The 71,050-nt window shown below is 43.3% G+C and overlaps 2 protein-coding genes across 2 annotated transcripts; both read left to right on the top strand.

The window, feature by feature from the left end:
* Positions 1-15,533: 15,533 nt before the first annotated feature.
* Positions 15,534-33,466, top strand: LOC141933132 (myosin heavy chain, skeletal muscle, adult-like). The gene is made up of 38 exons (XM_074847522.1): positions 15,534-15,737; positions 15,818-15,961; positions 16,055-16,211; positions 16,506-16,533; positions 16,631-16,745; positions 16,834-16,926; positions 17,764-17,827; positions 17,992-18,090; positions 18,188-18,291; positions 18,369-18,507; positions 19,715-19,833; positions 19,930-20,079; positions 20,790-20,960; positions 21,690-21,999; positions 22,095-22,180; positions 22,700-22,787; positions 22,882-22,999; positions 23,161-23,284; positions 23,370-23,506; positions 23,608-23,863; positions 24,484-24,726; positions 24,948-25,124; positions 25,210-25,355; positions 25,444-25,534; positions 25,623-26,012; positions 26,243-26,369; positions 26,464-26,582; positions 26,856-27,052; positions 27,467-27,650; positions 27,737-27,902; positions 28,075-28,199; positions 28,382-28,690; positions 31,151-31,354; positions 31,726-31,851; positions 31,947-32,117; positions 32,204-32,308; positions 32,452-32,547; positions 33,168-33,466. Exons 1-38 carry the CDS (start codon positions 15,534-15,536, stop codon positions 33,321-33,323), a joined length of 5,838 nt encoding a protein of 1,945 aa, XP_074703623.1. The 3' UTR covers positions 33,324-33,466.
* Positions 33,467-49,154: 15,688 nt separating this feature from the next.
* On the top strand, positions 49,155-67,443 carry LOC141933126 (myosin-1B-like). The gene is made up of 38 exons (XM_074847514.1): positions 49,155-49,373; positions 49,454-49,597; positions 49,691-49,847; positions 50,940-50,967; positions 51,065-51,179; positions 51,268-51,360; positions 52,472-52,535; positions 52,627-52,725; positions 52,819-52,922; positions 53,003-53,141; positions 53,388-53,506; positions 53,603-53,752; positions 54,699-54,869; positions 55,764-56,070; positions 56,179-56,255; positions 56,677-56,764; positions 56,859-56,976; positions 57,138-57,261; positions 57,347-57,483; positions 57,585-57,840; positions 58,461-58,703; positions 58,925-59,101; positions 59,187-59,332; positions 59,421-59,511; positions 59,600-59,989; positions 60,220-60,346; positions 60,441-60,559; positions 60,833-61,029; positions 61,444-61,627; positions 61,714-61,879; positions 62,052-62,176; positions 62,359-62,667; positions 65,128-65,331; positions 65,703-65,828; positions 65,924-66,094; positions 66,181-66,285; positions 66,429-66,524; positions 67,145-67,443. The coding sequence occupies exons 1-38, from the start codon at positions 49,170-49,172 to the stop codon at positions 67,298-67,300; spliced, it is 5,826 nt and encodes a 1,941-aa protein (XP_074703615.1). The 5' UTR covers positions 49,155-49,169; the 3' UTR covers positions 67,301-67,443.
* Positions 67,444-71,050: the final 3,607 nt, after the last annotated feature.

Below are 71,050 nucleotides of genomic sequence, written 5' to 3'. Positions count from 1 at the left end.
AAGCCTGGAGCCCAGGTGCTGCTGCTCTGGTGTCAGGGCAGGCTCTGGTCCCTGGGAGGGAGGACGCCCTTCTGCACAGGCAGGCAGGCTGAGCACGGGCAGCACCACATGCAGTCACTGCTTGTGGCTCTGGGCAGAGCATGCATCTGGGAGGCAAAACACTCTGTGCATTCATGGAGTGGCTGGAAAGCTGCCGGAGCCAGATCTAGCTGGAGCCTTCTTCTTGTCTGGGCAAACCAGCTCGTGCTATGCCCAGTGATACTGGCTCCAGGTTGCTGTTGGTTTCAATTTTGGCAAGTCATCGACATGAAGTACATGAGAGGCCAGGGAGGCAACACTCCTTAGGATTGCTTTGTAAGGATCTGTCCCATCTGAAAGCAAGTGGGTGGCTTGTCAGTGCCTCTTGGGCACTGGCTAAGGCTCAGAAGCAAGGGAGCAGCTCCAGAGGAGGAGCTGAATGATGGGGACTGATGGCAGGCCTGAGACATGTTCAACTGCTTTTAGGTGTGTTGAGGGGCTGGCAAAGTACCATATCAGACAGAGGCAGGAGTAAGTATTGTGTCATGAATGTGTGGCAGCTGGGCGGACATGGTTACAGTGCAGGACACTGCCCCAGGTCTGGAGATGAGCAGGGGTTTGGTGAGCAGCTCCTGTATGGGGTCGATTGAAACTCAAGGATGTCTTGTCTCTCGTCTGGACAGATCACAGATCCCTTGGCCCTGGCAATCACATATTACAAAGGAGGTATTTGCTATTTTAGGCATAGGGTAGTCACCAAAGTCCTCTCCCAGTTCTGTCAATAAGCTTACATGTGTCCTTTCAGAAAGGAAGAGTTAGGTGGTTTATGTTCTCATACTTTCCTCTCCCTGGCATGCAGGTCTTGTTTTCTTGGGCATTGGCATCATCATTTGCAAGTGTGGGAGCTCACTCACAGCTTTGATTTCCCTGAGTGAGACATCAAACGAGAACCCAGCAGTGATCTCCAGGAGTGAACCCAAGCTTAGCTGCCCCAGACAAGATCTGTCAGGGCATTTATGCAGATTTATTTACAGTGCTTGTTCCTATCTCAGCCTTCACCCTGCAATAGTAAGCCTTTGCTAGGTTGAACTCTTCCAGGCTCCTTCCTTGAGGGAGCTTCTCTGATCTCCTATGGTCTCACAAATTCTGTTTGTACCCCATATGGCTTGAGTCAGTAATTTCTGAATGTGTATGGCTGGGACAGTACAGAATATTTCAGAGCAAGTGCCACCAGAGCTTTATACAGAGCCATCAGTGCTCCCCTAACAGTTTCCAAAGTACCACAGCTGGTGCACTCAATATCGCTGTGCCTGTTTGGGAAACCCACAGTACATGTGACTTCCGCTCTTATTTTCAGTCATTCTTTGCTATTGTGCATATGTGTTATCTCATCTTACCTCTGAACTGATGGGGGAGTGTTGTATTTACCTCGGTGTCACACAGCACATGTGGATCAAATGTTAAGTTACCATCTCAGGTGTCAAGGCAGTAACAAACTAAATCCGAATTTTCATGTTATGGTGCAGATTAATCAGCAATCACAACTATTTTGATACATCTGTGACTGTCTTTAGATGCAATGGATTTAATGAGTAGTAGAGACTTCTCCCACAAGACTGGTAGGTATTCCCCATGTCCCAACAATGTAATTGCAAGAACACTGCCATTTAAAAAATGACATCATATGCCTTGTTACTTCTTCATGAAGTAGCACACAAAACCCAGCCATTTTCCAAAACAGACTTTGATGGTTTGTCTGTCCCAGAGCAACAGGAAAACTGGTGACATTCAGTTTTAGTGATCTGGTATTGTTCAAGATGGAGGAGACACAAAGCCAAGCTCTTTAATGCTGAGATTTCCTACTAGTTTCTTTAATTAACATATTTGTATCTGCTGACTTTCAGGAACACCTACTGAATGCTGGTGCCCAAGATGTGTTTTAAGGATGAAGGACTGACAAGTTACTCTGCTGGTGCAGTAAAAGCACAGGAATTATCCTCCATTTTCCTTCTTCATTACCTTTTTCATCCTCTTGTATTGCAGATCAAGAAAGATATCTTGACCTGAAATTTTCTCAGCTGGGCAGGACTATACCTACTAGAAGCCTTCACCACTTATAATCCAGACAACCACAGTGTAGCTGAGCCAGCAATGGGCAGCAATAGGGCTGCCCACACAAGCATCCCTGGCACACCAAGGCAGGACTCACACCCATATATTGGGGGAGTTGCTCAGGGGTCTCTCTATCCACCAGCAGCCAGTTTGCAAACACAGAGGCACACTCTGACTGGCTCTTCAACATTCCATCACTCTGGAGAGCAGCAGTTGGTTAAAGTCAGGATCCTAATAACTCTAGTAACTATGGAAGACTGTGCACATGGGTGTGAAAGGAGTGCCTGTTCATGACATGGGGAAAAAGATATTTCTTCTCAGATCCTGGCATCCCTGCTGACTTTTCCTTACCATCCCCATGAGATAAATTTCTGAGCTGTAACTCTGGCCTGCTGTTCACCTGCCCTGTTGATGGTTTCAGCAAAAACTTAATCTCTTTGTGTGTGACATTCTTTTCCTTAAGGTAACTAGCAGCCAGCACCTGACAAGGAAGAGTCTCACAGGTTGCCCAGCACCATCATTTTCCCACCAAAATTCAGCTCTTTACTTGGTTTTCTAATATCCTTTGGATGATGGAGGTTCATGATTCACCTATGCTGAGACCACCTTCCCTAAACACTCACATAATATCTGGTATCTTGATGTGTTGTAGGGATAGAGGAGCCCAGCTTTCTTGCCTGTGACACAGATGCTTTGATCCTGTGGCTGTCTTTATAGGCTTCATTTTATTGCTACAGATAGGAAATAGGGGAAGATGTAAAGGCAGGTCCTTGTCCTCTACTTGTTGGGAGCTTGAGAAAGAGTCTTGCTTGCCATCATGAATCAGTTCTACCTTGTCTAGCTGGGACTACAGTAGCTCAAACACAGTACTGGGCATGGTGGTAGCCCTGATTATCATTGGAGTCTGTTTTCTCATCACCTGGCTCCAGTTTGCGTTAGATAGTTGGGAATATCTCTGGCATGTTTTACAGCATGACTCTTTGTGTTTACTGTGGTACAGGATTGCTAGCACATCTATGAGCAGAAGAAATCTGGACTCAAAGGCAGCAAAAATCATATCTGATGGAGCTGGGAACTGTACGTCCCTGGATGTGGGGACAGAGAAAGACCTGTATGTATTTGTAAGGGCTGGAGAGCAGTCTGAATGCATTTTGAATCTACAAAACTGGCTTTAGGAAGGAGAGTAATTCCATTAACTGCAATAGTTTTTACCTGACAGGCCCCATTATCTGGAAGTTGCAGTTAATAGTTTACTGTTTCATTAATGAGTGCATAACTGTGGTGCAGGAGTAAAGTGGACTCCCAAGACTTTAGTCTGTACACTCTATAATCTTCACAGAATGTAGATGTAGTCCTATAAGAAAGGTGTGTGTGATGTATTTGCTCTGCAGAAAGCTCTTGGGGTCCAGCCTCTTAGAATGGAACCACAGAGGAACATTTAAGTAAGAAAACAGTAAGAAAGAAAGCAAGAAAGTCAGTGAAGAAAAGATATTTTACAGAGATAGTCTGAGTTTTGAGGCCATATCATCATTTCCTTGAACTATTTTTTTATTGTTGTGCCCCTAAGTTAGGTGTCAGCACAAGTTCTTACCAGCTGGAATTACATAGACTGCACTGTACTCCCAAGGATAATTTCTGTGTGACTGCAGCATTCTGGCAATTCTCACATGAAAAGGGATGAGAATTTATAATCAGTCCCAACTTTCAACTCCAAAGGACACACCCAAGTGTTTAACTTGCTGGTGCATCCTCACACACAGGCAGCACAGGTCAGTGAGCTCAGGCTTGTCTCCTTGTGCAGCTGGAACAGATCAGCGTCAGCCTGACTCTCCTAGTTACCCAACTGCCATTCTGTGTTCTTGTAAACTGTAAACTTGTAAAGCCGTGTCTTGCTCTGAAACCAGGAATGTCTGCCTGCTATTCTTAGTAGGTTTTGGATTTTGAGTCCTTTCTGATGTGGGAAGACATCTGGTACGAGGACCTTCTTGTAGCCTAGAAGTGAATGGTTTCAATTGTTCTGCTAACTAGAGCTGGAATCAAGTCAATGTGCAGAGACATCACCTCTTGTCTATAGAGGAAGGGTGAGATTGGGCTCACACAGGCTGAAGAGACACTAGGAGAAGCTTCCCATTGGAGCTTATTAAGTATCTGGGGGAAATTTAGTGTCATTTTATAGATGAAACATTGTCAGAAAGAGGTGCAATAGGAAACTTGGGTGAAACAAAGAGACAGACGCCAGGGTCCCCAAAGGGGTTGGAGAACTTTAGCTCACATGCTACATTAAGTAAAGTCTTGCCATTAGTTTGAACAAGGAACAGCCGCCAAATCTCCTAGTGGTTGGGAACTACTGACAACATGATCCTCAGGCATCACGTGTGACTATAGTCAGTTCAGCTGTGGAACTCAGTGGTACCTGCTGAGCCTGAAAAAATTATGCACAGGTGGCTTGGATATTCCACTGCTGCAGTACTTTAAAGGAGGAAATGAGACATCATTAGCACCTTATTTTCTGCACCAAAAGCTACTGACTGCATGTACTGGTTTTAGCTGAGATAGAGTTAAATTTCTTCATAGTAGCTTGTATGGGGCTATGTTTTGGATTTGTGATAAAAATGGTGATGACACAAGGATGATTAAGTTAATGCTGAACAGTGCTTACACAGAACCAAGGTCTTTTCTGCTTCTCACACTGCCCCACCAGCAAATAGGCTGGGGGTACACAAGAAGTTGGGAGAGGACACAGCTGACCTCAACTGACCAAAGGGATATTCCATATCCTATGATGTCATGTTTGGTATATAAAGCTGGGGGAAGAAGGAGGGATTGAGGGACATTTGGAGTTATGGTGTTTGTCTTCCCAAGTCACTGTTATGCATGATGGAGTCCTGCTTTCCTGGAAATGCCTAAACTTCTGCCTGTCAATGAGAAGTAGTAAATAAATTCCTTGTTTTACTTTGCTTGTGGCTTTTGCTTTACCTACTAAACTGTCTTTATCTCAGTCCTTGTGTTTTTGCACTTTTACCTTTCTAATTCTGTCCCCCATCCCACCGGGAGGGAGTGAGTGAACAGCTGTGTGGAGCTTAGCTGCCTACCAGGTTTAAACCATGACACTGCCAAACAGTAAAGCCTTTAACAGTGTGTTTTGGCTCAAAGAAGGTGCAGAAACATCGGTCACTGAATACAATAACAGATTTCTTCAGTCACTGTCACAAAAAAGAAACTGTGGAGTTGCACTCACCTTTGACACCACGCTTCTTTTCCACTACTTTGTGGGGGAACACATTCTGACCAAAAGAGCAGAGGGCTTGAGGAAAGTGCAGATAGGAAATAGTGGAAGATGTAAAGGCAGGTCCTTGTCCTCTTCTTGTTGGGAGCTTGTAGCCCAGGTAATGTGCTCTAAGTCATTTGTCATTTTGGTATCCCTTCACTGGACCCTCTCCAGTTTTTCCACATCCCCCTTGAACTGCCGAGCCCAAAATATAATACTGTATTCCAGGTGTGACTGCACCGGCCCCAAATACAGTGAGGAAAGTAACTTCTTTCACTCTGTTGGACACTGTTGCTAACGCAGCCCACTATGGGATTGCTTTCCTCACAGTGAGAAAGCACTGCTTGTTTGCTTTCAGACTAGCATCTTCCAAAACCCCCACACCCTTTCCAGCAGGACTAGTGATAAGACACTTCCCTGTCCATATGGTGTTATTCTGCCCCAGGTGGAAAACTCTGCAGTTCTCCTTACTGATCTTCCTGAGGTTTCTGTTGGCATCACCCTCAGGTTTATCAAGGTCCTGTGGGATTGAATCTGTCATTTGTGATGTTCAGCCACTCTCCATAGATTACTGTTATCTGCAATTTTTCTAAAGGTGCATTCTGTGTCAGCACTCAGGGTACCGATGAAGATTTTGAAAGATAAAAGGGCCTCATTGTGAACCGCAGGGGTACTGTTCTCATTAACAGCTGCCAGCCAGCTACTAATTAGCTGCTGATTGCTACCCCTTGAACAGTCCAGACAATTTTCAAATGTCACAAGAACCCATTTGTCAAGCTAATACATCCTCAGCTTCCAAATGAGAGACCTGCAAGTCATACTAGTCCTTACACTTTTACACAGAGCCTAAAGTTGTTTAGCATGGTATTCCACAAGGTGTATTACTTCCACCACTATCTCCTTATCCATACAATTATTTCAGCTCAAGTAAAATTTCCAGTTCATGAGGTGAACAGCACCAAGAAGAAAACACAGGCCGGGGGGGTGGGGGGTGGGGGGGGTGGGGTGGGGGTGGGCAGGGAGTCAGGGAGTGCAAGGTGAGGTGTTCTACTGGGATACAGACTAGCAGTCTTGAGATGCCTTCACTTTCCCACTTGACCTGTGCTCTCTTGCTGCTGGTCTCACAGACAGCCACGGAACAGGGGGAAGGGGAGGCCATGTTTTAAGGGATGGCAGAGAGTGAGGCAGGTGCCTGGTCTCCATCTCAAGAAGGATCTATTTTCAGCATGCCCAAATCCTCCCTCTTCCATGGGAATGTCAACACTGCAGAGCCTTGTCCACACCACATTGCTGTGCCAGACAGCCTGTATCCACAGCCTACTCACATTCTGCCTCTTCTCTTTTAAGTCTGATGTGGTTTGCATCCAACTCAGCCCTGCAGAGATGAAAACATTGGCAGAAAGTTAACAGAGGCAAGAACCATTTCCTTTCCTTTTTTGCATCAAGGTATTGTTTCTTATTTCAGCAGGTCCTTCCTTTCCTAAGGACAGATACCTTTGTGGCTGCTTCAAACCTTTCTACAGGAGCACTACAGCTGCATTTAATTAAACATGTCCAGGAACTTAGGCCAACTGGCATGGGACTTCTTATGGGAGTAAACTATTTCTGTATCAAGAATGGTGAGGCTGGATGCAGGCTGTATTGGGAATGGTCCCAGAAAATGACAGCTGTCCAGTTATGCCTTTGAATCTGCTTAAGAGATGGATGAGCTGGCACAGGTCAAAAGCTTGACAGGGAATCCACTAATATTTTACCAGTATAAGTGATTGACTTCCCGTATCTGCAAATGTTCCCTGGCATAGCGCAGTATGCTAACAAAGATGTAACACAAGATGGAGTTTTCCCCAGTGTAATTTATCAATGTCTGTGGACATAGAGTAGAAAAGAAATAGAATTGAGGACTTTGGATTATAGACTTCTTTGCAAGAAGCTTACAGGCCAGCATGTCAGGAAATAGAAATTAATCAGCTTTGTGAAAGAAAATAAAGCTGCCACAAAGGATGAGTAGCTTAAATCCCTTCAGGGTATGGTCGTGTGAGCAGCGAAGTGACAGAACATAAATCTTTCAAATTTTCACTTATTACAGAAGAACAACACTCCAGAATAGGCTACCTTCAAACTTTCATTGTTTTCACCATGCCTTTTCAACTGCAGGAAATTAAAGCGGTATCTGTCCTGATAGTTTCAGTGACACAAAAGCCCTGGATAGCCAATGTTTTTCCACGGTGTTCATCTAATGCTCATCTCCATCTTTGAATAATATAAACATAGCCCAAATTACTTTTCCCTGCTTACTTTGCCTTGAAAACTTGAATCTAACGTTTAGTTTATTTTCCTTGGTAGTAACCTCAAGCTGCAGAAAGCAAAAAAAATCACTGTTTTTAGATTACCTAAGAATGTTTCAGGCAATTGTTTCCATATGTTTTAGTTCAATTTTTCTAGCTAAATTACTCTTCAATATTTCTTGCCTGTGTTTCTATTGTCTTTGTGTGTTTTCCCAGTTTAAAACACTAATGACCATACTGATTAAGTCCCTACTAAGTTTCTGTTACCAACACCAAGTGCTTCTACCTAGGACTGTAATTAGCCAGCCAGTCTATCTGAAGCAGCTGCTAATATAGAAATCTACTCTTGGAAGTCTTATGCAGCACTGTGTTAATATCATGGGTTACGTTCTGGCAAACTTCTGGCATATGTCCAAGTTATTAATGAAACTATGCATTTCTGGAATGATTTTAGCAATACACTTTCGAGTAAGGTATGTAAATAAGCTACATTTTTCATCTTGAATCCTTTCCTTTATACTTTTTGTTTTGCTTAGTCAAAATATCAAATGTTGGCAACATTTATCAATGGTCATTAGATCTTTCTTTCAATGAGCAAGGTGTTTCACAGCTGACTACTAAAATATTAAGTAAACATCCCTTTTTATGTATTCTTTTTCAGGTGAAGGTAGAAGACAACTGGCAAATTAAAAAATAAAAATGTTAACACACTTCTTCTTACTTTCTCAGTGCGTAAAATGTATTGTCATCAAGGGGATTCCTCTAGAACAGGAAATGAACTGTGAGATGGAGCTGTCAGTTGTGATCTGTGAGACCAAGATGACCAGATTTGCAAGGACTAATGAAGGTCCTCCTAAACAACTAAGACATTCAAATGTCTTTTTTATATTGAAAGTTTTTCTAGTAGCTTGGGATGTAATCATATGGTAGTCAATAATATTCACAGCAATGAGATTTTCCTCTAGTATGCTTGAAGTGAATGGATATATATGTTACCTACCTATGGCTTTTCAGTCCTCCTGATCTGTTGGAACTTATAGGGAACTGATGACGTCTGTGCTTCTGACTTTGGCATCTGTGTAAATCATACAACATTGAATAAGATATATCTGGACCAGTGAATTTAGCTTTGTGTTCCAGCTATTTAATGATGCTGTTTCTTTGTTTTGACATTGGAACCATCATTATTTAAATTTCATTCCATAAGGAAGTACTTGTAGCTTATAGGGAGTTGGAGTTTAATCGGTCCTTGAGTTCATCAGATACTTGAAATTTTCCCCTGAGACATGAGGCTGATTTTCTCTGAAGCTCTTAACTAAGCTGTCTCTAAACTATCACCTGCTTTTGGAAGAAATAGAGCTTCCTACTCCTGCCAAGATGCTGGATGCATTGCAGGAGCATGTTACAGCACTGCCTACTGAGATGGTGCAGTTCCCTTTAGATTATACATCTTTGGGTACTATGGCTTTCTTTGCTACTCGGGTGGACAGAGGATGCTGTTACCGGAGTATCACTGAGACACTTTTAATTGCACTGAATTTTCTCTTTGGATTATATCACAGACCTAGCTGACTGGAATGTAAAACCACATTCTTCAATACACATAGTCTGCCCCAACTGTATCTATCTGAGTGAACAAAAATGAGCTGCTCTTGAGTAGGACCAGAGTTAGGCCAAGAATAAACATAGTGGAGATTTTATGAACGTATCCTGCTGTGGCCATCTCCATTACCTTGTATCCTGGATCTTGTGAAGCAAAGACTGCTGCACTGCAAACTCTTGCTGTGCTAGTTCAACAGGGTGTTATTTCCCTCAGAGACTATGCTTGTACATAGAAGGAGACTTGAGAGGGACAAGGAAAAGGGTTCAGTGATATGTTACCCTGGGAATGGGGACAAAGATCAGGGGACATCAATATCAGAAAGAGGACATATGAAGGAATTAATTTCTCCAGCCATCCCCTGCTGAGTTTCCATTAAGTCCTGGCAGCAGTGGGAATCAGCTACTTCTTTTCTCAGCTGTTGCTGTAACCTGAAAAGAGCTGCGAAAGCCTCGCTTCAAGGTCATATTGAGAAGATAGGTCAGCGTTGAACCAGTTTCTTTTATGAGAAACCTTCATATTTTAGATGAGCTTAGTACATAAGCATTTTCTTCAACTTTTCTGGCAGAGCATAGATAATTATATTCTTCTCTCTGCAGATTGAAAATGAACTGAATTTGGCATTGTGTCTGAGTGCACATACACATCATCAAGTTTAAATTGTTATTACTCCCTCCAAATCCATTTTATTCAATGTGTAGAAACTGTGTGAGGCTCCATAAGCTAAGCAAAAGTTCTTCATCATTTTGTACCTTGAAATTTTTGCATTGTCTTTGGACAATATAAGACACTACAGTGGGGAAAACTGTCTATAGTTTGCATTTGATAACACAATTCAGTAAAAGTTAGTTCTGTAAAGCAGACTTTTAAGTAAAGATGAAGACTGAAAAAAAATCCAGAGATTTTAGAGTATTTGAAGAGACAGAAAAAGCACTGTAACTCTGTTTCTAACAGTACAGGGTATACAGGGTGTCACCTGAGTTTAGGACTGTGAAATATATTGGCAAACAGCATGTTACTCATGTACAGAAAAGGTGTAAAGCAGTGTAATAGTTAAGACCTGAATATCCATATATACTTACAGATGGATATTGTAGAACTATGGCATACAACACTTAATATTTTTCACTATTTTCTCAGAATTTGTAAGAATATTGTTTCAATTATCTTCCCTGGTATTCATAATATAATACACAGAAAAGAAATGTACACAATACTGTAATTTTTCCTTAATTAAAACTGGGAATTGGGCATATCTTTCCTGTACCTTTAATGTAATACCTTCATAAAAGCCTATATGGATATTTTCTGCTATATAGCTGTGGAATAACACACAGGGTACAGTTATATCTTCCTGGGAACACTGACCAAACCCACGTGAACTTTAACTAAAAAAAAACTTTGAATGATTTGCAGCTAGAGGAAATGTCATCTGACTACTGAAAGGATATTAGGGAGTGAGGAAGGAATTCTTCTTGCCCACAGCCTGGCTCACATGTGCTGTTACACAGCTGGGTCCACATCCTCCGCAACACAACAGCAAATCCCCAGAAGAGCTCTACTGAGAAGAATGGCTTTGTCATTGGCTATTGGAAATTCAAATATTTTCAGTCCCTAAAGTCACACTCAGCCAGACTCTCCATATAACCCCTGGAGATCCAGTCACATCCTGGGGACACTTTGTCCCAGCCTGACAGCACTGCATACAACAAGCTTCGTACATATCACTGAGAGCAGGACCCCACAGAAAAGCAACAGCAACTACTCAGAGAAGAACTCAAGGTGGATGAAAAAGTGGACATGAGCCAGTGGTGTTCACTTGCAGCTCAGAGAGCCAACTGTATCCTGGACTGCATCAAAAGAAGCATGGCCAGCAGGTCGAGGGAGGTGATTCTCTCCCTCTACTCCTCTCTTGTAAGACCCCACCTGCAGTGGTGTGTCCAGATCTGGGGCCCCCAGTATAAGAAAGACATGGACTTGTTAGAGCGGGCCACAAAAATTATCTGAAAGCTGGAATACCTCTCCCATGAAGAAAAGACTGAAAGGGTTGGGGTTGTTCAGCCTGGAGATGAGAAAGGTTCAAGGACATGTTGAAGCCTTTCAATACTTAAAGGAGGCTTATAAGAAAGACAAAGACATTTTACCAGTGCCTGTAGTGACAGGACAAGAAGTGATGGCTTTAAACTGAAAGAGGGTAGGTTTCAAATGCATATAAGAAGGAAACATTTTCTGATGTGTGTGGTGAGGCATTGGAACAGGTTTCTCAGAGAAGTTACAAATGCCCCACCACTGGAAGTGTTCAAAATCAGGTTGGATGGGGCTTTGGGCAACCTAATCTAGTGAAAGATGTCCTTGCCCACAGCAGGGTTGTTGGACTAGGTCATCTTTGAATGCCCCTTTTTATGCAAGCCATTCTATCATTTGACTTACTACTTAACCTGCTGCTGCCAAAGGATGCTGCCTTTACAGTTCAGATATTACAGTTTCCGTGGGAATGGAAGACCAGAGCTCCCTCCTCAACCTGATGGAAGAAAACCCACATGTCTCACATCCTGGGAGAGGTCTCAGCCATCCCTGCTTTCCCATGGCCTTCTTAACACCATGCTCTGATCTGCCAAAGCCCTCCTGTCCCCTCCTTAGATAAAACCAACCCACTGGGCTGCTGGACACTGCATGGCACCCAGTGTCTCAGTTTGGGTTTGGGTTCCAGTCTGGGGCCCAGCCACCCAAAAATGTGGGTGTTGCAATGTCAGAGTCCTTCTTGGAGCAAGTGCACAAGGCAGTGCCTGATGCTGGATATTACCTTGGATCCCATACATTATTTTTCTTACCTGGTCCCTGTGTCCCTGACCTCTTTCAATAACCAAAATGTCAATGACCAGGAGAAAAGTCTGTTTAGATGTGACAACATTTAAAGCAGCTCAAGTAACAGTGCCCTTTCCCTAAAACTAGATGAGTCACTCTCCAGGACTATCAGCAAATCCCCCTTTCTCAGAGTATCAGGGTTGTCTACCACCTCTAACGTTCTGATACAGGCAGCAACTTTTTGCTAGCTTTTGTTGCAGGAACTGTATGAATGTGTAAATGTGTAAGCTATTAGTTTCTGGGAGTTGTGGGTAGGGAAGGGCTAAAAGGGTCTTTGGTTTTTTTCCCAGTTGGTGAATTTGATGGTGAGAGCATGCATATGGCAGACAGACTTTAGCTGAGACTGTGGTTTGTTTACGTTAACGAAGTGTTGTGTATTGATGGATAAACTGAGGACTGCAAGTTGCTTTACCTAGATTGTCTTCTGGATGTGTCAGCTGACCTCAGAGATGGTGGGAGGGCTCTGGAATTCTGCAGGAGAAGAAATTTCTGCACAAATGGAAAAAACCTGGTTGATATATAGACTCTGTAATGACCTGTAACCACTTCTTGTTGAAAAGGTTATGAACATTCAAATGGCATAGATTTCTACAGGCCCAAATCTTTACCTTAGCAATTTACTTTATTAATGGTATAGATTGACAGGTCAGACTTGGGAAAAAGACATAAGAAAGAACTGAGGTCCTTTCCTGAATTGCTAATATGGGTACTTTTTAATTAATTAAAACATCATCAAGAAAAGAAAGGAACATCTGTTGTTCAGCTGCACTAATCTACATAGCAGAAATCATAGCATACCTATGACATCTTCCTTAGCACGAATTCATGCACAGGCTTCTTGGAGACTCTCCCACTTTTTTGCAAATTCAAGTGTGCAGATGGGAACATGTGCATGAGTGTATATATCCTCTTCTTCATACATCAGAAGTGATCTCACATATCTCTGAGACTCAGTAGTTCAGCTAGACCCCAGCCTCCTTTGCTGTGACCAAATCTTTGTCTCTTGGACAGTCATCTTGCCATGTCTGTGACTCTCAGGCACCAGCACTATCACACTGAAGGAACCTGATTACTCCTCTATTTTCAGAATTTTACTAACATGACCATCAAATGATTTTAGTAATATTTATTCCCTTCTTAGTGGTCTGCTTAATGTATTGCTCTTAGGCATTTCTTATAAGCTTCACACCATCACATGGGAAAGATAAATGTTGTTATCCCCATTGTACAGCTGGGATAGCTGCAACACAGACATACCAAGCAATCCACCCTGGGTCATACAGTGAGTCGGTGGGAAAGCCAGCAATAGAATCCATAAGTCCTGCATCCAAGTTCTCTAAGTGCCTTGACTAGTCCAGATTCCCTCCTTAACACCCTTGTCAAATTATTTATAGGAAGTGTATTCATATAGTCAGTAAGACATCAAAATTTTCTAATTATATCTAGTCATGTCAAATGACAATTATGCCCTTAGTTCAGTTTGCCAGACAATGCTTTGCCAAAGAAGGTTTGCCAAAAATTTTTTGACCGAAGAAAGAGTAGGCATCTGTAGCATCTGCAGACTAGATGATATAAAATGTCCCTGTGACAAGTCTGCTCTGTCTCCACGGAAAGCTTCAAGGTAAGTGTATGGGGTCCCAGGCTTGCAGGAAGAGGATGGCGCCCTTATGTTCCACAGAATTCCTGCTGCCTGCAATGCTCATTTCCAGGAGGGCACTCAATTTCTCAGCGCAGATTTTGAATCTACTTTCAAGGCACCTGCACATTTTCACTCTGGATTTCTGTGCAACAGCAAGTAAGGAGTTGCCATTTCTGTTTTACAGTACTGACCAGCTGCCAGCCTGCAAGCTACCCATCTGGTGTCACAAGAGGTAAGAACCTGATTTATTAATACTTAGATGGCAGAGAAAGATCTTTTTGGATGGGATTTCTGTACAGCTGAGTGAATTGTCACTATTTCACACTGTATTTTCAAATCCAGTGAATTGCAGTAGAAGGTGGTGGGGTGCCCAAGTGGTAAGGTTTTCAAGTGAATCACAGAATCATAGAACAGCACAGGCTGTAAGGGACGTTGAAAGATCATCTGGTCCAATCTTTAAGTGACTGTGTTTGAAGTCCCTGACAACTGATGACAGACTGGAAAATCCCCATGGGGACATTCTCCACTTCCGTTTAACTGACCAAAAAAGAAGGGAGATGTGCTGGCTTCCCATCTTTGCTGTTGCAGCATTAAAACTGGACCAAGATGAGCACAGTAAGAAAAAGTGCAAAATTCAACATTTTGCCTCAGAACATGTTATTTGCCATGAAATCATTAAAGAAGTAAAAGAGCTGTAATACAAGTAACCAAGCTCTGTTTGTCATCTCTGTAAAATGCAATGCTGCCATTTATTCCCCTCACTGATCTGCCTGTTCTCTACCTCACAAAAAAATGGAAGCTGCAGCCCTCCTCCTCTGTAAGCCACCACCTGTTCCTGAAGGGACAAATAAAGAATTATCATGTTACTCTCTCGTTTTAGTACAAATATAACACAATATTAAAGGTTCTGTAAATATTGTGTACCTATCTCTATATAGGATAGAAATAAATGTATGTTTTCCTAAGCTGCCTACTGTTTTTCCTGGGGAAAAAATGAAAAAAGTAATTTTTCAGATAAATTAATTCTTTAAAAGTCTTATCTTTTAAATTCCTGAGTTGAACTTAGAATCTTTGTGTTTAACTTTGTTTTCCCCTGAAATTATATTAATTTTTAAAAAGCAAAAGAAAATTATAGAAATAGAGCTATGTCACTTCTTTGGAACAACATTACTCTTCTTTTGACAGGCATTATAGCCATTTACACCTGGATTCAAGAACTCACTAAAATCAGCAAATAATTCCATCATTAATACAATGATACAAATGTTTTAGAGAACTGAAACTGAGCCACTAAGATCCTCAAGTTGTCTGTATGCTGCTCAAGACAGTGGTATATGAGCCTTCTAAGCTTTCTGAACTACTGTCACTTGGGAATAAACTGCATTATAATAATTTCAAGTGAATTTTAAGAGTGCCTAAGTAGCTGAAAGGAATTTTGATATTCTTATATCCACAGTACAAATACTTGACTACTAAGTGACTATGGATTATTTCAAATGTGATTTCAGTACAGTAGACCCTAAGCCAAACAACATTCCAAAATATAATTTTCACATTTTCCATGTTGATTCACACTGATACAGAAATATACAATTCAAAAGAAGATGTGAATAGTATTAATATAGTATCTTTCTTTTCCCCATCATTACTTCTACTAACAAGTTCTTAACTGTTTGATGCATCTGAGCAACATACCTGCTCTTCCACAGTGTTCTCTGTTGACGAGCCCCTCCATAAAGTGCAGCCATGTCGTCAGACTCTGAGATGGCCGTCTTTGGGGAGGCAGCTCCTTACCTCCGAAAGTCAGAAAAGGAGAGAATTGAGGCTCAGAACAAGCCTTTTGATGCCAAGACGTCTGTCTTTGTGGTGCATCCTAAGGAATCCTTTGTGAAAGGGACAATCCAGAGTAAAGAATCAGGGAAGGTCACTGTCAAGACTGAAGGTGGAGAGGTGAGTGAAAAGCAAGGCTGAAGGACACCATTTGATTCCCACTCTCAGCTCTTAGCTGACATATGTTCTTCCTCTGACAGACCCTGACCGTGAAGGATGATCAGATCTTCTCCATGAACCCTCCCAAGTACGATAAAATCGAGGACATGGCCATGATGACCCACCTCCACGAACCCGCTGTGCTGTACAACCTCAAAGAGCGTTACGCAGCCTGGATGATCTACGTAAGTACCAGCAGCAGTCTTCCTCCGGGCAGCGAGGAGGAACTGCTCTGCCAGGGTAAGCGGAAGCCAACGTGCTGTCTCCCTTCCTCACAGACCTACTCGGGTCTCTTCTGCGTCACTGTCAACCCCTACAAGTGGCTGCCGGTGTACAACCCGGAGGTGGTGTTGGCCTACCGAGGCAAGAAGCGCCAGGAGGCCCCTCCACACATCTTCTCCATCTCTGACAATGCCTATCAGTTCATGCTGACTGGTGAGTGACTGCATCTGTCTCAGAGGGATTGTCCCGTGAAATTCTCTGGAGGGATACTCTGTCTCAGTAACATGAAGAGACTTTTTCAAAGCCTGTTTTACTATTTTCACATAATTGTTTCTACTATTTTAAATAGAAGACACCCCTGCACTTAATGAGGTGCTGTGGAGATTTTTTGTTTGTTTAAGTCAAGCTGACAGCATGGAGTTGAAAACATTAAACTTACTGACTACATTTCATTCTTTCTGTGTTGTTCATTGAGTTTTAAGCACTGTATTTCTGCCTCTCTCACAGATCGCGAGAACCAGTCGATCCTGATCACGTATGTACACCCCTTCTCGGGTCCCTGTGGGGCTGCCCAGTGCTGGGGGACCTCCCGCCTGACCACACGCTCTCTGCTTCTCTCTTTGGTTTCACAGCGGAGAATCCGGAGCAGGGAAGACTGTGAACACAAAGCGTGTCATCCAGTACTTTGCAACAATTGCAGCGAGTGGAGATAAGAAGAAGGAGGAGCAGACAGCAGGCAAAATGCAGGTAAATCAAAAATGCTGGAACCAATGTTTTTCTCTGATCCTGACATGATTTTTGGAGAGGATAACCAACAATAATTATCATTCTGCAGGGAACGCTTGAGGATCAGATCATCAGCGCTAACCCACTGCTGGAGGCCTTTGGAAATGCCAAGACGGTCAGGAATGACAACTCCTCACGCTTTGTAAGTTGCTTAACCAAATGATTCCTGAAATTTATTAAACAGGAGAATGGCGATCATTTTTTTCTGTTGTTCAACCATTTTATTTTCAAGAGTAAGATTTAACTTTCTTATCATTACTTTGCCACTTATCCTAAAGGTAATTCTTCATATTTCAAAAATAGTGATTGTATGAAAAAAATTAATTCTGCTTTGGATTGAGTTTCAAATTAAAGTAATGCTCTTTCTCCTATAATGTATTGTAGTGTTAAAAAATAGTTTTATTTATTTTCACTTATATTTCTGTTTGTTTGCTAAAAGACAGACAGACAGAATGCCAAGAAGAAAGGGAGGAGGTCAGGAAAGATGAGAGAGAAAGAAAGAGAGAAAGAGAGAGATACAGAAAGAAAAAAAGAATGAAAGAAGAAGGGAGGGGGGGAGGGGGAGAGAGAATTTATACTTGAATAATACATTTGCTCTATGTCAAATTTAATTAATCAGAAGTGAAATGGCTTATTTGATAACAAGACATTTAAGCAGCTGACTTAGTTAAATGGCTGTTTCCATATCATTAAGGTGACTGCTCTCTGTATGCAGGATATAGTTAGAAGCTAACAATATCTACCCATTCCTTCCCATTTGCACATTCAACATACATAAAATATACAGCTGTGCCACTGTTGATTATTTTCATGGTCAAAAAGTTAAAAGATGACCTTCTGTCAATGGTGGAAATATAGATGATTCTTAAGAAAATGTCTCTAAGTAGAAATATTGTGCCAAATGGAGTAAATGGCAAAACTCTTCATTTTGGATATATTTTCATGATGTAAATCTTAAGACACTTTTATTCCTTTAAAGGGCAAATTCATCAGAATTCACTTCGGTGCCACAGGAAAACTAGCTTCTGCCGATATTGAAACATGTAAGAAACTTTCCTGAACAGTTCACAGTCCATCCATCCACTCATCTATCCATACAGCATCTTTTAATCTAACCATCTATCCTGCCTTCCCTCTTTTTCTTCCCATTTCTCCTTACTTTATTTTTTGCTGTTTCTTCTTGTTTCTAATTAAATTTTCCCTCCAGATCTGCTGGAGAAGTCCAGAGTCACTTTCCAGCTCAAAGCAGAAAGAAGTTACCACATATTTTATCAAATCATGTCCAACAAGAAGCCGGAGCTAATAGGTAGGAAGAATGATTAACTTGGAGGAAGATTGCTGAACATCAGCTCACACTATTACTTGCTTAACTAAGCCTTCATGCCCCCTCTTCTTACTTTCAGACATGCTTCTCATTACCACCAACCCATATGACTATCACTTTGTGAGTCAAGGTGAGATCACAGTTGCCAGCATTAATGACCAGGAGGAGCTGATGGCTACAGATGTAAGTAGCAATTAAAAATGTTTTAGCTATTGTCATCTCTCCCAGACAAAGCTTTTATTTTATTGTTCCTATTGCAGAGTGCCATTGACATCCTGGGCTTTACTGCTGATGAGAAAACAGCCATTTACAAGTTGACAGGGGCTGTCATGCACTACGGGAACTTGAAGTTCAAGCAGAAACAACGAGAGGAGCAGGCAGAGCCGGATGGCACAGAAGGTATTAGCAAAGTCTGTGACTGACCTGTTAGAAATAGAAGTAGCAATAATAATTCAGTGTTTGGAATATGGAGAAAGAGAACAGTGGAAATGTGTAAAAAAAGTGTTTAGGTGAGATAGTATACAGGTATGAAACTGCCATCCAAAATATGCCTTTTTTTCCAATTACTGCATAATCTTTATTTAAAGTATAAATTGCATATGTGTACATAATTCTCTCCTGGTCTACCTCAGTTTGGGATAGCACAGTCTGCTCAGTGTGCTTATATTAAAGACCTACTGAGAAGAGAAAGATTTTTCAGAAATTGTATTTCTAGTTTCTTTTTTAAAGAAAATGGAGGCATTAAATTCAGCATTAGAACTTCTCCTTTATAAATCACATGTTATTTAGGAATTTTGCCCAGGTAAAAGGGAACTTTCCCTCAACTTCTTTCTTCCCCTTTGGAGATTCAAACCCATAATTGACACTACATACTGGTACCATTTGAACATCAGTCTAAGTGAAGCATAGGAACACTATGCTAGGGAAGAACTGACTTAGATTCTTACTTCCCAGCTGACTACTTAAGCACTTAAATCTTATATAATGCATACGCGGTTTAAAATGACTAAGCCCCGTCTAATTCTTCCAAAGAATGCTCAGATGGCCAGCTTCAGGACTAAATTTTTAGGTTTTGATCCTGAATGAATTAATATGCCTGCCTTTCTTCTATGACTATAAAAATAAGTCTCCAGAAAGGGGCAATTCTTAATTCTTACCTCTAATTTTGGAATGCATTCCCCTTTAGGGTTATAGCTGCTGCAAAAGAATACATGTACTCCAAGTACCTGAGCACGGGTTTTGGATTACACTCAGGTGGCCAACCTGCAAAACTTTGGTATTTTGTTGCCTGGTTTATAGATGCCAATTAGCTCTGAAGTGATGAACTTCAGCTTTCAGGATGATTTTTTAATAAATACATTGCGTCTAGATTCTTCTGTGAAGATTTTTAAAGACACAAATAGCACTTACGTGTACTGCTCTGAAAAGCTTTCAAAACAAAGATGATTTTCACTTTAATGACTGTTGTGCTTCCTCTGAAATCCAGCAAGTAGAATTTGATCACAAGGACATTCAATATTGCAGTTGTTTTGAAAAGGGTTCATCACTCAAAATGCTGCATGTCTTGTTAGTCTTAATTGTTCTATCTCCTTGTCCTTCTACTTAGTTGCTGACAAGGCCGCCTACTTGATGGGTCTGAACTCAGCAGACCTGCTCAAGGCCCTCTGCTACCCCCGAGTCAAGGTTGGGAATGAATATGTGACCAAGGGTCAAACCGTGCAGCAGGTAACAACCAGCTGGTGACTGGGAACCTCTGGCTTGTATCATTTACTATTTGCTCCAGACATTGTTTTTCTTCTGCTACATTCTTCTTTGGTTTAGGTGAACAATTCAGTGGGTGCTCTGGCAAAGGCTGTCTATGAGAAGATGTTCTTGTGGATGGTTGTTCGCATCAACCAGCAGCTGGATACGAAGCAGCCCAGACAGTACTTCATTGGTGTCCTGGACATTGCTGGCTTCGAGATCTTTGATGTGAGGATTCCAGGTTTGAGGATGGCTTTTGCAGGGGGAGACTGCTATATCAGCGGACTTCCCAGTAATATTCTTCTGGAGGTTTAAAATGCTAGTCATTTGCAATTTTCTGGAAGAAAGTCCTTCATTTACTTTTGTAGCACAGAGAAAAATCATCAGAAGGTTCATCAGTACAAGCACAGAATTATGTTGTTCGTGTAGAAGTAGCAAATAATATTGTATATGTTGTAATATATTAACAGTTTAAGCTCACTGATGATTAAAAAAACTCAGCGTAATTACAATAATTTTATATAAGAGAGTGTAGAACAGAACTAGGATTTGAATACCCATTGACAAACATATAACAGGTTAAAGATGTGTATGTACATTGCTTAAAGAACCAAAGAATGAATAGATAAGTGTTTGATCAGAGATATCAAATATTTAAAAATTGGAGACCAGGACATACACTTATCTTTTTGGCTGAACAAAAAAATACCAAAGTACTTTATGAATCCTAAGAGATACACTAGGAATACCTGCTCTGGAAAAACTTCCATTATCATTATGTAGATATTTCTTTGGGGAGCAGCATATAGGTCCTGCTAAGGTGTGGTCCTTATAATACAGTTGTGTTTTAAGTGGGGAGATTTATAAAGGGTTGAGAATGATCAGGAACTGTGCATGATCATGATGGGTGGCTGTTTGGTTTTTTTTCCACTGTGAAGTTCAACAGTCTGGAGCAGTTGTGTATCAACTTCACCAATGAGAAACTGCAACAGTTCTTCAACCACCACATGTTCGTGCTGGAGCAGGAGGAGTACAAGAAGGAGGGAATTGAATGGACATTCATTGACTTTGGGATGGACCTGGCTGCCTGCATTGAGCTCATTGAGAAGGTAAATTTTTAATTTAAAATGTCTTGTATTTTCAGGATCTCATTATTTTAAATTGAAAATGGTTAAATATTATTCAAAAAAAAGGTCTCTTCCATGGTTAGTTTCACACATTCTGTTTTAGTTGTTGAAATAACTCTTGATCTGTACTATTGGTTATTATGCATTAGAGATACTATCCACAGATAAATACAGAAGTCATTCCTCACACACCTTCCCTGTGTGAAAGGTATCTCTGCTTGCTTGATTAAATTATATTTTTTCAAAAATACAGAGCAACTCATAAAGTAAAATAAAAATATTTTCTTAAGGTTCTGGAATAAAAATCTGGACAACATATTTTTTTCTAGATGGTAAGTAACTACAAGCCAGTACAGTCAGTGCTTGACCTCTGAGTGCAAGAAAATCAGAGAGATTTCTTGTAATTTAAGGAGCTGATTAAAAATACAAAAACTTAAGTAAATAGACAATGGACACTTTTGTGAAAAATATTTTTAAATATAATCTTTCTCCTCCTGATTTTTTAACATGGTTTTTAGCATAAAAAAACTTTGTGAATCACTGTGCCAAGGTGTGAGTCAAGCAGGTGAATCTTTTAAATTCACTTTTTAGAAATAAATCTTCTTCATGGCAAGAGTATTGTTATGTTTCTCAGCTTCCTGTCTTTTACTATATTCCCTTTAAGACCAAGTTGTGATCATATTATTCTTTCTTTATTGTACTATCTTCCAGCCCATGGGCATCTTCTCCATCCTGGAAGAGGAGTGCATGTTCCCCAAGGCAACTGACACCTCTTTCAAGAACAAGCTCTACGACCAGCATCTGGGCAAGTCTGCAAACTTCCAGAAGCCCAAGCCTGCCAAAGGCAAGGCTGAGGCCCACTTCTCCCTGGTGCACTATGCTGGCACAGTGGACTACAACATCTCTGGCTGGCTTGAGAAGAACAAGGACCCCCTGAATGAAACTGTCATTGGGTTGTACCAGAAATCATCGGTGAAGACACTGGCTTTACTTTTTGCCTCCTATGGTGGAGCAGAAACAGGTTAGTTTTCTAAAAATCTTTTTTCTCCAACATTTATGAAATGTAAAAATGTAAAAAAAAGGTAATAAAAAACCTCTTTTTTTTTTTTTTGGAAGAGGCTAGTGGTGGTGGCGCTGGTGGTGGAAAGAAGGGTGGAAAGAAGAAGGGTTCTTCTTTCCAGACAGTCTCGGCTCTTTTTCGGGTAAAGTATGAACTTCATAATCTGTAAAGTGACATGCACATAGTTTCAAATCTGAGCTATCTAAACTCCTGTTCTTCTCATAACCATGATTTTATAATGAAACAATAAGTGTTAAGTGAGCAGAAGTTACTCACTGCCTTTACATAGTAATTATCTGTTCCCATTTGGGATTTGGTTCAAGCAGTCTTCAAACGACCACCTGAATTTCTTTTAAAAGTCCGCTAATATTTTTTGTGAAAAACATTTTTCAGAATCTGAGATATAATATAAATATTAATCCCATAAACGCTTGTATTAAAATTTTTATACAGTAGTGTTTTCTATCATCCAGATTAAGGTGCAGAATTTCAATTTTTTTTAAATGAGAATACTGAAGTATATAGAAGTTTGATTAAATCTAAATTTTGAAATTGAAAGCTTCTTCGTCCTAAGATTCTTTATATAAATCCCTTGAAATCTAGACACAGAGTATACAGAAGTAAATTTTTTTCATCTAAGCTCTTAAACATGATCCCACAGGAGAACTTAAACAAGCTGATGACCAATCTACGGAGCACTCACCCCCATTTTGTCCGTTGCATCATCCCAAATGAAACAAAAACGCCTGGTAAGATGCTCAAGCAGACAGAGAACTTGCTCTGATACAATCGTTCTCCTCTGCACTGGAAGCTGTAATATGCATTTCTGCTCTGAATTGCTAGGTGCCATGGAACATGAACTGGTACTTCACCAGCTGCGGTGTAACGGAGTGCTGGAAGGCATCAGAATTTGCAGGAAAGGTTTCCCCAGCAGAGTTCTCTACGCTGACTTCAAGCAGAGGTAAGAGCACTGCACTCGTCAGCATCATTACAAACAATATTGGTTCATTCAGGCTGGACTCTGTTGTCAAAAATAGCTGTATGTGAGCTGACGGGGTTCAGTAGCTAGTGTGTGTTGGCTGGGACAAAAATAGTCTTATCTTCCTCTTTCTCTTTTCCCAGATACAAGGTGCTTAATGCCAGTGCTATCCCAGAGGGACAGTTCATTGATAGCAAGAAGGCTTCTGAGAAGCTTCTTGGGTCAATCGATGTGGACCACACCCAGTACAAATTTGGCCACACCAAGGTACAAACCCTCCTTGGCTCACTCACTGCGGGTCAGTGCTTTGTTCTAGGTGACAGTGATGTGCTGCAACATTCCCTTTCTCAAGGTATTCTTCAAAGCTGGGCTGCTGGGACTCCTGGAGGAGATGAGGGATGAGAAGCTGGCACAGCTCATCACTCGCACCCAGGCCAGGTGCAGGGGCTTCCTGATGAGAGTCGAATACCAGAGAATGGTGCAGAGGAGGTAGACGTTCCTCATCTTCAGTTAAAGTCACTGTACTTGGGAGAAAGTGTTGGCACCCATCATACTGAAAATATTCAATGTACTTTTTAATTATGCTTCAGGGAGTCCATCTTCTGCATCCAGTACAACATTCGTGCATTCATGAACGTCAAGCACTGGCCCTGGATGAAGCTGTTCTTCAAGATCAAGCCCTTGCTGAAGAGTGCAGAATCTGAGAAGGAGATGGCCAACATGAAGGAAGAGTTTGAGAAAACCAAGGAAGAGCTTGCAAAGTCTGAGGCAAAGAGGAAGGAGCTGGAGGAGAAAATGGTGAAACTGGTGCAGGAGAAAAACGATCTGCAGCTCCAAGTGCAGGCAGTGAGTAACATGAGTAAATAAGATCTAACACTTCTTTTGTACTACAGAACTCAAATTGTCCACTAAACCACCTTGTAAAATATTTTAAGCTGAATACCACATAACTAAAGGCAAAATTCAGGCCACAGTCTTTCCCCAGCAAGTCTCAGTATTACAAAGTGGAGTTGAAGCTAAAGAATGACTTTTCAGTCTTAATGCCTACATGTACATGTCTCCATGTGAGTTCATGACATGAAGCCGCATTATAGTTACTGTAGTGTATTTAGTGGACTAGTGATTCAGTTGACCAGCTACTCTGCCTTAATTCAGTTGATGAAATGAAGAGCCTAGCACCATTTCTTATGGCATATCTTACCTGAGCTTCTGTAGCTACTGCTCCCAGAAGACACAGATGCTCATTACATCCTATGACACAAGTGCTAGCCTTGTTTGTCACCAATGCCATTTGGCCTCTCGGAAACTTAGACAACATTTAGGCAACACACTAGAGCTGAATTCTAAATTTGCAATTTGTAATGTAATTGTGCAGTAACCTTTTCCCCAAAAGTAATCCCAGAGGCCTTACTGATGCACATCTGTTCCTTCAGCATTAAATGACTTTTCCTGTACTTTCCCACCAGGAAGCTGATGCTTTAGCTGATGCTGAGGAAAGATGTGACCAGCTCATCAAAACCAAAATCCAGTTGGAGGCCAAAGTAAAGGAGGTGACTGAAAGGGCTGAAGATGAAGAAGAAATTAATGCTGAGCTGACAGCCAAGAAGAGAAAACTGGAAGATGAATGCTCAGAGCTGAAGAAAGATATTGATGACCTTGAGCTAACACTGGCCAAGGTTGAGAAGGAAAAGCATGCCACAGAAAACAAGGTACACATGTGGGGAGACACATCAAGGGCCAAGACATCACTGACCCTTAGGGCAAAAGCCTGCTACCATAAGACATGTTGGCTTTAGAATATTTTGAGCTGGTATTTGTCTGAGCATCCAAAGGATAAATGAAACACCTGGCAAAACACTGTAAAGAGAAAAAGTCACTGCACCAGTGAACGTGTTTTCTACCCAATTTTGACACTTGCTCATATTTGTAGGTGAAAAACCTCACAGAGGAGATGGCAGGCCTGGACGAGACCATTGCCAAGCTGACAAAAGAGAAGAAAGCCCTCCAAGAGGCCCATCAGCAGACACTGGATGACCTGCAGGCAGAAGAGGACAAAGTCAACACGCTGACCAAAGCTAAGACCAAGCTGGAGCAGCAAGTGGACGATGTAAGCACGGAGGCACACAGCAAGAGCAGGACAGGTATAGAGTTAAACCTGAATGGTGGAGCATTGGTGGTCTTGTTCTTTTTAGCTGGAAGGGTCCTTGGAGCAAGAGAAGAAACTGCGCATGGACCTTGAGAGAGCTAAGAGGAAACTTGAAGGAGACCTGAAGCTGGCCCATGACACCATAATGGACTTGGAAAATGATAAGCAGCAGCTGGATGAGAAACTGAAGAAGTAAGTGTGGCTGTGGGGCCCCTGAGTGCTGGGCTGGTGCACTTGTCTTTTTCTCTTTGAGCTCTGACACGGTTTGCTTTGCCCAAAGGAAAGACTTTGAAATCAGCCAGATCCAGAGCAAAACTGAGGATGAGCAAGCCCTGGGCATGCAGTTACAGAAGAAGATCAAGGAGCTGCAGGCAAGCCTCTGTCCCTTGCCCTCTCTCAGCCAGTGTCAGGTCAGGAAGGAGGAGGGCATGGGTGTGAAGGGTCCTTAATGTTCCCCAGGCTCGTATTGAGGAACTGGAGGAGGAGATTGAGGCAGAGCGAACCTCTCGGGCAAAAGCAGAGAAGCATCGGGCTGACCTCTCGAGGGAGCTAGAGGAGATCAGCGAGCGCCTGGAAGAAGCAGGAGGGGCTACAGCAGCTCAGATCGAGATGAATAAGAAGCGTGAGGCAGAATTTCAGAAGATGCGGCGTGACCTCGAAGAGGCCACGCTGCAGCACGAAGCCACGGCTGCCACCCTGCGGAAGAAGCACGCGGACAGCACAGCTGAGCTTGGGGAGCAGATCGACAACCTGCAACGAGTGAAGCAGAAGCTGGAGAAGGAGAAGAGTGAGCTGAAGATGGAGATTGATGACTTGGCCAGTAACATGGAGTCTGTCTCTAAAGCCAAGGTATTGAAAAATATCCTGAATACAACTTGAAAATAAATAATGCTGAAACCTGTGGTCAGGTTACAATATAACTCTCTGACTCTGTATGGAACTGTATTTCCAATGATCTAATGCCAAGGAGCAGCAAATAACTTACATGCCCGTGCAGATTTTTCTGGTGAGAATCGTGCTGTTCAGAATAAGGAGGTGTCCAGATACTAATCTTCTTTCATTCTCTGTGTTCTCCACAGGCAAATCTGGAGAAGATGTGCCGCGCACTGGAAGACCAGCTGAGTGAGATTAAGACAAAGGAAGAAGAGCATCAGCGCATGATCAATGATCTCAGTGCTCAAAGAGCTCGTCTGCAGACAGAATCAGGTGAGAGAGCCCCCTCTGAGCTGTGGAACGGGAGGTCATCCTAAACCAGTCACAAACGACAATGAAAATATTTCCTTCCTGTGTGCTTTCCTAGGTGAATATTCGCGCCAGGTGGAGGAGAAAGATGCTCTGATTTCTCAGCTGTCAAGAGGCAAGCAGGCTTTCACCCAGCAGATTGAAGAACTCAAGAGGCACCTAGAGGAAGAGATAAAGGTGATTGTTTGTCCTACATCTGGCCAACAAAAACACTCTTAACTTCACACTGCCTAGTGGGGACAGGGTCTGCTTAGCAGAAGCCATACTGGGAGAAGATTTTCATTTCTGCAGGTGGTGTGATTGGTGGATTTTGTCCTCCAGGCTTACATCTGTCCTTCACTGCAAACACCTATACCCTCCCAGCGGTCATGTTGGCAGTGTTACATTAACCCTTTGGAAGAGATTTCCCAGATATTACCATTCCTTGTCCCAATCCTGCTCTCTACCCAGGCCAAGAACGCCCTAGCCCATGGCTTGCAGTCAGCTCGGCACGACTGTGACTTGCTCCGGGAACAATATGAGGAGGAGCAGGAAGCCAAGGGGGAGCTGCAGCGCGCCCTGTCCAAGGCCAACAGCGAAGTGGCCCAGTGGAGAACCAAATACGAGACGGATGCTATTCAGCGCACGGAGGAGCTGGAGGAGGCCAAGTACGTGAGGAACGTGGGGAAGACAAAAGAAGGGGTAGGCTAATGGGAAATTTGAAGACACAAATGCGATATTGTCCTAAAAAGTTAAAGCTGTGCTTTGGGGCAGGGTAAGGGCTGAGGTAAAGTATATCCTCCAAAGACTGTGGTTTAGGAAACATAGAGGAAAATATTCCCCTGACCCAGAGAATGGTACAGAAAACCTCTGGGCAGTAGTCACAGAAGGCACAGTGGTTGTGAAAGCCTGGAAATCTGAACTGGGAAAAGAGTGACAGGCTGGGGGAGGACTTGCACTGTCTGTGCATAGGATATGTACTCAATGAAGTGGTAAAATATCCTGTGGTGAAAAGCCCATCAGCCACACACCACAGCCTCCCCTTTGCTCTCAAACCATGAGCTGTTCTTACCACCTCCCAGGAAGAAGCTGGCACAGCGCCTGCAGGATGCAGAGGAACATGTTGAGGCTGTGAATGCCAAATGTGCCTCCCTGGAAAAGACAAAGCAGAGGCTGCAGAATGAAGTGGAGGATCTGATGATTGACGTGGAGCGATCTAATGCTGCCTGTGCAGCTCTGGATAAGAAGCAGAAGAACTTTGACAAGGTCTTTTGGGCTGCAGCGCCGGGGCTCCTGGGCAGAGCATGTCCTCCTGATTGCCACCTCCATACTGACACCCCGTTTCTCTTCAGATCCTGGCAGAATGGAAGCAGAAGTATGAGGAAACACAGGCTGAGCTGGAAGCCTCCCAGAAGGAGTCTCGCTCTCTCAGCACGGAGCTGTTTAAGATGAAGAATGCCTATGAGGAGTCCTTGGACCACCTGGAAACGCTGAAGCGTGAGAACAAGAACTTGCAGCGTAAGTCCCTGGCCCTCTGCTCCTGGCAGGGCTTTCTCACAAGCTTATCTATCTGCCACAATAAATGGGTCTGGAACTGCAGTGATGAGAAGATGCCTGTCATTGTGGCGTGGCAGGGCCATTCCCCTTCAGCTCTGTGCCTGAGCATGCCACTTTTCACCCTTCCTTGTAGAGGAGATTTCCGACCTCACAGAGCAGATTGCAGAGGGAGGAAAGGTGATTCATGAGCTGGAGAAAGTCAAGAAGCAGATTGAGCAAGAGAAATCTGAAATCCAGGCTGCTCTAGAAGAAGCTGAGGTACATGCTTACAATCACTGGTGTCTGCACTAAAAATATGAGCAATGGGGAAATATTCGTGGTCCCCCTGTGTTCTGGCTGGGCAGCGCAGCCAGCTGAGATTTCCTGGAATATTACATAATGTCCCAGAAAGCAAGCAGTAGCTTTATTGACATTACAAATGTTTGTGTGCACTTGTCCAGGCCTCCCTAGAACATGAAGAGGGCAAGATCCTGCGCCTCCAGCTTGAGCTCAACCAGGTGAAATCTGAGATTGACAGGAAGATCGCAGAGAAAGATGAGGAGATTGACCAGATGAAGAGAAACCACCTCAGAATTGTGGAGTCCATGCAGAGCACCCTGGACGCTGAGATCAGGAGCAGGAATGAAGCCCTGCGGCTGAAGAAGAAGATGGAGGGAGACCTGAATGAAATGGAGATCCAGCTGAGCCATGCCAACCGTGTGGCTGCAGAGGCACAAAAGAACCTGAGAAACACGCAGGCAGTGCTCAAGGTATGTTAAGCTAAGGGTGTGCACAGAGGTGTCTAGCTTGTCTAATATCATCGAATCACTGAATCATAGAGTGGCTTGGGTTGAAAGGGACCTTCAAGGATCATCTAGTCCAGGACCTCTACCGTGGGCAAGGACATGTTTTACTAGATCGGACTGCTCAAAGCCCCATCCAACCTGACCTTGAACACTTCCAGTGATGGGGGCTTCCACAACATCCTGTCACTGGATACCAGGGAGAAGAGATCAGTACGTCACTCTCCACGTCCCCTCCTCAGGAAGCCATAGAGAGCAATGAAGTCGCCCCTCATCATCCTTCTCTCCAAACTAGACAAATCCCATGTCCTCAGTGGCTCCTCAGAGGACATGCCTTCCAGCTCTTTCACCAGCTTTGTTGCCCTCCTTTAGATGCATTCAGGTCCCTTAACATCCTTTTTCAAATGTGGGGCCCAGAACTACACGCAATGTTCAAGGTGAGGCCACACCAAAACTAAATACAATAGGAATTCAGCTCCAGCTGTGCCTTAGCTTTCCTGATCCTATCCCTACACATCTGGGCAGCAGCCTTCTGTTCTTCCCAGGATACATGTCTTTGGTTCTACTGCCTATGCATTCCCTTCTTACACTTCAGTTTGACCAGGAGGTCCTTACTCAGCCATGCTGTTCTCCTGCCTTCCTTGCCTGATTGCTTACACATGGGAATTGGAACTGCCATGCAAGTGTCCTTAAAGAGCTGACAACTCTCTTCTTCTCCTTTAGCCCTGAGGGCCGTTTCCCAGGGGGTCCCACCCAGTAATTCCTTAAACAACTGAAAGTCTGCTCTCCTAAAACTTAGGGTCTCGACCGTACTCTTCATCTGGCCCATGTCCCTCAAGATTGTGAATACCACCAGGGCATGATCACTGAAGCCCAGGCTGCCAACAGTCTTGGCATCTCTAATCAGTTCATCTGTGTTGGTAAGCAGCTGGTCCAGTAATGCTTCTCCTCCAGTTGGGCTGTCTATCCCCTGGATGAAGTCTCCTGGACTCCTGGACTGGATGGAGTGTCCTGCACTGCTTACAGGTTGCTGTGGTGCTTTTCCAGCATATGTCAGACTGATTGAAGTTCCCCAGCTGGATCAGAGCCTGCAAGTGTGATGCTTCCCATAGTTGAAGTAATAACACTTCACCAACAGGCTCCCCTTGGTCAGGTGGCCTGTAATAAACACCAGCGACAAGGTTTCCTTTGTTGGCTTGGCCTCTAATTTTTACTTATAAGCTCTCATCTAACGTGGCTCATCACTGTTTTTCAAAGACACCTCTGTGCAATCAACCCATTTTTAACATAGAGGGCTACCTGCCCACCTCTCCTTCCTTGCCTGTCCTTTCTGAACAATTTACAGCCATTGATTGCAGCACTGCAGTCATGTGATTCATGCCACCAGGCTTCAGTAACGGTGGTTAGATCATAGCTTTCTGGCTGCACAGTGGCTTCCCAACTCCTCCTGGTCGTTACCCATGCTACGTGCATTGATATAGAGACACTTCATTGGGCTATCAACCATATCACCTTTTAGAGGAACAAACCCTAATTCCTTTGGAGCCTTCCACAGATGTATCTCTGTTGCTTCCTAACATATCAGCAGCCCCTGGCTCTTCTCCGTTACTCAAAACTCCATTCCCTTCCCCTGCTAAGTCCAGTTTAAAGCTCTGGCCAGCTTGCTGCCAAAGATCCTCTTGCCCCACTTGTTTGGGTGAATCCCGTCAGCTCCCCACAGACCGAGTTTCTCATAGAAGCGAAAACCTTGAATATGGCACCAGCTAGACAGCCAGGCATTCACCTGTTCAATCTTTCTCCTCCTTCCTGAATCCCTTCCTCTGAAGGGGAAGGTAGAGGAGAACACCACTTGTGCTCCATATCCTTTTGACATTGCTCCAAGGGACATACAGTCTCTTTTGATGCTTATAAGTTGCCTTGTTGCAATATCATTAAAGCCTACATGGAATAGTAGGAGCAGATGTTAATCTGAAGGGCTCACCAGGCTTGGCAGCCTCTCAGTGACATCACGAATGAGAGAGAGCTCCTTGTGGGCAGCAAACTGCTCTAGAGAAATTGTCTGGATGGTAAATGGGTGTTTTGGTGCCTCTTAGTAAGGAATCTCCAGTTCCTAATACCTTATATAATAATACCTTATGGGCTTTTCCTGTGGCACTGGTTCTAATGTGGGTGGTTGGATCACTTTTACATGGTTGACTTTTCCTGGATCCTGTCATTTATCATGTGCTCTTCATTTTTCAGCCACAGAGCATCGACTCTGTTATGTAGCAGCACTTTAGAGGATGGGGAAAGGTTCTTTCCTCTGCCCTATATATACTTTATAAATATAGAGAGAGATTATATGACATAATAATTATTAGACTGGTGGTAATTGCCATTGTGTAACAGTGTTGTGCCGCCTTATAATTTCTCTTTCCTCTCTTAAAGGATACCCAGATACACTTGGACGATGCTCTCAGGACACAGGAGGACCTGAAGGAGCAGGTGGCCATGGTGGAGCGCAGAGCAAACCTGCTGCAGGCTGAAATTGAGGAGCTACGGGCAGCCCTGGAGCAGACGGAGCGGTCGAGGAAGGTGGCTGAGCAGGAACTGATGGATGCAAGTGAGAGAGTTCAGCTCCTCCACACTCAGGTTAGATTCATGAGATTCAAAGTCTCAAGAACCATTTTCTTTTTCCCTTTCCAGATTTTTCATCTGTGTAAATTCTTAAATAATCTCTTGTCATAAAAATCTTAACCTGAACCAGAGTTATTACCCTTGTACAAAGAATTGGATTGTGGCCAAATGAGTAGGATTCCATTAACAGAGTCAGAAGTGCTTCTTAAAATTTTAAGCACTCTCTGTTATCTCACTGTGTATGACCTGACAAGATGCAACATTTGAAGGAGGATGATAATAATAGATATATTAATGATAAGTTTAAATTTAAACAGTAAGTTTCTAAAAGTTTCTAAGTGTTCTGTTTTGGAACTAAATGGATGATATTTTTTGTTGTTCAACAGAACACCAGCTTGATCAACACCAAGAAGAAGCTGGAAACAGACATTGCCCAAATTCAGGGTGAAATGGAGGATACGATCCAGGAAGCCCGGAATGCCGAAGAGAAGGCCAAGAAGGCCATCACAGATGTGAGCTGGGGGCTCCTTTCACGGCTAATGGTGGATGTGTTCTCCCCCAGAACGTCTCCAGCCCCAAAATGGCTTTCACCCTTTGCTCTCATCAGGCAGCCATGATGGCAGAAGAGCTGAAGAAGGAGCAGGACACCAGTGCCCACCTGGAGAGGATGAAGAAGAACCTGGACCAGACGGTGAAGGACCTGCAGCACCGTCTGGATGAGGCCGAGCAGTTGGCACTGAAGGGAGGCAAGAAGCAAATCCAGAAGCTGGAGGCCAGAGTGCGTAGGGCTTTTAGTTGTGTGTGAGTGAACGTGTCACGTAAGTAACCACCAGGGAAGCTCCAAAGCTGGGCTTCTCATTGCAGGTGCGGGAGCTGGAAGCGGAGGTTGACTCTGAGCAGAAGCGCAGTGCTGAAGCTGTGAAGGGCATGCGCAAGTACGAGAGGAGGGTGAAGGAGCTGACCTACCAGGTAAGGCAGGAGGCCTCCTTGGGCTGACAGAGTTTTCTCACAAGAAGTCAAATTTTGCACACACCATCCCCAAGGGGAACTGTTAACCACACATGATGCAGAACCAATAATTCCTTCTCTTTGCTGCTTACCAATCACTCTAGTCTGAGGAAGACCGGAAGAATATTCTCAGGCTGCAGGATCTGGTGGACAAGCTGCAAATGAAGGTGAAATCCTACAAGAGACAAGCTGAGGAGGCTGTAAGTATTGCTTGAAGAATGGGCAAGAGCCACCTTCCACCGGGGCAGCATGCTTGTTGAGATGAGTACGAATCCCAGGAAAGGGGCATGAAAGAAACTCCCAAGTCACAGCAGTCTTGGCCACGCCGTTTTGCTATCGTGTCACGAGTCCTTGCATAGTTCTGGGCACCCTGCACTCAGGGATGAACTGAGGGAAGTTCTGCAGCCTGTTTGATACAGGAGGTCAGATTAAACAAACCCAGGGGTCACACCCACTGACTGAGAAGTTCCTGAATCTCTGCTGCTGACCAAAAGCAGAGGGTTTCAGGGTCTTTCTCAACCTAATAGCCACACTGATAGTTGGGCAGCTATAATGGGGGAATAAGTACCCAAATGACAAATCCAAGTGACAAAATTGCTCCTCAGGAGGGACACAGTACTGTTGAGACTTGTCACAGTGGGGCCTTGAATAAGGGAGGATGAGGAGGTCTGTGTGAGGCTTACGTGTAAGTGGTGGTGGGTGGGGGATGGAGGTTTGTGCCTTCCCCCAGGGAAGAGCCGCAGCCCCGCAAGGCCGAGGCACAGGAGGAGTGAAACCCCTGCCCTGGGCTCCTCACCACCGACTCCCTCTCCCCACACAGGAGGAGCTGTCCAATGTCAACCTCTCCAAATTCCGCAAGATCCAGCACGAGCTGGAGGAAGCCGAGGAGCGGGCTGACATTGCAGAGTCACAGGTCAACAAGCTCCGTGTGAAAAGCCGGGAGTTTCATGGCAAGAAGATAGAAGAGGAGGAGTGAGGATGTCATGAGGCAGCAAAGTGACCGGAGGGATGCACAAAATGTGAACCTCTCCGTCGCTTTCTCCTGCAATGAATGTTTGTAACCGTGTCAATGTCTAGAGAATAAAGATCATAGGTTCCTTTGCATACACAGCAGACGAACACTGCGTTTGGTTGTTACAGTTGAGTTCTGCAGTTATGTAAGTTTGGGACATTTTCAAACGAAACATTTTATTTCACTTTAACCCTTGGGTAGCGGTAGAGATGTAATTTTCCCACCTCCAGTATTTCTCCACTGTGTCCTATTACATTACTGGGTAGGGAATAACACCAATTTAATTCCCATACTGGCAAGAGGAGAGGATCAGGTCAAAGGCAGGATGAGTACCTTGTCTGTCCTGGCACAGCAAAAAATGTTTCTGCCTTGGGAGTCCTCTTTCTAAATGGGGGCAGTACACAGAGGCTCTCTTTGCTGGTCTCACTTTGGCAAGCTGTCTTCTGAGGCAAGTTGCCCCATAAAAAAAAAATAAATCTGGAGCTCCAAAGGCATCTGCATGTCTGTGAGCCTTCATGGAGGAACTCATGCAAGGACTGAGGGGCTGCCTCCTTTGAACAAGGCAGGTGAAGGCCACAAACTCTAGAGAGTGTCTTTTTATTCAGCAAAATTAAGGATCAGGCAAAGCTTTTTTTTATGGAAGAAGTTATTAACAATCAGTTCTAAAGCAAAACAAATAATGTTTTTGGATAGGAAGACATTGCAGTTCCTCACTTTCTCTATTAGGCAGAATAGCCAATATTAAGACAGAATGCTCCTGTTGTAAATGAAATGGAGATTGATGAAAAGGTTGGTAGAAGTAAGTGTGAACAAGAGGACTCACCGTGGGATAAGCCCCAACCAATGTAACATGCAGAGCCACCAGAGCAAGCGAGGAACTGCTGCAGTACTGTATAGTGTTTTCAGGTACTGAAATATTAATCTAAGGCTATAACAAGCTTTTGTGCCAAGAAACAACTTGGAGTTATGCATAAATACAAAAAGCTGAAGGAAGCGGTTTTGGCCACGTAAGATAAGACTTAAAGTGGGAATAATTCTGGGAACATTACAGCTTTAAAGAAGTCACAGAATCTTGCACTTTACGGAGAAAAAAGCATAGATCGTGACAATGCCAAACTGCGCCCTACCTGTCTGACTGTTGTGGCAATGGATGAGTTGGAATGAAGATACTAACTCCATCCTGGCTGGACAGAGAAAAACAAGTCAGCTACACAATGAGTGTTGGTCTGAAGTCTAAAAACAAATGACAGCCTGTTTCCTGTAAGGTAAGAAGCAATACTTAACATACGGAGCAGCCATTCTGGCAGCACCGGACCCTGGTGCATTGCATAGCTGCTAAGGGCAGATTCTACAAGCAGACATCAGGAGACCCGGCTCTCTTTCACTACAGGGACACTCATGGGTCCCTCGAGGTTCCCGGCTAGCTCTACACTGCTGCATTTCCAGGGAGTACTTCAAGGAGCTGTGAAGTTGCTGGGGAAGGGAGCTGGACTTGTTGGAGGGGAAGCAGGGAGGAGACAGCAGGAAGGAAGCCTTTTGCACTGACCACAGCAGTCAGTGTCTTTGCAGCAGCAGCACTGAAGATTAGGAGATCCTCCTTCTCCCAAGCACACAGAGGTTTACACCCAAGGAATCCTCCCATGTTATAACTAAATATGGAAGGTGTTTGCTAGGCAGCAGCTAAATATATTTAAGGAAAAAATGACACCCTGTGTTGACTCCTGTGTCACTGTAAGTGATGCTCTTGAGAGACAGCATCTTTATGTGTGAAGCTGTGAAAGTTGCACCAATGCCAGCAAAATCTGGGCACCAAAGAAGGAAAACCACCCCTCTCCTCTCTCCCTTCCCACAGTATGCTCCCAAGAAATAGCTGGGATTCTTTCTTTCCAGACAAACCCTTTGTTTCCACACCGTCAAAGGAAGCAGAAGGATTTTGTTTGTACTACTAAAGCACATATTTCTTTAAATGAACAAACAAGCAAACGATACCAAATGCCAAACAAAGCTTGATTCTGAAGTCGGTGTATTGCAACTGTGGCTCAGTAAAAGCGTGGAGAAGTATCTCTAGCTTTAAAAGCTGCTGACTGACTGACTAGCAAATGCCACAACAGCTTTGGGGACCATATTTGGATGCCTAAACCCCTGTTTCCCTTGGACAAAATTGCAATGACCATCCAAAATGAACAACCTGGCCTAACAGTGGAAGAATCACGATGCGCTTGAAGCGCTTGAAAATGCTGGGGCTCTTCTCTCCTCTGTAAGATATGATGGCTTGAGAATTTATCCCTAAATGCTCAAATGATGAAAGGTGATGTTGCAGGTTCCTTAAATGACAACATCTTGGCCCCATTATCTACTTCAAACTGCATGTGTGGGAAATGAAGAGAAGTGCATTGCACTGGGCTGACCTGGCCCTGCCACCAGCCGTCCCGGAAAGCATGACTGGAGACTTCTTGGAATCAGAGTGGAATAGTAATGGGAGGGGTAAGGAAAAATAATTTCTCCTCATTTTGAGTGTTGCTGCCTTAGCTGGAGGGCAGGAGTCATTTTGCATTGACACACTATTTCTGGAGTCAGACTGCTTGTGACCTGATAAGTGCTGATGCGAAGGTAACTGATCTTGGGAAAAACATGGGTCCATAATAGGCATAAAGGAACATCTCTAAGAGAAGGTTTAAAATAGATGCATCTGATGAGTTCCACTAGAGCTGTTGCCACATGTGGACTACAGAGTTCTCTGACCTTAAACAGATTGTACATGAAACAACATGACCATGTTGTGTCTCCTGAACACAAAAGCATCTGCCTTAGAAGAGACACTAAGACATGCAGAAAGTATTTCTGACCTACAGAAAAAAGTTCCTTACTGAGACTTCTTGCCAACAATGCCAGATTCAGCTTTCCATATCTCTAAATACTTCATGGCTCTACACTCAGGCCACAGAAACATTTCCTTGTCAAAAATGTGCATTCGTCCCCAATGACTGAAGAAGAGAGGAAGAGAAAGAAAGGTAAAGCAAAAGAGGGGGAAAGAGGGAGAAGGAGAAAGACATGTGGAGTACTGTGTCCAATTCTGATCTCCACTATTCAAGAAAGTCATGGACCGACTGGAGAGGGTCCAAAGGAGGACCTCAAAGATAATCAAAGGACTGGAGAACCTGCCCTATGAGGAAAGTCTGAAGGAGTTAGATCTTTTCTCCCTGGAGAAGAGTTGGCTCTGAGGGGGTCTCACCACAGTTTTCCAGTACTTAAAGGGCAGTACAAAGAGGACAGAGGTTTTCTCCTGACAAGGAGCAACATGGATAGGACAAGGGGTAATGGATGTAAGTTGCACCGGGAGAGATTTCATCTTGATGTAAGAAAGAAATTCTTACCATGAGAACAATCATTCACTGGAACAACCTCCGCAGGGAAAGGGGTGGAATCCCCATCACTGGTGGTTTCCATTTAGTGACTGGACAGGGTGCTAGATAATCTCATCTAGGCTCCCTTTCCCATGAAAGGCTGGGCCAGATGATCTGCTGAGGTTCCTTCCAATGTGGGCTGTTCTAAAATTCTATGATTTGAGAGATTTTTCAAAAGGAAGGTTGTGGCAAAAGAGATGCAATATCTGTACAACTTCAATTTATACCCTCAAAAGAGTCAGGCTTGAAAATGAAGCTGATATACTTCCATGCAAAGATCTTTAAGTTTCTACTGTAGATGAATCATACTTCATTATCTTTTTTTTTTTTTTCTTCTGTCACTACAAACCGTTTGAAAACTGATTTCTGTCATTTCTGCTTCACTCTCCAACATCTCAGACATTTCCAGACATCCTCTTCTTCCCATTGACTTCTTTCTACCCTACTCATCTTCTGTGTAACTGTAGCTCCAGTGAATGGTGGAAAAATTATCCTCTATATAACCGTCATCTTATTTAAAACACTGTTCAGTTTTTATCCTCTCCAGTTTTCTGTGGTGGTAGGAGGAGGATAGTTAGCTAACTGTGATGTACTTTCAAGAACTGCTTATCCTGACATCCCAGGTCATAGTTTTTACCTTCCTGTCAAGTGCTCAGTGAAATGATACCTTCCCCTTAACTGCAGATTATATGTCACTGTAGCTTTTCAGGAAGCTGCTTGGAATCCACGCTGAAAAAGCATGGTATCACCTTTACAAAAATGCAACTTCCAACATTCCATACCAGGAGAAGTAATTACGTTGGTTTCCATGAACTGAAGCATGATCACAAGTATACCAAGCACTAAGGATGTGGAGAGAGAAAAACTAGTCATTTATACGAAAAAACCCCCAACAACTCCCCCCAGCTTTCACAAGCAGCACTATCCTCGACCTTATGCTCTAGTTCCATAGATTTTAGCTTACATCTCTCATAGCCCATGCTATGAAAATTCTGAACTGTTTTTTATCTCAGAAGATGCATTCAAGTCCCTCATTAGGTATGATCATTAGCAAATTTCTTTCAGAAGTCAATTCACATTTCTCACTTCTTTTTTTCTGCACTACGATGGAATTCTGCACTAGGATGCCAGAGCAGATCTCTAAAATACATTTGTTTCCTTATGAGGCAACACATGATGCCAGCCACAGTATGGTACACAAACAGCCTGCAAGAAATACAAAAAGATTCCCTCACTTTAATTTAATCTGACCTAATTCTTACTGATTTTTATATGCAAAGTATGTCCTTACCATTGCCATGGTCCAGTACTCAGCTGCATCTTAGCGGAAGGGTAGGAATGAGAAGTTTTGCTCTAGTAGATTAGAGCAGTGGCATTTCTTTTCAGCTTGTGCTAACACTCCTGGGAGCTCTCGTTTTACACAGAGGGCAGCAGAAATGCTGCTGCAGCAGAGGCTGAGCATTCCCTGTCAGACAGTTAATTGGGGTCCACAGGGTGCACTGATGCCTCCAGCATTCCTTGCTTATACTGAGAGCGTGGCTGACAACAGCACTTGCAAGCTGCAAATCCGATGAGGAACATTTTTGAATAAAATAATCCGGCGTATCAGATAATCCAAAGAAGTACAAAACTCAGTTTAACTGGAAATGTCAGTACATTTTTCTGTGTTATCTGTGACCTTTTTAATGTAGCTTATTACATAGCAGGTATGTCTCTGCACATCTGAGTGTTTCAGTGTTTGCTACAATTCTGACAACTTCAATACTAACTTGAAAGTGACAAAAGCCATCACTGAAGAGTGGTCCCATTAACTGCATCGTTGGGACTAACCTGTTCCAATGTGAGGAAAAGTTCTAAACGATGATCCAGATGGTCTCATCTCAAGCATCAATATATGTCTATTTATTTATATGTCCATTATAAGCATTTTATGAGTGGAAGGCCTGCATGAGAGAATGCATAAGAAACAGTAACCATTGAAGTACAAGAAGAGCACTACAGGAAAAGAAGCAGAAAAGCTAAACAATTTGTGCTGGTTTTTACTTCAGAAGGGAGGAAGTTTCCAGAAAGAACGTCTAATAATAGAGAAAAATGTGAAGAACCCTGTTAACTTAAGGTCTCAATTGGATATTTCAGGTTGAGGAGAAAATAATATATTGAACAGTAATACATCTGTTGCAGAAAATTTTGTATACCCAGGAATATTTAAAAAAACCCAAACTAAACCAAAACAAACAAAAAACCCAACAGCTTGAATTGTTGTAGAACTGACCTGTTGTTTAAATCATGCTTAGTACCAAGGGAAACAAATGTTGTACCTGTGGTACTAGACTTAAAATTTTCCTGATTGTGAGGAAGTAGATCTGTCAGTCTGACACCTGCGTAAGACAAATTGGTGGAAAACATAATAAGAACAGAATTTGAAAGTGAAAGCCATGTCTCACAATATATTTGACTTCAAGAGAATCGACAGGGACATGGATAAGAATGACCTAGTCAATGCAGTACAATGAGATTTTGAGAAGTAGTTACATGCTCCTACTTGACATGGGCAAAAAGTGCTTCAACTGGAAAGAATTATTTACCTTATAAATTGAAAGACAGGATATGAAACATGGAAATAAATGCCTAGCTGAGTTGGGAAACCACAAGCAGAGCCTACAGAGATGTGAGTTAGGGTCTGTACAGTTCAACGTATACATAAATGCTCTGGAAAAAAAAGGACTTTAAAAATGTCAAAATCATGGTAAGATCTTCTTGTGTCACTAAAATTGCACAGAATGTCATGACAGAGAATAATAGGATGATTGTCTAACAGGTCAGCAGAAATTTAGGTTAGTGGTATTTAACATTTATAAACTAATAATTTCTCTACATCCCAAAAAATTGTTTATTCATGAAAAAGGTCTTGGTATATTTATGACAATTCTCTGAATTGTCAGCCAAAAAGCAGATTGACAATACAGATGGAAAAATAGGAGCTTTTATGGAAGACACTGATGACAGATCAGAATATATCATTATGTCATGGTATAAATCCTTCATGTGCCCAAAGCTTGAATACTGGATTTAGTTTTGGTAACTAGATCCCAAAAAAGTTGCTTGAGAGAGGAAAAGACTCTCAAGTGATATCAGAGACAGAGAATTTCTCCCATACAAGGACACAAATATGTGATGGAAATCTATAAAATCAACAATTGTGTGGAGAAGGGGAAGATAAATAGATTGTGTCATGTGTAGATATGAAGCAATCATCAGCAAGTAGACTTACATTTAATGTTAGTAACACAATCATGCCTTTCTGCATTTCTTTGTCAGCTGCTACATGAGGGAACAGCACATAAATTTTCCTGTGACATCTGGCACATGTAAAACAGCACCTCATGTAAGAGTTCACAGTGTTAAACTGCAGCGTCTCTGGGAGACACAGTGGGACGTATCATGACAGCCTATGGCCCAGCTATGCACCTAGGAGACCATTCTTCAAACACACTGCTTCCTCAGTGGTTACTCAACAGCAACAACTGTACTCAAGAGACCACATCCTGGTGCAGCCTTGATAACACCACTACTGTGGTCTCTGGTCATGGTATACTGTCTTCTTTCTGTGCATGGGCTGCAGGACACTGTGGTGTGACAACTGTTCCACAGCTCTCTGGATTTCCACAGCCTTGATCTTTATTGCACAGTGTGCACATGACTTTTCTGCCACTTATGTCATAAGCACACCAGCATTCACTGTGAAGTAGGCTATTTCCCAAACAAATACTAGATTTTGCTTAGCACTTCTTTTATCACCTTGTTGCCTACTCATTTGCTATTTTCCATAGAGATCCAATGACATTGAGGATTTGATTTGAGGCCACCTTCATGCGGTAGCCTAAGACCAGGCCAGCAGTGGCCTTAATGGCCTGGTTACCAGCAGCAACACAAATCAGACCTCTGTTATTAAGGAAAAGTACCAAGCAGTGAGACCACAGATCTGCTATGAGCAACAAGGCTACTCTCCATGGAAATATGAGTTCTTCTCTGGAGCCTAGGAATGTCTCACTCACAACAATCTGTCTTGAGCTAACTGGATGAGCAAGTTCACCATAAGCCTGCTGGTGGCTGACATCTTGAAGACCATGCTTTTTCCTGTGGTCTGTAGGTGTTTGTCAGGAGCTTCACTTAGAAAGGCTTCACCCACTGTGGGATATATTCCTACATTTGCAGCACTGTCACTTTGTTCTTGTAAATAAATGAAAGCCCTTTTCTTATTGTATATGGTCCTTGTTCATTAGAGAATATTAATGTATGATGCAACTAGTTAGAATAGCTAAGTTTATGATAACGATGCTTTATGATGATAACTTCTTCCAGAGATAGTTCAACATCACCTTCTTCCAAGAATGTCTGCAGCCCTTGCAATTGATGAGTGCCACAGTGGTGATGACAGCACTCATCCTCTCCTTCCCTGAGTCATATGGAGTTACCAAAATAGGCATTGCCCCTTCAACAAGGCATGACAGGCCAAAGCTGTACATACCTTTTGTTCTCCAGTCTCAAGGTCCTAGTGAGGTCTTATCACCACTGGTGGCTTGTGGCATTTATATCATCAGGTGAGGTATTGCAGAAAGAGGTGTAAACAGTGAGATATGACCCTTCAGAATACCTGTCTGCCACTTTCTACCCCTTCTACCAATGTCCTTGGCTCCAAGGATGGGAGACAAGTGATAATACAGCATACGCAACTATATGGTTCAGGCAAGAACAAACCTTACACTACAAAGCAGTGCATTGGAGATGCGCTACTGAAAAGTGCTTACCCTGTCCAGGATATACTTAAACACTCTTCTTTCTTCAGGACACAGACTCTTTTGCATCCACATTAAACGCAAACACCTTAATCCCTCCCCCACACAAGAATTCAGCCCCTAACTTATACATACATATGTAGTTCCTCCCCTTGCAAGACATAACATCTGTTTCCCATCAAAACAAAACATTACTGTTCACCAATCCCTGAAAAAATTTAAGGTTAATCACATTCTATCCCTTGGAGTTTTCTCAGGGCCAGGAGTTATATTTAGGAAGTCCAAGGCTCAGGCATATGTAGTGAAAGTCCCCTATCAAAAATATAAGTAAACTTTCATGATAACAAAGGCAGTGCATTTCTGCTGCCAAAACTCTCTGCCTGCCTGTAGGCAAAAAGACAGAAGTTTCCCTACATCCCCTATTCTGGTTGAGCCCCATTCTGGTTCAAATTTACAACAGACTGCCTAAATGATCCAGAATGGCAAGGAATTCTCAGTGAGGTTGTGAAAGATTCTCCCACTAGTCATGCCAGCTTTCAACGCCTCTGTGAGTCATGGGAGGATCTAAGTGCTGCCCATTGAAAACCCCTTTTGCTGGAGTGCCTGAAGTGCAGTGTTCCTGTTGGGACCTATTTGTGGCCATTACAGTGGCCAGGCCAGAGTTCAACATTCTGAGGGGCCAGATGACAACTTGGGGAGAACTTTTGTTGGAGTGGAACCATATCTTGAGGTGACATGTGCCCAGTCCCCCTTCAGGAAGGATTTCCAGAGCTGCCTTCTTACACTATGCACACACCATACATGGGCTGGAGCAAGGCCTAGGAATGACAAGGTCTGGGGAAGAATGACTGTCCAGAGGGTCGGGAAACAGCCTCTGGCCTTCAGCAAAACATAACACTCTGCAACACAGTCTACATTACAAGGAAAAATGGATGAAAAACAGTTTGCCAAAGGCAGGCCAAGACAAAATAACCTGTCATCTTCCTCAGATAAGACACTCAACTGTCCAGGCAAAGGAATTGTGACATTTCTGATCCAGCTGGACTAGGACAGCTAGGGTCTGGAACAAAGCCAGCAGGGAAACTGCTGTTAAGGTGGAAAACAGTCGGGTAGTGAGCATTGTGAGGTGGGAAAAGGAGTGCTTCCCTACAGGACAACCATTCTGACAGCTGACCCCCTCCAGCTGGCAGAGCTGCAGGAGCTTTTGCTGTTCAAAATGTTTTGACAGTGTCTGAGATAACAAGTGAATGACAGGCATATTTGGAAAGTTGCTCTGGCTGACCTGACTGGGAAGGCACAAACCTCACTATTCCTTTTCTGTATTAGCCACATGTGTTACTTGCTATACATTGCCACACAGCCTCAGACACCAGCCAGGTAGACACAGCTCTGGGCTGGCTTTTGGGCTGACCCAGAGCAACTGCCATGTCCTGACATGCCTGTCACAACAAGCTAACACGCAACAGCAAGGCAGGTAGCCCCCTCGGGGTCAGCACCTGACAAAAGGGCCATATCATGGAGAGCCTGGAGCCCAGGTGCTGCTGTTTCAGAACCAGGATAGGTTCTAGCCCCTGGGAGGGAGGATGCCCCTCTGTTTGCATGGGCAGGCAGGCTGAGCACAGGCAGCATCAGATGCAGCCACTGCTTGTGGCTCTGGGCAGGGTGTGCACATGGTAGGCAAAACACACCATACATCCATCCCATGGATGTTGAGCCACAGCCTTGGATGCTTACTGGGTTCAGATGCCAGCATGTGATCACAGCACAGCTGGGCCTACTCAGACTTGAAAGCAAAGCTGCTAGAGCCAGGGCTAGCTGGGGCCACCTTCTTGTCTGGGCAAAGCAGCTCATGCTACGCCCAGTGATACTGGCCCCAGGCTGCTGTTGGTTTCAAATTTGGCAAGTCATCGATGTGAAGTGTGTGAGACAGAGAGCCCAGGGAGGCAACACCTCATAGGATTGCTTTGTAAGGATCTGTCCCACCTAAGAGAAAGTGAGTGGCTTGTCAGTTCCTCCTGGACTGATGGCTGGCCTGAGACATGTTTTGTTGCCTTTGGGGGTGTTCAGGGGCCAGTGAAGTGTCATCTCCCTCAGAAATTGTACGTGTATTCCTTCAGGGCCCATGGGCTTTTTTATGTGCAGTTTGCTTAAGGATTCCTTAACCTGACCCTCTTCTACCAAGGGTATGTCTGCCTTGCTCCAGACTTTCTCCCCACCCTCTAGGACCTATGATTCCTGGAGGTCTTGTTAGCATCATTCAGTACCTCAGCCTTTTCCATGTCCTGTGTCACCAGGGTCCTTGTTCCCTTGAGCAATGGGCCCGCATTTTCCCTAGTCTTTCTTCTGTCACCTATGTGCTTACAGAAGCCCTTCTTGCTGTCTTTGACATTTTTGGCCAGATTCAATCCCATTTGGGCTTTGGCTTTCCTAACCTCAACCCTGCATGCTCAGTGTGTCTCAGGTTCCTCCCTTGCTTCCACTCTCTGTATGTTACCTTTTTGGGTCTTGAGTTTTGCCATGAACTCCTTATTCATCCACACAGCCCTCCTGGCATTTTCTTTACCTGAATTACTACTTCATTCTGACCATGTGCCTCAATAAAGGCAAATGTTAAAATTACCTATTGTTACATATGGAGTTTCACATATTTGTCTTACGTGTTAAGAGCTCTGTCAACTAAGGATTAAATACTTCTGGACTTGCAAAAACATGTCTAAGTATCTCAGGCATGTCCTTGATGACACAAAATTGTTCTCAGTGGGAAAAAGCAAACTGAGAATAACTGTGAAAGAATTTTGTGAAACACTGGGCAAAAAAATGCTGATAAGCGCAAAGTAACGTACATAGGAAAACCAACCCTAACTATCAAATATAGTGATGAACAGTGTTCACATATATGGAGGTGCAGTATTAACGTTGCATGTCATCAGATCTTGAGAGAGAGAAGGTAGAACTAGAAAGTTATAGGGGAAAACATCAAAGCTAATGAGAACTAAATAATGATTTCATACAAGGACAGATAAGAGAGACAGTACTATTTGCTTTGTTACACGGAAAAGGATTATTGATTTTTTTCTATTACAGAACAACTGGGGATTGACAGGGAAATAAGCACCACGAAAGTAAAGAAAGTATTTTTCAATAAATTAATTCAAACTATAAATCTCATTGTCAGAGAGCTCTTTGGATGCCAAAAAGTAAAATTGGTCCTAAAGCGGTTAAGTCAAAGGAACAAAAATCTAACAAAGTCTCTTGAACAGAGCCATGTGTACTCCTATGAATGTCTAAACTCAAGCTTTCCAGAATGCTAGAAGATACACAAGTGAATGTTATTTTATATTTATATCCAGAAATAGAATACAACATAATGAACACTTAGTATGGTTCAAAGTAGTTATTCTCTCTGATACATTGTGCTATGTTATAGCTGAAAGAAGTGAAGCAGACCAATATTTAATAATCTGATTAAGTTAAGCGTGCAGACAACAGTAAAATCCACATCTCACATCCAAGGTCTGTAAGTAGAGCGCTCTGTAAAAGGACAGCTGTCATCAGGCTTATGGTAGCCTCAGAAAAGGTTAAGGTATGCACCCAAATGTCACCATGCTTGCCCAGTGAATGATTGTCCCTGCTCCCTTAGCTCAGATTCATGGAGCATCTATGGCCTACAGTTATTAGTAGTTACCCTCATCCCTCTAGTCAGCATTAGTTGAAATTCCCTCCTCAGGAATCATCTCATATTATTTATAGGAGATTTATTTGCACAGCTAGTGAGAGAACAAAAATTTCTAATTATATCTAGTAACATCACTTTCTAGTTTTCAGTTCGTTCAGTTTGCCAGACAATGCTTTGCCAAAAACAAGGTTTGCCAAAAATGCTTTGCCCAAAGACAGAGGAGGCATCTGCAGCATGTGCTGACCAGACTCTATAAAAGAGTCCTTGAATCTGGGCTGTCCCGTCTCCAGAGAAAACTTCATGGTAAGTGTATGTCTGTGACTGGCAGAAAGGGACAGTGTCCCTGCAGTCCACATGTCCCACTTCAGCCCTGCTGTCCTTGTGTACGTATCTGCGTCTGCAAGGATTTAATATCTGTAAGATAAAGCATGCTGGTGTTTCCACTTTGTCACTTGCCTGTGGAATTCTGTGCAGCAGTAACGAGGGATCTGCCATTTCTGCTTTACAGCACTGATCGTCTTTCAGCCTGCAAGACATTTTCTCTCATCATAAGAGGTAAGACTCTAATTTACTCACACTTAAAGGACAGACAAAAAGGTGTTAGTTTTCTGTAGAACAAATTTCTTTATGGTGACAAATTTCTGTAAAATTTTACGGGCAATTGCTGTAAGCCCATATATTCCTGGCCACTGCTTAGTTATGGTAAATGGAGCATGCTGATGGTTGGGTAGGCTGCTCATGGCAAGCAAGCTTTCCAAAGTGGCTGTGCTTGAAGCCACTAGCCACTGATGTCATGCCAGGAAATGCTTCTTGGGGATTCCTCATGTTTAATTATGGATCAGTGAAGTAAATGATCTGCTCTGGCATGAAGTCCAGATAGATAGAGCCAGCCAACAGAACAGACTATTGAAAAATCTTAAAGGTTTGTAACAAATTATATCTATTACTGTATATGATATTGGCCAAAAATTCATATGAAAATACTTTTTAGACTATGCTGCGGGGTTATAATCTGCATGTGAGCCTTGTACTAGGAAACTTTTTAAAAATGCAAAAATCAACTAACAACTATACAAACAAACAAAAATGTACTGTTCCTATTCCTCTGAAACACATCAGAGTAAAGTGGAGGATCTGCATGCTACTAGGAGTTGTTGCAAATGTTAACATTTGGTTGGCTTATTTAGATAACTAAAAGTCATGACATGACATCTAAATAAATTGTCTGTTTGTCTAACTTCCTAGGAACTCAGGTGTGTTCTATTACTGGACATGTGGTATATCCTTGGAAATCCAGTACTGCATTTAGATATCCAGATTTGATTTGTAAATTCTTGAACTAAGGTTTCTAACTTTGCATATAATTATTTTCACAAATGATTAGCATACAAAGAAATAATTGGTGATGCAGTATTTTAACTTATTATATTATCTGTCCTTGTATACCGTTTGCTCACATACTACTTCCCAGCGTTGAGGCACTTGCAACAGATTTCTGCCATTGTCAAGGAAATAACAGTGCAGTTGATTTAAGATGAGAGCCACACTGAAATTTAAGCATGAGATAAAATACGTAGTTAAATAGAACTTACACTAGAACTTAAATTGGACAATGGAACATGGCGGGGGGTGGGGGGGTGGGGTGGGGGTGGGGGGGGAAGTCTTGTTTTGTTCAGATAGAACAGATCTCTAAAATTTCCAGTACAACTTTCTTAGATTATTTAAGTAGTTCTAATGTCCATGCCCAGGACTATTTCTAATTTTGACCTGGGTATATTTAAACCCAGAAACAAATTTGTTTATATCTTCAAGACACCTAAAGGACACAATTTGATAAGCAAAGGGGGCCCAGCTAGCACTGGCTAGTACAGCTGATAGCACAGCTAACAGTTACAGATTGTTTCAACAGTAAGAAAGCAGTTGTACACATCTAACTCCCACTTTATAATTAGAATCTATGTGAAAAAATGAGGAGGCTGGAATCTGAGCTTCCTTTAGCCTGAGGGATTTTGCCACACTCATGCTTTACATAATTGCCCTTGCCACAAAGTTGGAAGGCATTTTTCATCACAGGACCTTTCTTTCTGCTGGAAGAGGTGTGCCATTATTATGAAAGCAACGTTTATCAGTATGGCAGGATGACAAGCAGGATGACAGTTGCTGGAAGGGTGGTAGCTGTTTAGAATCTGTCCTTGGTGTTTCTAGCCCTAAAACTCACCTTTGAGTGACACAGAGAGAGAAGGTACACACCTTATTTCAAAGACTGATGTTATGATGCTGGGTTGTTTAAAGAGTTTGTGATGAGAAGCAAACAACTCTAGTGAATGGTTCAGAGCACCAACAAAAGACATCATGCATCAATTAGTCCTCCAAACACCTTCAGGACTCACCTGTCTCTATTCTGTGTATAGGCAAGCAACGTTTTCAATAGCTTTTTGGTTTGGGAACTCCAGGTAGGTGATGTGAATATGGTCTTCCTCTGGCATTATCGTTCACTGTGATGCTTCATTTCTGCTTTGGAACCCGTTGCTTAATAGTTATTTGCAGAAGGACACAGAGCATTTACAACATGCTTTCAAAGCTTTGAGCTTCCAAACTTGCAAGTGCTTTCTTGATGTTCATTCAATCACAGTAGCCTTGTGGCATTCCTCCACAAATGTTTTCATTTAAAATTTCCCTGATGGAATCTCCAGTCTCCTGAGGCCTATCAATCTAATTGGAAAGAGCAACTTTTTGAGGAGTGGCTGGGGACACTACACACAGAATGTGAAAAGAATGTAGAAGTTGCCCTGCTCAGCTTGACAAGGCATTAAAACTTAACCATTTCACAAAGTTATGTAGATGTCTAGAAATGTAAAAAGAAACACAAACCTCTCAGCGCTTTTCAAATTTGAATCACATCATAGAACATATCAGTGCTAGAAATATGTCAATGCTAAGAGCACCATTAGCAACCTAATGGTGGATGGAATGCATTCTCAGGAACTGGAAAGATGAGATCAAACTCATGAATATGCTACAGAGCAATGTTACCCTTAAGGAGGCTCCCAAAAGTCTTCAGTCTGGAGCTTACAAGAACATCATGAATTTTAGTAAAGGTAGTGTGAAGTCTGGCATGTAGGAAAGAATACCTCCATACAACAGGTTATGTTGACTGTAGTTTGGCTAGAAAAAACCTTTGCAGAAAAAGGTCATGTGTCCTCATGTCCATGTGTCAGCAGTGTGCCTTTGGGGGAATGAAAGCCAACAGCATATGGTCAGGCACTCATTACAGTAGGCCAACAGCAGGTAAAGGGAAGGGATTCTTCCCTTGTATTCAGCTCCCATATCTGGAGCACTGTGTTCAGTTTGGTGCTCCCTGGTGACAAGAAAGACATTGACATTCTGAACTGAGTCCAGCAGAGAACTTCCAACATAGACAGGTGCAAATGATGTATGGAGGAGAGGCTGAAAGATGCAGTTTGCCCACTCTGGAGACAAAATTAAAATGTGGTTGTCTTATTGTTATCTTCAACAAAAAGTGGGTGGTTATACAGCAAAAAGAGACAGACTCTTCTTGAATGTGCTGAGTGAAAGTATGAGGGACAACAGACACATGTTGCAGCAATAGAAATTTTGATCAGGTATTAGGAAAAGAAAATCAGGGTGGTCAGACATTAAACAGAGATGCAGCGGGGGCAAGGAATTTCCATTCTTGGAGATAATCAAAACTTCACCGGAAAAGGTTCTGTGTAACTTGATCCAAAGTTTGACCTGCTTTGCACAGGAAGGTGGACCAAAGAAATGCCTGAGATTCTTTCAAATCACACATTCTATGATACTGTTGAAGTTTTTCAATAAACTGTGTGACAACAAAAAATATTGACTCATTTGGGCAACATACCTGCTCTTCCACAGTGTTCTCTGTTGACGAGCCCCTCCATAAAGTGCAGCCATGTCGTCAGACTCTGAGATGGCCGTCTTTGGGGAGGCAGCTCCTTACCTCCGAAAGTCAGAAAAGGAGAGAATTGAGGCCCAGAACAAGCCTTTTGATGCCAAGACAGCTGTCTTTGTGACCCATCCTAAGGAATCCTTTGTGAAAGGGACAGTCCAGAGCAAAGAATCAGGGAAGGTCACTGTCAAGACTGAAGGTGGAGAGGTGAGTAAGGAACAAGGCTGAAGGACACCATTTGAATCCCACTCTCAGCTCTTAGCTGACATATGTTCTTCCTCTGACAGACCCTGACCGTGAAGGATGATCAGATCTTCTCCATGAACCCTCCCAAGTACGATAAAATCGAGGACATGGCCATGATGACCCACCTCCACGAACCCGCTGTGCTGTACAACCTCAAAGAGCGTTACGCAGCCTGGATGATCTACGTAAGTACCAGCAGCAGTCTTCCTCCGGGCAGCGAGGAGGAACTGCTCTGCCAGGGTAAGCGGAAGCCAACGTGCTGTCTCCCTTCCTCACAGACCTACTCGGGTCTCTTCTGCGTCACTGTCAACCCCTACAAGTGGCTGCCGGTGTACAACCCGGAGGTGGTGTTGGCCTACCGAGGCAAGAAGCGCCAGGAGGCCCCTCCACACATCTTCTCCATCTCTGACAATGCCTATCAGTTCATGCTGACTGGTGAGTGACTGCATCTGTCTCAGAGGGATTGTCCCATGAAATTCTCTGGAGGGATACTCTGTCTCAGTAATATGAAGAGACTTTTTCAAAGCTTTCATTGTTCTGATGCATACATACTACTGCGTGTTTTATTATCTCCACACCATTATTTCTACTATTTTAAATAAAAGACACCCCTGTACATGGTGAGGTGTTTTGGCATTTTGATTGTTTATTTGTTTTAAGTTTATGCTAACTGGTGAGATGGTCTTCAAGTGATACCATAAAAAATACATTTTAAAAATAATCAGTTTCCCTGATAAATATGCTAATATTTTCTTAACAACTCATTAGAGTTTTATTTCAGTCATACCATTAATCACTACTAATTTAAGCAGGATTTTTTCACAACAGTATTTCTAAAAATTAAGTATAGTAGCACAGATAGTTAGTGTGTCAGGAAAAACAATAAGCCAAATGGACTAGGTGGAGCAGGGAATATATTTATGTCTGTAATGACATAGTGAAAGTTATCAGGGTATGAGATTCACATGTGATGTGAAAATTCTGTCTAATTATGTTAATTCACCAAATGGCTACAGGAAACATCAATAACACAAATATTCAGATTTGTCTTGATAAAACCATGAAATTAAAAATAGAAATGGAATTATATATTGCTTCTCGTTTTGCTTTCACCTTTTCATTCCTTTCTTTCTCCATGCTATTGGGTTCAGAACTATTACCCATGCTCAGGATTCCTTGATCATGGGTCCTTACTCTCCCTTTCTCTACTGCTCTAAATAGAGTCTGTGTAGCACAAAATTAAAATAAAAAAAAGAAACAGAAACAATTTACTGCATGTGGGAGAAAAAAGATCATCATAAAGAGTACAGTGGGGAATAAACACATGTCCCTTCAAGGGTTTTCATTATTCATGGAAAAGAATTACTTAGCAAAGAATTGAATTTTTAAAAACTGTAACTAGTAAGCAAAAAAAAAAAAAAAAGCAAACTTTTTTCTTGTCATATCTTACTTCCATTTACTGCATTTATTTTCAGTCTTTTTCTGTTCTTCATTTACAAAGTCGATCTGTTTCTGCCTCTTTCACAGATCGTGAGAACCAGTCGATCCTGATCACGTATGTACACCCCTTCTCGGGTCCCTGTGGGGCTGCCCAGTGCTGGGGGACCTCCCGCCTGACCACACGCTCTCTGCTTCTCTCTTTGGTTTCACAGCGGAGAATCCGGAGCAGGGAAGACTGTGAACACAAAGCGTGTCATCCAGTACTTTGCAACAATTGCAGCGAGTGGAGATAAGAAGAAGGAGGAGCAGACAGCAGGCAAAATGCAGGTAAATCAAAAATGCTGGAACCAATGTTTTTCTCTGATCCTGACATGATTTTTGGAGAGGATAACCAGCAATAATTATCATTCTGCAGGGAACGCTTGAGGATCAGATCATCAGCGCTAACCCACTGCTGGAGGCCTTTGGAAACGCCAAGACTGTGAGGAACGACAACTCCTCACGCTTTGTAAGTTTTTGATTAGAGAAGTTGACATTCACAGGTGAACAAGGATGTCAGAGAAGAAGCTGCTACTTCTGATGTGTCATGGTTGGATGATTGTATTCATTGAACTAATATTTTCCTCATATTTTTGTCAACTAAAAACTATCTAACTAGACTATCAATTAACATTATAACTTTAAAAGTGTAGTACAACAAGGAAATATTTACAAATGGAGATCATTTAAATATGTATTAATATATATATTATTTGATAATTTTATAGATATATATATACACACATACCTACTCCTGGTATATGTCATAAAGACTATAAATTTAGTCTGTGTAAATTGATATAATGCAGAAAGGAGGGAGGAAAAGACAGACAGACAGCATGAAAATTGCCTGCATCAGATCAACAAAAACATGATTCTGTTTTTTTAGACACAGAACTGTGCAGGTCTATTAACCTGACTGTTCAGACCTTGATACAAGTTATTTGGAAAGGGATAAGGACAAATATGTCTTCAGGACATCCTATCAGACACCAAACTATGATATGTCTTTTTGGTCATTTTAGTGCGAAAGGTATTCCTAAATTTTGTTAGATAAGTTGTGAATGTCCTTGAGTAATCACAATACCAATCCACAGTCTCAGCCTAAATTTCTGTGTTCTGGGTGCATTGTCCCTATCCCCATAACTCAGAAAATAACACATGCCTTCTGTTTTTCCACAAAATCAAAAAATCTCCTTTAACATTTACACCACCAAAATTCACCTTCGCAGAGTCCTATCTGAATATAAAAAATGAAACTAGTGCATCTTGGCTTTTTCTATATCTGTCAGTTTGAACTGAGGCATAAATGACCTAATAAAATGCTTGTTAAGTGGTTTTCTTGTTCCTGTGCGTTCAGGATTACCCACTAAATAATAATAACTTGGCTCAGGTCTTTACCTTAGAATTGCCAGTATAGATTGCTGAAATTTTTTCTTGCCTTTTTTAAGAAAAATAAGAAAAAAATTCAAAACAACTTCGAAGTTTAAATCCTGTCCTCTATGGAGACCTGTCCTCTGTGGTTAAATACTGACAGTCTTAGTGAAATTTCAAAATGTCTTTTTCTTTCCCTTCTAAAGGGTAAATTCATTCGAATCCACTTTGGGGCCACAGGCAAACTGGCTTCTGCTGACATTGAAACATGTAAGAGACCTCCTGACCTGACCACATTCCTGCCTCCCTTTCCACTGCAGTGTACTTTCTCAGGCTTAACTCTTTCTACCTTCCGTGACAGATCTGCTGGAGAAGTCCAGAGTCACTTTCCAGCTCAAGGCAGAAAGAAGCTACCACATATTCTATCAGATCATGTCCAACAAGAAGCCAGAGTTAATTGGTAGGAATTATTATAAATTGTTTGATGGAATCTGAACATGTTTAACATTTATCTTCATTCTTATGCCCAGATATGTCCCATTCTTCTTTACAGACATGCTCCTCATTACCACCAACCCATATGACTACCAATTTGTGAGTCAAGGTGAGATCACCGTTCCCAGCATTAATGACCAGGAGGAGCTGATGGCTACAGATGTAAGTGACGCAGAGCATATTGGTATGGTGAAAGTTCCATTTAATGGCCCAGAGATTTATTTCACTGATTCTGTTGCCAGAGTGCCATTGACATCCTGGGCTTCACCGCTGATGAGAAAACAGCCATTTACAAGCTGACGGGGGCTGTCATGCACTACGGGAACTTGAAGTTCAAGCAGAAGCAGCGTGAAGAGCAGGCAGAACCAGATGGCACAGAAGGTATTAAAATCTAGAACTCCCAGTAACAGAAACAGTTACATAGCTGGCAGTTGGCATTCAGGTATCTTGCTCCAATTTATTTTCATAAAGACATAAATCTCAGCTTCCATAATATTCATGCTTCTAAATTTCCCTTCAAACTATCACAGGAATGGAATGCTGAAACCTACAGGTACATCTTAGAGGACGTCTACTTTCAATTATCGTTTCTCCTCTGTGACTGTCTCCCTCTCTCTTTGTGTATAGTTGCTGACAAGGCCGCCTACTTGATGGGTCTGAACTCAGCAGACCTGCTCAAGGCCCTCTGCTACCCCCGAGTCAAGGTTGGGAATGAATATGTGACCAAGGGTCAAACCGTGCAGCAGGTAACAACCAGCTGGTGACTGGGAAACTCCGGCTTGTATCATTTACTATTTGCTCCAGACATTGTTTTTATTCTGCTCCATTCTTCTTTGGTTTAGGTGAACAATTCAGTGGGTGCTCTGGCAAAGGCTGTCTATGAGAAGATGTTCTTGTGGATGGTTGTTCGCATCAACCAGCAGCTGGATACAAAGCAGCCCAGACAGTACTTCATTGGTGTCCTGGACATTGCTGGCTTCGAGATCTTTGATGCAAGTACCACAGAAATTATAGTAAAATCTCAAAAAGGCAATTAGGGCTCAAGAAAAAACAGAATTATGATGGGTTTTTTTGAAAACATTCCGTTCACTTGCAATTTCAAATCAGGTTTTGCATTTTTTTTTAAAAAAAGTCTGGGGGTTTTTTTGTTGTTGTTGTTTTTGTTGTTTTGGTTTGTTGTTTTTTTTTTTTTTTTTTTTTTCCCCTGGAAATGCTTTCCTTGTATATCTCACTTGCTTTTTCTCCAGCACAAACCATGAGCTTCAAGAGATCTGCATGATACACAAGGAAGAAGCAGCTGCCTTTCACATAATTAGTGCTAATGTTGAAGCTTTTCAATAATTTGAGCTTAATATTAAAAAGATCCACTGACAAATAGCACACACATACTGAAGATACAATATAATGGAGTGTAGGAAGAGAAAGGAAGACTCAAGTTCTCCATAAAATTGTGCCAAGGCTTTGGAAAAAGAGACCAATATATGTCCTTTGTTTCCAAAGAGTCAAAGGGTGATTCTAACAGGAATAACACATTGGCTGCCTTTAGTGCCGACAGATTTCTACACACACTTGGGGAAGATACTTGAGTCCAAGCCAGGACTGACAAACACTGAGAATGTCTAATCTTTTTGTAAGGGCAATGGGAAATTTACAGAATACAATGAGATAAAAGTGATATAAATTGCACCTTGGTATGGATAAGACTACTAAAGTATTTGGGAATTTTATTTAAGAATAAATTTTATATGTAAACATTATTCAGGTAGCAAAGAGGAAAAAAAACCCAACCTCTTTAAAAATACATAATGGGATGTTTTAATGTTAACAAGTTTTGTTTTAACTGGGCATCCCTGAATGGGATTCTGAGTGTACAGGAGAAAGCTGTACAGGCAATTCTTCATTTTGAGAATGAGTAAATCTTGGTTTTGCATTGAACAGTTCAACAGCCTGGAGCAGCTGTGCATCAACTTCACCAATGAGAAACTGCAACAGTTCTTCAACCACCACATGTTCGTGCTGGAGCAGGAGGAGTACAAGAAGGAGGGAATTGAATGGACATTCATTGACTTTGGGATGGACCTGGCTGCCTGCATTGAGCTCATTGAGAAGGTATGTTTATTACATTTAAGTTTTTGTTATTTCTTTGTGACAGAATTTTAGGATTTCCTGGCTACTGGTATTCAAAAAGTACCTTCTAATTTCCAATATTGTATGTATTCAGAAAATAATTTCTAAGGACATTTGTGATTAGGCTACACATGAAATATCTTTAGGTTATCCACTAACTACATTATGATGCATTTTTTAAAAATTAACTTATTTTATTTGTTTGGCAATAGAAGTATCACACATAATTTGATGACAAGGATTCTCTGTAGGTGTGTTTTCAAGTCTACAAAGATGAAAGATTTCTTTTCAGAAACCCAGACAAGATTTTCAGTATTACAATTATGATTTCAATATTAATACTGTGATTTCTGAAACACAATTTCTAAGCAAAATCATAGCTGTATATAGAAAAAAGGTACTAGATGAACAGGGATGAAAAAAAATCTCAGTATGAGTTGATACTGTTTTGTGTAACATCCTCTTGTATAGGAATGAAGAAACACATATGTCACAAAAATAAGATTTCAGGAAGTAGATGAAAGATCTGTTGATCTGTTGAACAAAGGTCAATTTTAGTAAGACACCTTCATCTAGACAAATTTACTTTGGGAAAGTATTAATGCAAAAAATAAAAATCTCCTTTTGATTCATCAGATTTTCCAAATTATTTAGAAAAATTTGTGTGATTATTGTGACACAATTAGTTCTGAAATGCATTAGTTTCAGACACAGATTCATATTTTATCAGGTAGTCTATGTACAAAATGTTAAAAGATGTGATCCATTTTTGATCCAAAAATTTAATCGATTTCTCAGTTTCCTTTGCCTTACTGCAGTCTCCTTTTGAAGGCAGATCTGTATTTTCTTGCTGATATATTTTGCTGTTTCTCCCAGCCCATGGGCATCTTCTCCATCCTGGAAGAGGAGTGCATGTTCCCCAAGGCAACCGACACCTCTTTCAAGAACAAGCTCTACGACCAGCATCTGGGCAAGTCCAACAACTTCCAGAAGCCCAAGCCTGGCAAAGGCAAGGCTGAGGCCCACTTCTCCCTGGTGCACTATGCTGGCACAGTGGACTACAACATCTCTGGCTGGCTTGAGAAGAACAAGGACCCCCTGAATGAAACTGTCATTGGGCTGTATCAGAAGTCATCTGTGAAGACACTGGCTCTGCTTTTCGCCTCTGCTGGTGGAGAGGCAGGTCAGTTTTCTGAAATGTCATCTCTTTGGTGCACAGTGGTTCTGCAAAATTGTGGAATCATGAATGAGCCCCAAAACCGTAAATGTTTAATTATCTTCACTTTATCAGAGGCTAGTGGTGGTGGTGGCAAGAAAGGTGGCAAGAAGAAGGGTTCTTCTTTCCAGACTGTCTCAGCTCTTTTCAGGGTAAGCACTTCCTATTTTCATCTATGCAAATTAGAATTAAACTGCGATTTCAACAGAGTCAGCCACAGTAAAAGAACAAGCAACTTTGTTCTTATCCTCATTAAAAAAAAAAAAAAAAAAAAAGAATGAAAAATGACACTGTAAAGTCCTAAACTTAAAATAAACATGGATTTTATCATAAAAATATGAAGTACCCACCCTCTATCTCTCATTGCATTGATGAAAACTTTTTTTCTATCCCAAAAGGTGATGTTCAATATTCAGAAACAGAGGGGATTGAGATATTGATTGAGGTAGTATCAGTTGATAATTTGCAGCCCAGTGCTTCTCCATTGATAGGCCTTTTATGCTAAGTTCAAAGAACCGTAGAGTTAGATTTTCTGTATTTCATATAAACACACATTAAATCATGATCCCACAGGAGAACTTAAACAAGCTGATGACCAATCTACGGAGCACTCACCCCCATTTTGTCCGTTGCATCATCCCAAATGAAACAAAAACGCCTGGTAAGATGCTCAAGCAGACAGAGAACTTGCTCTGATACAATCGTTCTCCTCTGCACTGGAAGCTGTAATATGCATTTCTGCTCTGAATTGCTAGGTGCCATGGAACATGAACTGGTACTTCACCAGCTGCGGTGTAACGGAGTGCTGGAAGGCATCAGAATTTGCAGGAAAGGTTTCCCCAGCAGAGTTCTCTACGCTGACTTCAAGCAGAGGTAAGAGCACTGCACTCGTCAGCATCATTACAAACAATATTGGTTCATTCAGGCTGGACTCTGTTGTCAAAAATAGCTGTATGTGAGCTGACAGGGTTCAGTAGCTAGTGTGTGTTGGCTGGGACAAAAATAGTCTTATCTTCCTCTTTCTCTTTTCCCAGATACAAGGTGCTTAATGCCAGTGCTATCCCAGAGGGACAGTTCATTGATAGCAAGAAGGCTTCTGAGAAGCTTCTTGGGTCAATCGATGTGGACCACACCCAGTACAAATTTGGCCACACCAAGGTACAAACCCTCCTTGGCTCACTCACTGCGGGTCAGTGCTTTGTTCTAGGTGACAGTGATGTGTTGCAACATTCCCTTTCTCAAGGTATTCTTCAAAGCTGGGCTGCTGGGACTCCTGGAGGAGATGAGGGATGAGAAGCTGGCACAGCTCATCACTCGCACCCAGGCCAGGTGCAGGGGCTTCCTGATGAGAGTCGAATACCAGAGAATGGTGCAGAGGAGGTAGACGTTCCTCATCTTCAGTTAAAGTCACTGTACTTGGGAGAAAGTGTTGGCACCCATCATACTGAAAATATTCAATGTACTTTTTAATTATGCTTCAGGGAGTCCATCTTCTGCATCCAGTACAACATTCGTGCATTCATGAACGTCAAGCACTGGCCCTGGATGAAGCTGTTCTTCAAGATCAAGCCCTTGCTGAAGAGTGCAGAATCTGAGAAGGAGATGGCCAACATGAAGGAAGAGTTTGAGAAAACCAAGGAAGAGCTTGCAAAGTCTGAGGCAAAGAGGAAGGAGCTGGAGGAGAAAATGGTGAAACTGGTGCAGGAGAAAAACGATCTGCAGCTCCAAGTGCAGGCAGTGAGTAACATGAGTAAATAAGATCTAACACTTCTTTTGTACTACAGAACTCAAATTGTCCACTAAACCACCTTGTAAAATATTTTAAGCTGAATACCACATAACTAAAGGCAAAATTCAGGCCACAGTCTTTCCCCAGCAAGTCTCAGTATTACAAAGTGGAGTTGAAGCTAAAGAATGACTTTTCAGTCTTAATGCCTACATGTACATGTCTCCATGTGAGTTCATGACATGAAGCCGCATTATAGTTACTGTAGTGTATTTAGTGGACTAGTGATTCAGTTGACCAGCTACTCTGCCTTAATTCAGTTGATGAAATGAAGAGCCTAGCACCATTTCTTATGGCATATCTTACCTGAGCTTCTGTAGCTACTGCTCCCAGAAGACACAGATGCTCATTACATCCTATGACACAAGTGCTAGCCTTGTTTGTCACCAATGCCATTTGGCCTCTCGGAAACTTAGACAACATTTAGGCAACACACTAGAGCTGAATTCTAAATTTGCAATTTGTAATGTAATTGTGCAGTAACCTTTTCCCCAAAAGTAATCCCAGAGGCCTTACTGATGCACATCTGTTCCTTCAGCATTAAATGACTTTTCCTGTACTTTCCCACCAGGAAGCTGATGCTTTAGCTGATGCTGAGGAAAGATGTGACCAGCTCATCAAAACCAAAATCCAGTTGGAGGCCAAAGTAAAGGAGGTGACTGAAAGGGCTGAAGATGAAGAAGAAATTAATGCTGAGCTGACAGCCAAGAAGAGAAAACTGGAAGATGAATGCTCAGAGCTGAAGAAAGATATTGATGACCTTGAGCTAACACTGGCCAAGGTTGAGAAGGAAAAGCATGCCACAGAAAACAAGGTACACATGTGGGGAGACACATCAAGGGCCAAGACATCACTGACCCTTAGGGCAAAAGCCTGCTACCATAAGACATGTTGGCTTTAGAATATTTTGAGCTGGTATTTGTCTGAGCATCCAAAGGATAAATGAAACACCTGGCAAAACACTGTAAAGAGAAAAAGTCACTGCACCAGTGAACGTGTTTTCTACCCAATTTTGACACTTGCTCATATTTGTAGGTGAAAAACCTCACAGAGGAGATGGCAGGCCTGGACGAGACCATTGCCAAGCTGACAAAAGAGAAGAAAGCCCTCCAAGAGGCCCATCAGCAGACACTGGATGACCTGCAGGCAGAAGAGGACAAAGTCAACACGCTGACCAAAGCTAAGACCAAGCTGGAGCAGCAAGTGGACGATGTAAGCACGGAGGCACACAGCAAGAGCAGGACAGGTATAGAGTTAAACCTGAATGGTGGAGCATTGGTGGTCTTGTTCTTTTTAGCTGGAAGGGTCCTTGGAGCAAGAGAAGAAACTGCGCATGGACCTTGAGAGAGCTAAGAGGAAACTTGAAGGAGACCTGAAGCTGGCCCATGACACCATAATGGACTTGGAAAATGATAAGCAGCAGCTGGATGAGAAACTGAAGAAGTAAGTGTGGCTGTGGGGCCCCTGAGTGCTGGGCTGGTGCACTTGTCTTTTTCTCTTTGAGCTCTGACACGGTTTGCTTTGCCCAAAGGAAAGACTTTGAAATCAGCCAGATCCAGAGCAAAACTGAGGATGAGCAAGCCCTGGGCATGCAGTTACAGAAGAAGATCAAGGAGCTGCAGGCAAGCCTCTGTCCCTTGCCCTCTCTCAGCCAGTGTCAGGTCAGGAAGGAGGAGGGCATGGGTGTGAAGGGTCCTTAATGTTCCCCAGGCTCGTATTGAGGAACTGGAGGAGGAGATTGAGGCAGAGCGAACCTCTCGGGCAAAAGCAGAGAAGCATCGGGCTGACCTCTCGAGGGAGCTAGAGGAGATCAGCGAGCGCCTGGAAGAAGCAGGAGGGGCTACAGCAGCTCAGATCGAGATGAACAAGAAGCGTGAGGCAGAATTTCAGAAGATGCGGCGTGACCTCGAAGAGGCCACGCTGCAGCACGAAGCCACGGCTGCCACCCTGCGGAAGAAGCACGCGGACAGCACAGCTGAGCTTGGGGAGCAGATCGACAACCTGCAACGAGTGAAGCAGAAGCTGGAGAAGGAGAAGAGTGAGCTGAAGATGGAGATTGACGACTTGGCCAGTAACATGGATTCTGTCTCCAAAGCCAAGGTATTGAAAAATATCCTGAATACAACTTGAAAATAAATAATGCTGAAACCTGTGGTCAGGTTACAATATAACTCTCTGACTCTGTATGGAACTGTATTTCCAATGATCTAATGCCAAGGAGCAGCAAATAACTTACATGCCCGTGCAGATTTTTCTGGTGAGAATCGTGCTGTTCAGAATAAGGAGGTGTCCAGATACTAATCTTCTTTCATTCTCTGTGTTCTCCACAGGCAAATCTGGAGAAGATGTGCCGCGCACTGGAAGACCAGCTGAGTGAGATTAAGACAAAGGAAGAAGAGCATCAGCGCATGATCAATGATCTCAGTGCTCAAAGAGCTCGTCTGCAGACAGAATCAGGTGAGAGAGCCCCCTCTAAGCTGTGGAACGGGAGGTCATCCTAAACCAGTCACAAACGACAATGAAAATATTTCCTTCCTGTGTGCTTTCCTAGGTGAATATTCGCGCCAGGTGGAGGAGAAAGATGCTCTGATTTCTCAGCTGTCAAGAGGCAAGCAGGCTTTCACCCAGCAGATTGAAGAACTCAAGAGGCACCTAGAGGAAGAGATAAAGGTGATTGTTTGTCCTACATCTGGCCAACAAAAACACTCTTAACTTCACACTGCCTAGTGGGGACAGGGTCTGCTTAGCAGAAGCCATACTGGGAGAAGATTTTCATTTCTGCAGGTGGTGTGATTGGTGGATTTTGTCCTCCAGGCTTACATCTGTCCTTCACTGCAAACACCTATACCCTCCCAGCGGTCATGTTGGCAGTGTTACATTAACCCTTTGGAAGAGATTTCCCAGATATTACCATTCCTTGTCCCAATCCTGCTCTCTACCCAGGCCAAGAACGCCCTAGCCCATGGCTTGCAGTCAGCTCGGCACGACTGTGACTTGCTCCGGGAACAATATGAGGAGGAGCAGGAAGCCAAGGGGGAGCTGCAGCGCGCCCTGTCCAAGGCCAACAGCGAAGTGGCCCAGTGGAGAACCAAATACGAGACGGATGCTATTCAGCGCACGGAGGAGCTGGAGGAGGCCAAGTACGTGAGGAACGTGGGGAAGACAAAAGAAGGGGTAGGCTAATGGGAAATTTGAAGACACAAATGCGATATTGTCCTAAAAAGTTAAAGCTGTGCTTTGGGGCAGGGTAAGGGCTGAGGTAAAGTATATCCTCCAAAGACTGTGGTTTAGGAAACATAGAGGAAAATATTCCCCTGACCCAGAGAATGGTACAGAAAACCTCTGGGCAGTAGTCACAGAAGGCACAGTGGTTGTGAAAGCCTGGAAATCTGAACTGGGAAAAGAGTGACAGGCTGGGGGAGGACTTGCACTGTCTGTGCATAGGATATGTACTCAATGAAGTGGTAAAATATCCTGTGGTGAAAAGCCCATCAGCCACACACCACAGCCTCCCCTTTGCTCTCAAACCATGAGCTGTTCTTACCACCTCCCAGGAAGAAGCTGGCACAGCGCCTGCAGGATGCAGAGGAACATGTTGAGGCTGTGAATGCCAAATGTGCCTCCCTGGAAAAGACAAAGCAGAGGCTGCAGAATGAAGTGGAGGATCTGATGATTGACGTGGAGCGATCTAATGCTGCCTGTGCAGCTCTGGATAAGAAGCAGAAGAACTTTGACAAGGTCTTTTGGGCTGCAGCGCCGGGGCTCCTGGGCAGAGCATGTCCTCCTGATTGCCACCTCCATACTGACACCCCGTTTCTCTTCAGATCCTGGCAGAATGGAAGCAGAAGTATGAGGAAACACAGGCTGAGCTGGAAGCCTCCCAGAAGGAGTCTCGCTCTCTCAGCACGGAGCTGTTTAAGATGAAGAATGCCTATGAGGAGTCCTTGGACCACCTGGAAACGCTGAAGCGTGAGAACAAGAACTTGCAGCGTAAGTCCCTGGCCCTCTGCTCCTGGCAGGGCTTTCTCACAAGCTTATCTATCTGCCACAATAAATGGGTCTGGAACTGCAGTGATGAGAAGATGCCTGTCATTGTGGCGTGGCAGGGCCATTCCCCTTCAGCTCTGTGCCTGAGCATGCCACTTTTCACCCTTCCTTGTAGAGGAGATTTCCGACCTCACAGAGCAGATTGCAGAGGGAGGAAAGGTGATTCATGAGCTGGAGAAAGTCAAGAAGCAGATTGAGCAAGAGAAATCTGAAATCCAGGCTGCTCTAGAAGAAGCTGAGGTACATGCTTACAATCACTGGTGTCTGCACTAAAAATATGAGCAATGGGGAAATATTCGTGGTCCCCCTGTGTTCTGGCTGGGCAGCGCAGCCAGCTGAGATTTCCTGGAATATTACATAATGTCCCAGAAAGCAAGCAGTAGCTTTATTGACATTACAAATGTTTGTGTGCACTTGTCCAGGCCTCCCTAGAACATGAAGAGGGCAAGATCCTGCGCCTCCAGCTTGAGCTCAACCAGGTGAAATCTGAGATTGACAGGAAGATCGCAGAGAAAGATGAGGAGATTGACCAGATGAAGAGAAACCACCTCAGAATTGTGGAGTCCATGCAGAGCACCCTGGACGCTGAGATCAGGAGCAGGAATGAAGCCCTGCGGCTGAAGAAGAAGATGGAGGGAGACCTGAATGAAATGGAGATCCAGCTGAGCCATGCCAACCGTGTGGCTGCAGAGGCACAAAAGAACCTGAGAAACACGCAGGCAGTGCTCAAGGTATGTTAAGCTAAGGGTGTGCACAGAGGTGTCTAGCTTGTCTAATATCATCGAATCACTGAATCATAGAGTGGCTTGGGTTGAAAGGGACCTTCAAGGATCATCTAGTCCAGGACCTCTACCGTGGGCAAGGACATGTTTTACTAGATCGGACTGCTCAAAGCCCCATCCAACCTGACCTTGAACACTTCCAGTGATGGGGGCTTCCACAACATCCTGTCACTGGATACCAGGGAGAAGAGATCAGTACGTCACTCTCCACGTCCCCTCCTCAGGAAGCCATAGAGAGCAATGAAGTCGCCCCTCATCATCCTTCTCTCCAAACTAGACAAATCCCATGTCCTCAGTGGCTCCTCAGAGGACATGCCTTCCAGCTCTTTCACCAGCTTTGTTGCCCTCCTTTAGATGCATTCAGGTCCCTTAACATCCTTTTTCAAATGTGGGGCCCAGAACTACACGCAATGTTCAAGGTGAGGCCACACCAAAACTAAATACAATAGGAATTCAGCTCCAGCTGTGCCTTAGCTTTCCTGATCCTATCCCTACACATCTGGGCAGCAGCCTTCTGTTCTTCCCAGGATACATGTCTTTGGTTCTACTGCCTATGCATTCCCTTCTTACACTTCAGTTTGACCAGGAGGTCCTTACTCAGCCATGCTGTTCTCCTGCCTTCCTTGCCTGATTGCTTACACATGGGAATTGGAACTGCCATGCAAGTGTCCTTAAAGAGCTGACAACTCTCTTCTTCTCCTTTAGCCCTGAGGGCCGTTTCCCAGGGGGTCCCACCCAGTAATTCCTTAAACAACTGAAAGTCTGCTCTCCTAAAACTTAGGGTCTCGACCGTACTCTTCATCTGGCCCATGTCCCTCAAGATTGTGAATACCACCAGGGCATGATCACTGAAGCCCAGGCTGCCAACAGTCTTGGCATCTCTAATCAGTTCATCTGTGTTGGTAAGCAGCTGGTCCAGTAATGCTTCTCCTCCAGTTGGGCTGTCTATCCCCTGGATGAAGTCTCCTGGACTCCTGGACTGGATGGAGTGTCCTGCACTGCTTACAGGTTGCTGTGGTGCTTTTCCAGCATATGTCAGACTGATTGAAGTTCCCCAGCTGGATCAGAGCCTGCAAGTGTGATGCTTCCCATAGTTGAAGTAATAACACTTCACCAACAGGCTCCCCTTGGTCAGGTGGCCTGTAGTAAACACCAGCGACAAGGTTTCCTTTGTTGGCTTGGCCTCTAATTTTTACTTATAAGCTCTCATCTAACGTGGCTCATCACTGTTTTTCAAAGACACCTCTGTGCAATCAACCCATTTTTAACATAGAGGGCTACCTGCCCACCTCTCCTTCCTTGCCTGTCCTTTCTGAACAATTTACAGCCATTGATTGCAGCACTGCAGTCGTGTGATTCATGCCACCAGGCTTCAGTAACGGTGGTTAGATCATAGCTTTCTGGCTGCACAGTGGCTTCCCAACTCCTCCTGGTCGTTACCCATGCTACGTGCATTGATATAGAGACACTTCATTGGGCTATCAACCATATCACCTTTTAGAGGAACAAACCCTAATTCCTTTGGAGCCTTCCACAGATGTATCTCTGTTGCTTCCTAACATATCAGCAGCCCCTGGCTCTTCTCCGTTACTCAAAACTCCATTCCCTTCCCCTGCTAAGTCCAGTTTAAAGCTCTGGCCAGCTTGCTGCCAAAGATCCTCTTGCCCCACTTGTTTGGGTGAATCCCGTCAGCTCCCCACAGACCGAGTTTCTCATAGAAGCGAAAACCTTGAATATGGCACCAGCTAGACAGCCAGGCATTCACCTGTTCAATCTTTCTCCTCCTTCCTGAATCCCTTCCTCTGAAGGGGAAGGTAGAGGAGAACACCACTTGTGCTCCATATCCTTTTGACATTGCTCCAAGGGACATACAGTCTCTTTTGATGCTTATAAGTTGCCTTGTTGCAATATCATTAAAGCCTACATGGAATAGTAGGAGCAGATGTTAATCTGAAGGGCTCACCAGGCTTGGCAGCCTCTCAGTGACATCACGAATGAGAGAGAGCTCCTTGTGGGCAGCAAACTGCTCTAGAGAAATTGTCTGGATGGTAAATGGGTGTTTTGGTGCCTCTTAGTAAGGAATCTCCAGTTCCTAATACCTTATATAATAATACCTTATGGGCTTTTCCTGTGGCACTGGTTCTAATGTGGGTGGTTGGATCACTTTTACATGGTTGACTTTTCCTGGATCCTGTCATTTATCATGTGCTCTTCATTTTTCAGCCACAGAGCATCGACTCTGTTATGTAGCAGCACTTTAGAGGATGGGGAAAGGTTCTTTCCTCTGCCCTATATATACTTTATAAATATAGAGAGAGATTATATGACATAATAATTATTAGACTGGTGGTAATTGCCATTGTGTAACAGTGTTGTGCCGCCTTATAATTTCTCTTTCCTCTCTTAAAGGATACCCAGATACACTTGGACGATGCTCTCAGGACACAGGAGGACCTGAAGGAGCAGGTGGCCATGGTGGAGCGCAGAGCAAACCTGCTGCAGGCTGAAATTGAGGAGCTACGGGCAGCCCTGGAGCAGACGGAGCGGTCGAGGAAGGTGGCTGAGCAGGAACTGATGGATGCAAGTGAGAGAGTTCAGCTCCTCCACACTCAGGTTAGATTCATGAGATTCAAAGTCTCAAGAACCATTTTCTTTTTCCCTTTCCAGATTTTTCATCTGTGTAAATTCTTAAATAATCTCTTGTCATAAAAATCTTAACCTGAACCAGAGTTATTACCCTTGTACAAAGAATTGGATTGTGGCCAAATGAGTAGGATTCCATTAACAGAGTCAGAAGTGCTTCTTAAAATTTTAAGCACTCTCTGTTATCTCACTGTGTATGACCTGACAAGATGCAACATTTGAAGGAGGATGATAATAATAGATATATTAATGATAAGTTTAAATTTAAACAGTAAGTTTCTAAAAGTTTCTAAGTGTTCTGTTTTGGAACTAAATGGATGATATTTTTTGTTGTTCAACAGAACACCAGCTTGATCAACACCAAGAAGAAGCTGGAAACAGACATTGCCCAAATTCAGGGTGAAATGGAGGATACGATCCAGGAAGCCCGGAATGCCGAAGAGAAGGCCAAGAAGGCCATCACAGATGTGAGCTGGGGGCTCCTTTCACGGCTAATGGTGGATGTGTTCTCCCCCAGAACGTCTCCAGCCCCAAAATGGCTTTCACCCTTTGCTCTCATCAGGCAGCCATGATGGCAGAAGAGCTGAAGAAGGAGCAGGACACCAGTGCCCACCTGGAGAGGATGAAGAAGAACCTGGACCAGACGGTGAAGGACCTGCAGCACCGTCTGGATGAGGCCGAGCAGTTGGCACTGAAGGGAGGCAAGAAGCAAATCCAGAAGCTGGAGGCCAGAGTGCGTAGGGCTTTTAGTTGTGTGTGAGTGAACGTGTCACGTAAGTAACCACCAGGGAAGCTCCAAATCTGGGCTTCTCATTGCAGGTGCGGGAGCTGGAAGCGGAGGTTGACTCTGAGCAGAAGCGCAGCGCTGAAGCTGTGAAGGGCATGCGCAAGTACGAGAGGAGGGTGAAGGAGCTGACCTACCAGGTAAGGCAGGAGGCCTCCTTGGGCTGACAGAGTTTTCTCACAAGAAGTCAAATTTTGCACACACCATCCCCAAGGGGAACTGTTAACCACACATGATGCAGAACCAATAATTCCTTCTCTTTGCTGCTTACCAATCACTCTAGTCTGAGGAAGACCGGAAGAATAATCTCAGGCTGCAGGATCTGGTGGACAAGCTGCAAATGAAGGTGAAATCCTACAAGAGACAAGCTGAGGAGGCTGTAAGTATTGCTTGAAGAATGGGCAAGAGCCACCTTCCACCGGGGCAGCATGCTCATTGAGATGAGTAAGAATCCCAGGAAAGGGGCATGAAAGAAACTCCCAAGTCACAGCAGTCTTGGCCACACCGTTTTGCTATCGTGTCACGAGTCCTTGCATAGTTCTGGGCACCCTGCACTCAGGGATGAACTGAGGGAAGTTCTGCAGCCTGTTTGATACAGGAGGTCAGATTAAACAAACCCAGGGGTCACACCCACTGACTGAGAAGTTCCTGAATCTCTGCTGCTGACCAAAAGCAGAGGGTTTCAGGGTCTTTCTCAACCTAATAGCCACACTGATAGTTGGGCAGCTATAATGGGGGAATAAGTACCCAAATGACAAATCCAAGTGACAAAATTGCTCCTCAGGAGGGACACAGTACTGTTGAGACTTGTCACAGTGGGGCCTTGAATAAGGGGGGATGAGGAGGTCTGTGTGAGGTTTATGTGTAAGCGGTGGTGGGTGGGGGATGGAGGTTTGTGCCTTCCCCCAGGGAAGAGCCGCAGCCCCGCAAGGCCGAGGCACAGGAGGAGTGAAACCCCTGCCCTGGGCTCCTCACCACCGACTCCCTCTCCCCACACAGGAGGAGCTGTCCAATGTCAACCTCTCCAAATTCCGCAAGATCCAGCACGAGCTGGAGGAAGCCGAGGAGCGGGCTGACATTGCAGAGTCACAGGTCAACAAGCTCCGTGTGAAAAGCCGGGAGTTTCATGGCAAGAAGATAGAAGAGGAGGAGTGAGGATGTCATGAGGCAGCAAAGTGACCGGAGGGATGCACAAAATGTGAACCTCTCCGTCGCTTTCTCCTGCAATGAATGTTTGTAACCGTGTCAATGTCTAGAGAATAAAGATCATAGGTTCCTTTGCATACACAGCAGACGAACACTGCGTTTGGTTGTTACATTTGAGTTCTGCAGTTATGTAAGTTTGGGACATTTTCAAACGAAACATTTTATTTCACTTTAACCCTTGGGTAGCGGTAGAGATGTAATTTTCCCACCTCCAGTATTTCTCCACTGTGTCCTATTACATTACTGGGTAGGGAATAACACCAATTTAATTCCCATACTGGCAAGAGGAGAGGATCAGGTCAAAGGCAGGATGAGTACCTTGTCTGTCCTGGCACAGCAAAAAATGTTTCTGCCTTGGGAGTCCTCTTTCTAAATGGGGGCAGTACACAGAGGCTCTCTTTGCTGGTCTCACTTTGGCAAGCTGTCTTCTGAGGCAAGTTGCCCCATAAAAAAAAAATAAATCTGGAGCTCCAAAGGCATCTGCATGTCTGTGAGCCTTCATGGAGGAACTCATGCAAGGACTGAGGGGCTGCCTCCTTTGAACAAGGCAGGTGAAGGCCACAAACTCTAGAGAGTGTCTTTTTATTCAGCAAAATTAAGGATCAGGCAAAGCTTTTTTTTATGGAAGAAGTTATTAACAATCAGTTCTAAAGCAAAACAAATAATGTTTTTGGATAGGAAGACATTGCAGTTCCTCACTTTCTCTATTAGGCAGAATAGCCAATATTAAGACAGAATGCTCCTGTTGTAAATGAAATGGAGATTGATGAAAAGGTTGGTAGAAGTAAGTGTGAACAAGAGGACTCACCGTGGGATAAGCCCCAACCAATGTAACATGCAGAGCCACCAGAGCAAGCGAGGAACTGCTGCAGTACTGTATAGTGTTTTCAGGTACTGAAATATTAATCTAAGGCTATAACAAGCTTTTGTGCCAAGAAACAACTTGGAGTTATGCATAAATACAAAAAGCTGAAGGAAGCGGTTTTGGCCACGTAAGATAAGACTTAAAGTGGGAATAATTCTGGGAACATTACAGCTTTAAAGAAGTCACAGAATCTTGCACTTTACGGAGAAAAAAGCATAGATCGTGACAATGCCAAACTGCGCCCTACCTGTCTGACTGTTGTGGCAATGGATGAGTTGGAATGAAGATACTAACTCCATCCTGGCTGGACAGAGAAAAACAAGTCAGCTACACAATGAGTGTTGGTCTGAAGTCTAAAAACAAATGACAGCCTGTTTCCTGTAAGGTAAGAAGCAATACTTAACATACGGAGCAGCCATTCTGGCAGCACCGGACCCTGGTGCATTGCATAGCTGCTAAGGGCAGATTCTACAAGCAGACATCAGGAGACCCGGCTCTCTTTCACTACAGGGACACTCATGGGTCCCTCGAGGTTCCCGGCTAGCTCTACACTGCTGCATTTCCAGGGAGTACTTCAAGGAGCTGTGAAGTTGCTGGGGAAGGGAGCTGGACTTGTTGGAGGGGAAGCAGGGAGGAGACAGCAGGAAGGAAGCCTTTTGCACTGACCACAGCAGTCAGTGTCTTTGCAGCAGCAGCACTGAAGATTAGGAGATCCTCCTTCTCCCAAGCACACAGAGGTTTACACCCAAGGAATCCTCCCATGTTATAACTAAATATGGAAGGTGTTTGCTAGGCAGCAGCTAAATATATTTAAGGAAAAAATGACACCCTGTGTTGACTCCTGTGTCACTGTAAGTGATGCTCTTGAGAGACAGCATCTTTATGTGTGAAGCTGTGAAAGTTGCACCAATGCCAGCAAAATCTGGGCACCAAAGAAGGAAAACCACCCCTCTCCTCTCTCCCTTCCCACAGTATGCTCCCAAGAAATAGCTGGGATTCTTTCTTTCCAGACAAACCCTTTGTTTCCACACCGTCAAAGGAAGCAGAAGGATTTTGTTTGTACTACTAAAGCACATATTTCTTTAAATGAACAAACAAGCAAACGATACCAAATGCCAAACAAAGCTTGATTCTGAAGTCGGTGTATTGCAACTGTGGCTCAGTAAAAGCGTGGAGAAGTATCTCTAGCTTTAAAAGCTGCTGACTGACTGACTAGCAAATGCCACAACAGCTTTGGGGACCATATTTGGATGCCTAAACCCCTGTTTCCCTTGGACAAAATTGCAATGACCATCCAAAATGAACAACCTGGCCTAACAGTGGAAGAATCACGATGCACTTGAAGCGCTTGAAAATGCTGGGGCTCTTCTCTCCTCTGTAAGACATGATGGCTTGAGAATTTATCCCTAAATGCTCAAATGATGAAAGGTGATGTTGCAGGTTCCTTAAATGACAACATCTTGGCCCCATTATCTACTTCAAACTGCATGTGTGGGAAATGGAGAGAAGTGCATTGCACTGGGCTGACCTGGCCCTGCCACCAGCCGTCCCGGAAAGCATGACTGGAGACTTCTTGGAATCAGAGTGGAATAGTAATGGGAGGGGTAAGGAAAAATAATTTCTCCTCATTTTGAGTGTTGCTGCCTTAGCTGGAGGGCAGGAGTCATTTTGCATTGACACACTATTTCTGGAGTCAGACTGCTTGTGACCTGATAAGTGCTGATGCGAAGGTAACTGATCTTGGGAAAAACATGATTACTACCAGAGATTTCTTGACAATAACTTGTCATAATAGTGTTCATCATTGCTGTTCCCCAAGCACTTCCAAGCCATACACACGGGATGCAGTAATATTGCCTTGGCCAAAATGTGTGTCCCTCCCCAGTGACAGAAAAGGAAAGGAAGACAGAGTGAAAGAGAGAAAGAAAGAGAAAGAGAGGAGGGAGAGGGAGAGAAGCAGTTGGAGAAGGAACAGAAATTGAGAAAAAGATATTGATAAAGAGCAAAAAGTGAGGAACGGAGAGGAAGCAGGGAAGGAAGGGAGGAAGGGAGAAAGGGAGGCAGGAAGGAAGGAAGGAAGGAAGGAAGGAAGGAAGGAAGGGAGGGAAGGAAGGAAGGAAGGAAGGAAGGAAGGAAGGAAGGAAGGAAGGAAGGAAGGAAGGAAGGAAGGATCAAATTAACATCATCTATCTGTTGTTACCTGACCTTGGACTTTGAGTCTGCTGCTTTTGATCATCTGTGAGAGCATTTGCTTGTTATGACATCAGCCCTTTTCAAATAGTTTGGACACAATTAATGTAGCTGCTATTCCTAGGTGAAGAATCGTGTCTTCAGTGGCCAGAGGTGTGATAAGAGGAACACAGGGATGCAAGGAAGTTGCTTGGGAGTGACTGGCATAGCTGTACCTACACTCCAGAAGGGGAATCCACGCTGCTCTTGTGAACCCACTGTCCATCCACCCATTTCATGTCCATTGCCTTAGTACCTCAATGCCTGTCTTGCTGGGTAAAAGAGTGTCTAGGGAAAGAGATCTGTTTTCTGAATCTCTGCTTTGTCCTGGCACTGAAGGAGGAGCAGGGAGGCAGGCTGTGTCTGGTGCCTCCTCACACCCCAAGTCCTTGTGAATGATAGTGCCAAAAGAAATGGCTGAAAACACTGAAGGGAGGTGCACCTTGAGAAAACAGAGGTATTGGTGGGGACTGGGAGGGCAAGTAGAGTGTGGAATGCTCCTGGGAGAGCTGAGAGATTAGGTTTATATATTGGGCATTGCATGACATACCACTACTTTGCAAGCTGGTAAAGTTTTTAGATACAGAGAGCCTAAATGTGATGAT

Source organism: Strix aluco, chromosome 21, assembly GCF_031877795.1.
Source record: "Strix aluco isolate bStrAlu1 chromosome 21, bStrAlu1.hap1, whole genome shotgun sequence".
NCBI classification, from domain to species: Eukaryota; Metazoa; Chordata; class Aves; order Strigiformes; family Strigidae; genus Strix; species Strix aluco.
Note: the sequence above shows the minus strand (reverse complement) of the source record. Positions and strands in the feature narration are given on the sequence as shown.

What these genes read in the sequence shown, in the direction of transcription:
- LOC141933126 (XM_074847514.1), top strand. Translation starts at nt 49,170, where the DNA reads ATGTCGTCAGACTCTGAGATGGCCGTCTTTGGGGAGGCAGCTCCTTAC. An exon ending in AGACAGCAGGCAAAATGCAG is followed by an intron (nt 51,180 to 51,267) that starts GTAAATCAAAAA and finishes ATCATTCTGCAG; the next exon opens with GGAACGCTTGAGGATCAGAT. An exon ending in CTGTCTCAGCTCTTTTCAGG is followed by an intron (nt 56,256 to 56,676) that starts GTAAGCACTTCC and finishes ATGATCCCACAG; the next exon opens with GAGAACTTAAACAAGCTGAT.
- LOC141933132 (XM_074847522.1), top strand. Translation starts at nt 15,534, where the DNA reads ATGTCGTCAGACTCTGAGATGGCCGTCTTTGGGGAGGCAGCTCCTTAC. An exon ending in AGCATGCCACAGAAAACAAG is followed by an intron (nt 24,727 to 24,947) that starts GTACACATGTGG and finishes TCATATTTGTAG; the next exon opens with GTGAAAAACCTCACAGAGGA. An exon ending in CTGGATGAGAAACTGAAGAA is followed by an intron (nt 25,356 to 25,443) that starts GTAAGTGTGGCT and finishes CTTTGCCCAAAG; the next exon opens with GAAAGACTTTGAAATCAGCC.